Source organism: Bos indicus x Bos taurus, chromosome 7 (assembly GCF_003369695.1).
Source record: "Bos indicus x Bos taurus breed Angus x Brahman F1 hybrid chromosome 7, Bos_hybrid_MaternalHap_v2.0, whole genome shotgun sequence".
NCBI classification, from domain to species: domain Eukaryota; kingdom Metazoa; phylum Chordata; class Mammalia; order Artiodactyla; family Bovidae; genus Bos; species Bos indicus x Bos taurus.
In genome coordinates this window covers 95,680,683-95,744,886 of record NC_040082.1, presented here as the reverse complement: position 1 = coordinate 95,744,886, position 64,204 = coordinate 95,680,683, and the positions used below count along the sequence as shown (strand labels likewise).

The following is a 64,204-nucleotide window of genomic DNA, read 5'->3' as shown; positions in this document are numbered from 1 at the left end:
TGAAGAGATTTCTTCAGGGGAGCTGTTGCTGCATGCAAATCCCTATCACACTGGCACTTCCCTGGTGGTCCTGTGGTTGGGAGTCCATACTTTCACTGCTCCTTGGGGTTCAATCCCTCCTCAAGGAACAAAGACCCCACTTGCCCTGCAGTGAAGCAAAACAAAACAAACCAAAAAAAAAAACACCCTATCATACACTTTTAGGACATAGGTTAACCCAGAGCCCAGAGAGAAAGAAGACTTCATAGCATTTGAAATATATCCTAAAGACAGAACACCCAAGACTGAGACTGACTTTGGCTTAAGAAAGCTCAAGTGAGGTGATGGGGCTGGGATCTGATATCCTGGAGATCCAGAGGGCAAGAGGAAGGGGGCTGTGATGTAGAGTGAAGGTGTCTGCTTTTTGGTGGTTGGTGTGGAAGGGCTTCCCTGATGGCTCAGATGGTCAAGAATCTGCCTGCAACGCAGAAGACCTGGGTTTGATCCCTGGGTCAGGAAGATCCCCTAGTGAAGGGAATGGATATCCATTCCAGTATTCTTGCCTGAGGAATCCCACGGCCAGAAGAGAGTTGCTTCAGTCCATGGGCTTACAAAGAGTCGGACATGACTGAGTGACTAACACACACACACACACACACCTGGATGCCCACTAGGAGAGATGAGAGGGTAGATTGACCCCAAGGGCTGAGAAAAGAGCCACAGCCCATACCAGAGGTGCCTCCATCTCATACTTCCTTGGTGATCAGATGGCTAAGACTGCTCTCTCAAGGCAGGTGTGTGGGTTCAAAACCTGGTCAAGGAACTAGATCCCACATGCTGCAACTAACACCCGGTGATGTGTGCATGCTGTTATGTCCGACTCTTTGTGACCCTATAGACTGTACCCCCACCAGGCTCCTCTGTCCATGGGATTCTTCAGGCAAACTACACTGGAGTGGGTTGCTGTACCCTCCTCCAGGGAACCTTCCCAACCCAGGGATCAAACCCCAGGCTCTTCTATCTCCTGCATTGATAGGCAACTTCTTTACCACTAGCGCCACCTGGGAAGACCCGGAGCAGACAAATAATAATAATAATATATTTAAGAAAAAAGATGCCTCCATCTAGCAACGACGTACCCAGGAAAGACGAAACCTCAAAAAGTTGCTCAGAACACGAGCACACTGCTGGGGAACCTAAGGAAGGGGAAGCTGCCAGCCCAGGAGGAACTGCTCTGCGATGCCTCCTTACACCTCGGTAGGAGAGACCCAAAGGCTGGTGAGAGGAGGCAAGGGGGACAGACAGAGGGTCAAGAGCTGGGGGACCAGGCCCTTCTGCTCTAGGAGGGCCTCCAGCCGGGAGAAGCCTGACCTGGGCTCCCATCCAACACCAAGTTCAGAGATTTGAACGTGAGGCTGATGTGGACCTGAGTTCCAGGCAGGATTCGCAGCCAGTGGCATGGCAGAGTCCGCCACAGAATAAACTTTCAATGAGCTATGGTTTTTCCAGTAGTCATGTATGGATGTGAGAGCTGGACTATAAAGAAAGCTGAGGGCCGAAGAATTGCTGCTTTTGAACTGTGGTGTTGGAGAAGACTCTTGAGAGTCCCTTGGACTACAAGGAGATCCAACCAGTCCAACCTAAAGGAGATCAGTGCTGAATATTCATTGGAAGGACTGATGCTGAAGCTGAAACTCCAATACTTTGGCCATCTGTTGGGAAGAACTGACTCATTTGAAAAGACCCTGATGCTGGGAAAGACTGAAGGCAGAAGGAGAAGGGGATGACAGAGGATGAGATGGTTGGATGGCATCACCGACTCGATGGACATGAGTTTGAGTAAGCTCCGGAAGTTAATGGGCAGGGAAGCCTGGTGTGCTGCAGTCCATGGGGTCACAAAGAGTCAGAAACGACTGAGTGGCTGAACTGAATTGAACTGACCTGAGTGGATGGAGGAGCCAAGTTCTGTTTCGATCAACATCCACACACCACGCAGTTTTGCTTTCCACTCTTGGGCTGTTATGAGGAACCATGATGTGAGAGTGAATTCATCTGTGGGGAAAAAGGAGGAAGTCTGTGGTCCTGACCAGGAAGTTTGAGGTGGGATTGTCCGAGCTCAGTCGTAAGGAAACAGACAACTTGCAACTACTGCTATCTGTTCTCCTGTGCAAAAATGGTCTTTTGAATTTTATTTATCCATCTATTTATTTACTTATTCATTCTTTTGGCCGTGCCAGGTCTTTGTTGGGGCTAGTGGGCTTCTCTTATTGTGGAACATGGGCTCTAAAGCTCACAAGCTCAGTAGTTTTGAGGGTTTAATTGCCCTGAGGCGTGTGGGATGTTAGTTCCCTGAGCGAAGATTGAACCTGTGTCCCCTGCATTGGAAGGCAGATTCTTAACCACTGTACCACTAGGGAAGTCCCATGAATGATGTTGGGTTTGTTTTTTGTAGTTTTTATTTATTTATTTTTTATTGCGTCAGTCTTTAGTACTTGCAGGCTTTCTCTAGTTGCAGCGAGTGGGAAGGGGACACTATTCTGTAGTTGTGGCATGAGGGCTTCTCGCTGCAGTGGCTTCTCTTGTTGCAGAGCAGGGGTTCTAGAGCGTGGGCTCAGAATTTGTGCTGCACCAGCTAGTTGCCCCGAGGCATGTGGAGTCTTCCTGGACCAGGGATTGAACCTGTGTCCCCTGCGTTGGAAGGTGGATTCTTAACCACTGAACCACCACAGCAGTCCCTAATGGTCCTACTGAAATCTCACTCCCACCCTTTGCAGGATGCATTACCATCCCTTTCTGCAGCTGAGGCCATCAAGGTATCACCAGTGACATGGCTTGCTCAAGGTCACAGCTGGTGGCTGTGCCCTTTGGCCCCATCCTCTCAGCAATTGCTGGTCCCTGAACATCCAAGCTGTACATCACAGCTCTGTTTTGGTCTCATCCACTGGACATGTCAGAAGTACTGGGGAGCCACAGTGAGATACCACTTCCCACTCTGGTGGCTCTGACAGTAAAGAATCTCCCTGCAGTGGAGGAGACCTGGGTTCAGTCCCTGCATTAGGAAGATCCCCTAGAGAAGGGAATGGCTACCCACTCCAGTGTTCTTGCCTGGAGAATTCCAGGGACTGAGGAGCCTGGTGGGCTACAGTACATTGGGTCACATAGTTGGACATGACTGAGCCACTAATCACATCCATTAGGATGACAATGACCATAATAATTAAACAAAATATATGTTGGCAAAGATGCAGAGAAATTGGAACCCTGGAATCTTTGTATGTTGCTGGTGGGAATGTAAAATGGTTCAGCTGCCAGGAAACACAGTCTCACAGTTTCTCAAAACGTTCACCATGAAATTACCATGTGACTCAACATTTCCACTCCCAGGTAGACACCCAAGAGAAATGAAAAGATGCTCATACAAACACTTGTACAGGAATGCTGATAGCACCATGATTCAGAATAGCCAAAAGGTGGAGGCTACCAAAGTCGTTCCATGAATGAAAAACAAAACCTGATTTGGCCTTACAATGGAATGTTACTCAGACCAGGGCCTGAACAGTACGGAGGTTCCTCGATTCCTTGGAAAATTAAAAATAGAACTACCCAAAACATTGTAAGTCAACTCTATTTCAATACATATATAGAACTAATGTATGCTCCAGCCAGTCCTCTCCTGGGTATTTATCTGAAGGAAACAAAGCTGTTCTTTTGAAAAGACAGATGAGAATTCCCTGGTAATCCAGTGTTTGGGACTTGGCACCTTCATTGTGGGGGCAGGGTTCAATCCCAGGTCAGGAAACTAAGAGCTCACAAAAGTGCAGCTTAAAAAAAAAAAAAAAGGAAAGAAAAAAAGAGGACTTCCCTGGTGGTCCAGTGGTTAAGAATCCACTGTCCAATGAAGGGGTTGCGGGTTTGATCTCTGATCAGGGAACTTGCCACAGGGCAATTAAGCCTGAGTGTGGCAACCAGTAAGCCTGCTGGCTACAATGAAGAGCCTGGGAGCCAGAAAAGTAAAAAGATGTCTGGACCTTGTGTTCCTAGCCCTGTTACAAGCTGGGGGATGAAATCCTCTAGTACCTTCCATAAAAGCAGTGGGAAAGGAATCCTGGGTTGGAAGAACAGCATGTACGGAATGCTGAGAATAAGTGAAGTTCATTCATTCAACCAATACTATTGACCGTCTGCCTCTAATGACTGGACGTTGATTCACGTGCTGAGGCTGAGAGATTCCCTGGCCTTCTGGCACTCACGAAAATGGAAGTGATATAATCAAGTCAGTCAAAAGAATTTCAACCAGTGGATGAGTTTCAGTAATGAAACCATTAGAGCAAGTGACAGGGAATGATTAGGCTGTAGCCCAGGATGGAAGGGGCCAGAGGAGCATTGGGAAAAGGTTTTTTTTTAAAAAAAAAAAAAAGAAAACAAAACTTCCCTGATTCTGGGAAAGATTGAAGGCAGGAGCAGAAGGGGAGGACAGAGGATGAGATGGTTGGATGGCATCACCAACTCAGTGGACATGAGTTTGAGCAAACTCTGGCAGTTGGTGATGGACAGGGAAGCCTGGCATGCTGCAGTCCATGAGGTCGCAAAGAGTTGGACACGACTGAGCGACTGAACTGAACTGAATGTATTTATTTATTTATCTATAGTTGCACTGGGTCTTCGTTACTGCTTGGACATTTTTCTAGTTGGGGAGAGCCGGCTTCTCATTGCAGGGGCTCCTCTTGTTGTGGAGCACAGGCTCTAGGTGTGAAAGCTTCAGTAGCTGCAGCACTTGGGCTCAGTAGTTGTGGTGCATGGGCTTAAATGCTCCGAGGCGTGTGGGATCTTCCTTGACTAGGGAAGGAACCATTGTCCCCTACATTGACAGGCAGATTCTGATCCACTGTACCACCAGGGATGTCCTCTGGAAAGGCTGTAAGTGGAGGCTGAGACCCCAAGAAAGGGCTGGCTCCGTCAGGGATGAGAGGAAGTGAATTCCAGTTCAAGGGAACAGCAAGGTGGTCCCACCTGAGCTCAGGATGAGTTCCGAGCAGGCACAGTGCCTGGAGTGGGGTTTGGGTACTTCTGCTCTGGTGCACAGCCTCTGGTCTGCACTGGAGCCATTCCTCCCTTCCTGAGACTGCCTGGCACCCTGGAGGAAGCCCTGCCCTTCCTGATGGCTGTGGAAAGGGGATGGGGGAGCATCTGCTTCCCTTTCTTTCAAGAAAGCACAAAGGGAATGTAGACAGAGAGTGCAAGTTTATTCTGCCAAACTGTCGCTCATTATCATCCCATCCTCATCTCAGGAAATGGCCCTCCACCCTCACAGGATATCAGAGCAGGACAAGGAGCTGACCTTGACTCTGCCCTGCTTCCAAGTCCCAAAAGTGCAGTGTGCCTGCTGCCAAACTGAATGCCAAATTGGATCACGTCTCCAGTCTCCATGGCCCACTCCAGGCTCCATCATTGCTCCCAGTTTCCTGAATCCACCCTGTCCTCCACCAAACCTCTCCTACACACACTGTAGCTACTGCTGTCTCAGGAGGGTACCTGTAAATGCCTGAGTCAGGGGTGTCTCCCCTCTGCTCAGAACCCTCCACAGCTCCCACTTCACTCAGAGGAAAAGCCAAAGTTTTCCCCAGCCCATGTTCTACCCATTCCCTCCCTACCCGCCTCTCCCCCAATTCCCTCCCTCCCTGCACTCCAGCAACAGCAGCCTCCTGGCTTTTCCTTAAGTCAATTCCTACCTCAGGGCCTTTGCACATCCAGTGTACTTTGCCTGGTACATTCCTTCCCTGATATAATCAGGATTCACTCCTCACCTCCCTCTATTCCTGGTTCAATATCACCTTCTCAGTCTTTCCCAGGATGCTCTATTTAGAGTTTTCTGAACCCTCACATTTCCTATTCCCTTCCCTACTTTATTTTTTTCTTAGCACCAAGCACAAGCTACGTCTCCATATGTTTTATTTTTTAAACATTTATGCATTTATTTATCTGTATTGAGTCTTAGTTGTTGCTTGGGTGATCCTCCATCTTCTACTTCCACTTGGGGAATCTTTAGTTGAGGCATGTGAACTCTTAGTGATGCCACGTGGGATCTAGTTCCCTGACCAGGGATGGAACCTGGGCTGGGGCTTTTGGACAGTGGAATCTTAGCCAGTGGCCCACCAGGGAAGAGTCCCTTTATGTATTTTATTTTTGTTTCTGTTGCTCCTACTTTTAATAACGATCTCTGCATGATGGCAGGAATTTTGGTCTCTTCTGTTCATTACTGTGCCCCCAGCACCTGGAATGATGCCTGGCACACAGTAGGTTCTTTAAATTTTCTTTTTGTTTTTCATTGTGTTGGGTCTTCTTTGCTGTGTGGGCTTTTCTCTAGTTGTGGAGAATGAGGGCTACTCTCTAGTTGCAGTTCACTGGCTTCTCCTTAAAGTGGCTTTTCTCCGTGTGGAGCACAGGCTCTAGGGCGCTTGGGCTTCTGTAGTTGTAGGACGGGGACTCAGTTGTGGCTCCCAGGCTCTAGAGCACAGGCTCAGTAGTTGTGGTGCATGCGGTTAGTTGCACTGAGGCATGTGGGATCTTTTCAAATCAGAGATCTAATCTGTCTCCTCTCCATTGGCAGGTGGATTTCTTATCACTGAGCAACCAGGGAGTCCACACTCTAGGCTGTCAACACTGTTTAAGCCACTGTGGAGCTAGAGAAGGAAGAACCACGGTTTACGGTTTTTAAACATTGGAAGGACTGATGCTAAAGCTGAAACTCCAATACTTTGGCCACCTCATGCGAAGAGTTGACTCATTGGAAAAGACTCTGATGTTGGGAGGGATTGGGGGCAGGAGGAGAAGGGGACGACAGAAGATGAGATGGATAGATGGCATCACCGACTCTATGGACATGAGTCTGAGTGAACTCCGGGAGTTGGTGACGGACAGGGAGGCCTGGCGTGCTGCGATTCATGGGGTCGCAAAGAATCGGACACGACTGAGCGACTGAACTGAACTGGACTGAACTGAAACCTCCGTAAAACTTGGGCCGCGCGGGGGAGCTCTCCGCTCGCACACTTGGGGCTGGGGCCAAAATAAACAATGATCTTAACTTGCTAAAAACCCGCCGGAAAGTGACCCCAGCGGAGGATTTTCCCAGACCTTCCGAGGGACGTCCCCGGTCCCCACTCGGCACCTTTTCCCAGGCCGTTTGGGGCGGGAATTCAGCACCCTCCACCCTTAAGAAGAAAGATCCCCGTGGAAATTCCTCAGGAACAATCTGGGAGCAGCGAGGAAAGCTTTTCTGGCTGGGCAGTGACTCGCAGCCCCTTCCCCGGGGGAAGGGCTCGAGCGTCCCTGAATGATCCTCCCTTCCCAGTCTGCCGCGCGACCTTCTTGGCCTTTCTCTGGTCTCCATGGCGACAAAGCGCGCGCCCCACAACAGGAAGCCTTAGGCGGCGGGGCTCCGCGCTTGGAGACTCCAGGATCCCTAGCCTTGAAGGGGCGGTTGCCGAGTTTGTGGATGACCGGCGCAGGCGAGGCCTGAAGCCGGGGGCGATGGCATGCGGCTTAAATGCGCAGCGCCGGACCTCCCAGCATCCCGCGCCCTCTCCCTACAAATACAAATAGAACAAGCCCGGGCGAACACCCGCACAGATTGAGTGCTGGCACCTGGGGTTGGAGTTTCAGAAGCTGCGCGCAGACGGCGGGAGTTTGAGCGCCCCCTCTCCTCCCCCATTCCGGGCCTGGGAGCTACCTCAGTTTCCCTGCCGAGGGCAAGGGTTCGAGCGCCCCCGCTCCCCGCCCCGGTCGAGGTCTTTGGCCTCAGTTTCCCCGCGGAGCCTGGGAACAGCAACTCGCTGCGTCAGGACCACGAGGCTTCCTTTTTTTTTTTTCCTGGAAGCTGTAAAGACGCCCCCGTGGCCGAGGTCCAGGCCGAAAGGGGAAGCGATGAGTAGGGGAGTAGAAGCGCCCATCCGTGGGGGATGCAGCGCCCCGGATGTGATGCGCCTTGAGTCTTCCCCTCCAGGGTTCACAGGCGCCTGGAAGTGCCTGGGCCTGCTGCGGTCGCTTCTCGAGAAATCTCGGTGTCATCTGGGCGGGTACTTGCCCCTTAGGGCAGGGGCACCCGTGATCGAGAGCGCCCCAGGAGGATCCTGGGCCCCACCGAAGCGAGGGACGGTCCACTCGATTAGAGGCCTGCTTGTGCTGGGGAGTTAGACTTGAGTTCTAATGCCCTCGAAGCTGGAAGCCTCAGTCTACCCCTCCGTGGAAGGGACACGATAACAGTCCCTACCGTCTACGGTGGTTGGCAGGATCCAATAAAGCTCTTAGCTCAGTGTAAACGCAAAATCAAGGTTAGCCTGGCCCGGGGACAGGAACCCTAGCTCCGGGAGCCTTCCCTGGGTTATTTTTTTGGCTGCTGCCGCCAGGCAGCCCTCAGGACTTGAATTCGGAAATTCCGGTGTTGAGCGGCCACCGAGGGGGTACATAACCGACTTCGGCCAGGCACCCTCTCAATCCGGAAATGCCAGGGCCCTTGTTCCGGAGGGGAAAGCAGGAGGTTTCCGGGAAGCACCGCCCCCTTGGCCCCCCTCGGCCAGCCCAGCGGTATAAAAGGACCCGCGAAGCCCTGGGCGCCACAGTCTTAGCCGCGCGCCTCCGCCCCAGCTGGTCCGCCCCGCCTCCGCCTGCGATGGCTCTCGGCGCCGCCCCTGCAGCACAGCTTGCGCTCCTGGCCCTGCTCGGGACTCTGCTCCCAGGTGAGTCAGGGGTGAGGGCTGCCGTCGAGTCAGCTTTCGGGATCCGAGGTGCGCCCTGAAGCCATGGGACGACCGGCTCCCGACCGGCTGGGAATAAGGCTATTCGTACTTAGGTCAGTGTTTCTGGGAAGTTGGGGTTAGAGGCACCGATTGAAAGTCAGCAGCCGAGGGTTCCCACCCAGACCCTTCATGGCTCTATCCTGTGCTCTCCGACTGCGGATTGCCCCTCCCGAGGATCTACAGGTTTTCCGCTGTAAAATGGAGACGTTTAACAGTGGCCACCTCGCAGTGGTTGTGTCCTGGCCCCAGGAGGTGGTCTGATGGTGTAGACACACGCCCCAACCTTTAGGTAGACTGGAACCCCCCTCCCCCACCCCGCCATGCACATTCTGTTCCTCACCCCGTGTCCCTAGGGGGAAGTCCAGGACTCTGCTCAGGGGAATTCCAGGGCTGACTTGCCCAGGGAGCAGAGGTTGAGAAGTGGGATGCCCCTGCAGCCCTTCCTCACCTCCAGCTAGGAGGAAGGTGAGAAGGGGAACTGTGCTGTGTGCTGTGCTAAGTTCCTTCAGTTGTGTCCAACTCTTTGCCACCCCATGGACTGTAGCCTGCCAGGCTCTTCTATCCATGGAATTCTCCAGGCAAGAATACTGAATTCCCAACCCAGTCTCCTGGGTTGGGACACTGGAACCCGTGCCTCCTTCGGCTCCTGCATTGCAGGCAGATTCTTTACTGCTGAGCTACGGGGGAAGCCCAGGAGAAGCGGGACAGCTGGCCTCAAATGCTGGCCACTTTGAAAAGCAGGAGTGTGAAAAATCCACACCATGGTTACCAGCTCAACGAAGAGTTCTAATTCAGACTCTAATCTGGAGTCTACCCTTTTCTAGCTGAGTAACCTCGCTTCGTGTGTAGGGCTCACCAGGCTCCTCTGTGCATGGGATTTCCGGGCAAGAATACTGGAGCGGGTTGCCATTTTCTCCTCCAGGGGATCTTCCCAACCCAGGGATCGAACCTGGATCACTTGCACTGGCAGGCGGATTCTTTACCACCTGGGAAGGCCCAGCATCCCTTCCGATCTCAAAATTTCCTTCTGAATTGGGAAGGATTCCAGAATCACCCTTGGAGAATTCAAAGAGCTGCTGTTTCCCTCCATCCCAGATGGAGTAGACCCAAAGTTGAAGGCAGAAATCTTTTTTTTTTGGGGGGGGGGGGGCGGGGGTTGGCGAATAGGATGGATGGGCTCAGAGAGACATTTTTTCAGCTTTGAAAGTGCCGTGGTCTGAGGGAGCTCATCAGAACAGACCGCCTCTTTCTTATCTGCAGCCACTGCCTACCTGCCCTGTGCTAGGAGTTGCTTATGTCAGCGGAAGTTGTGGTGACTGTATTTGCCCACTTTATAGATAGAGGAAAGTGAGGCCCAGAGAGGGGAAACCGCTTGTCCAAGGGAGTGGGGACTAGCCTGATTGGAGCCCCTTTACCCCTGAAGGACTGGCTCCCTCCCCTTGACCTCTTGGGATTGAAACATACACTGACCTCATGCCCCTCTTTTGCTAAAATCCTCCCCGTCTGCTCAGAAGTTCCTCAGAATGAAGACCACATCCCTGGCATGGCTTAACACTGCCTGCATGATTCTCTTGACCCTGTTTCCCCCCAACTTATCCCTTACTCTGCTCCAGCCACCCTGCCTCAGGACCTCTGTACTTGCTATTCCTGAAGGTCATTTTCCTTTTCTCTGGAATGGCTTGCTTCCGCTCTTCATCCTAATCTCTGGCTCACATATTCCCCAGTCACCAAGGCACTGTCTGTTCTCTCATCCCATTTTGTTTTTGCCAAAACCCTTGTCAGCATCAGTTGTTAATTATGTTGTTTACTCATGAATTTTTCTGTCTCCCACACTGAAGGCAGAGTTTTGTCTTGTTCAATGCTGTGTCCCCAGCACGGGCTGAATGCAGTAATATTGATGAGCCCCAGCTGTCATGCCTGACAACCCCCCTTTTGATTCCAGGGCCTGGAGGTGCCGGAATATCAATACATCCTTCAAAAGCCATCATACCCCGTGGAGACTCCCTGACGGTGAACTGCAGTAACTCCTGTGACCAAAAGTCAACATTTGGCCTAGAGACTGTATTAATCAAGGAGGAAGTGGGCCGTGGGGACAACTGGAAGGTTTTTCAACTGCGTGATGTGCAGGAAGACATCGAGCTGTTTTGCTACTCAAACTGTCACAAGGAACAGACAATAGCTTCAATGAACCTCACCGTATACTGTGAGTGGCTGGGTCCAGGGCCTGGACTAGGCAGACTGTGCTGGGGAGGTGGACAGGGGAGTCCCCAGCAGGTTGGAACAACCTTTATAACTTGGTGGGTGAAGGCAGGGTCTCACTGAAGAGCAGGGGTTCTATCTTTGAAAAGTCTCATTGTTGGTCTGGAACTCTTCCTTGAACTTCCTTGGGCGTGCCTTTGGAGTATGGTCAGAGAATCAGAACATTCAAGAATGCTGGCTCTCTAGGCCTCTTTAAACAGATGACAAAGTTGTAGATCTGACTCTTTAGAAAAAGATGCTGGGGGTTTCCTGGCAGTGGTTAGGATTCCGGGATTTCACTACCTCGGACTAGGTTCAATCCCTGAGATCTATCATCCTGCAAGCCTCACAGCTTGGCCAAAGGGGGAAAAAAAAAAAAGATGAGAATTCAAATTAGCCCTGAGATGACACTTTTCACTTATTGGCAACAATCCAGAGAATTGATAACAGCTGTGTTGGCAAGGGTGTGCGGAAGCAGGTAATCCTAGGACATTGCTGACAGTGTAGGGGCGCAAAAAGCACAACTTCCAGTGGGGCAGGGGGCAGCAGTCTTCAAAAATGTCACACAAAGGGGTCCTTTGATAGAGAAGCCCACTCCTGGGAATTGGGCCTATAGATGGTCCTACCCATGAGGGAACTGAGAGGGGGCAGGGTTATTCACTGTGGCTTGATCAGGACGCGCAAAAATTTGCAAGCCACTCGTATGTAGGGAACTGGGGAAAGAAAGCAGTTCGATCTGGAATAGTATGCAACTGTATAAAAGAAGGAGACCGCTCTCCCCAACCCCTGGCAATCACTAGCCTGCTTTCTGTCTCTGTGTTTTCCTATTGTGGACATTTCCTTTACATGGATCATGGAGTGTGTGGCCCAGTGTATCTGGCTTCTTTCACTTATCAAACTGTTCAAGGTTTATCCATGTTACAGCATGTATTAGTACTTAATGCCTTTTATGGCTAAATAATATTTTATCGTATGGATGTAGAACATTTTATCTACCCATTAGTTGATGGCCATTTGGCTTGTTTCCATCTTTTTAGGTGGGATAGTGGTCACTCTAGCAGAGAGAGAGTGCTAGTGGTTGATGGGGGCATTTAGGGGACTTCTGGGGTGACTAAAAAAATTCTATCTTGAGTAGTATTTACAAGAGTCCTAACCTTAAAGCAGTTATATTAACCTGCACATTTACTTTTTTATGGTTTTCTGCTTCTTAGTATAACAATTAAAAATGTTTTTTAAAAAAGAATGAGATGGAAACTGCCAGGGGTACTGTCAAGTTCAAAAGAAGTAAGGTCCTGTCCAGACTCAGTAGTACACCTATCACAGTGTTAGAGAGCCACAGGGGCTAGGTGAGGAAGACTGTGTTTCTGCATTAAAGAGCCCTGAGAGGAAACACAGTAAATGAGAATAATAGCTGGCTGTGAGCAGAGAAGCTGGGGGCCTCTGGGAGAGGGCAGGGGGTCTAGTTTTCTCTGTGTACCTTTTGTTTCCTTTGGGCATTTTGACGTGTGACAGTGAATTAACATGAATATAAGCAATAAATCAGTTCAGTTCAGTTCAGTCTCTAGGTCATGTCCAACTCTTTGCAACCCCGTAGACTACAGCACTCCAGGCTTCCCTGTCCATCATCAACTCCCGGAGCTTGCTCAGACTCATGGCCATTGAGTCGGTGATGCCATCCAACCATCTCATCCTCTGTCTTCCCCTTCTCCTTCTGCCTTCAATCTTTCCCAGCATCAGGGTCTTTTCCAGTGAGTCAGTTCTTTGAATCAGGTGGCCAAAGTGTTGGAGTTTCAGCTTCAGCATCAGTCCTTTCAGTGAATATTCAGGACTGATTTCCTTTAGGATTGACTGGTTTGATCTCCTTGCAGTCCAAGGGACTGTCAAGAGTCTTCTCCAACACCACAGTTCAAAAGCATCAATTCTTCAGTGCTCAGCTTTCTTTATGGTACAGTTCTCACGTCCATACATGACTACTGGAAAAACGGATCCGCCTGCAATGCAGGAGACCTGGGTTCTATCCCTGGGTTGGGAAGATCCCCTGGAGAAGGGAAAGGCTACCCACTCCAGTATTCTGGCTTGGAGAATTCCATGGATACTATATTATTCATTTGGGCTTCCCTGATAGCTGAGTTGGTAAAGAAATAGAGACATGAATTTCAAATTAAAACAGAAGAAAATAAAAAAGGAGGAAAGAAAGAAGATTGGCCTACTGGCTTTGGGATTAGACAGCCTTGGGTTCTAGTCCCAGCATATGTGTGTGTGTGTGTGTTCAGTCGTGTCCAACTCTTTGCGGCCCCATGGACTATAGCCTGCGAGGCTCCTCTATTCATGGGATTCTGTAGTCAAGAATACTGGAATGATTGCTGCTTCCTACTCTAGGGGATCTTCCTGACCAGGGTTTGAACAAGCATCCACTGCCTCCTACATTGGCAGGTGGATTCTTTACCACTGAGCCACCTGGGAAACCCCTAGTCCCAGTAGGGTCCTCACTAACTGGGTGACCCCAGTGTGGGGGAGAGAGGGGGAAACCCATGGCTCCTGATTGATTTTCACTTGAAACCTCCTTGGAAGGATTTAATGATGCAGTGAGGCCTGAAGGACATTCTGCCTTCACAGTACCTGTGTCAAAGAAGCTTTGGGGTAAATATCAGGTTTGTTTCTGGTTTGAAGGATGTTTGAGCATCGGCTAGCCAAGTGAGGGAAGTCCCCAAACATTCCCAGTGGCCTCTGAAACCACACCCCCACCCAGAAACGTCTTCACATAACTGTCTGCCTCTCAGCCTGAGAGCTGAAAGCCCCTCACGCCAGGTTTGAGTCCTTGCACTACTACGTTTCTCCTTCTTTGGCTTCCAGACTTTACCTTAGTTTTCACCTCTGGGAAATGGAACAGATGGGCGTACCCAGTAGCAAGGCGTCACCTAGGAGACACTGTAGCTTGGTCTTGCCCCACCACCAGTGGAAAGATAAGAGAGCATCTCTGGATGGCTGAGCTTTCTCTAGAAGGAGCTGTAATTCCTGCAGGAGGGAAGCCCTAGCTGGGCTTTGTAGGACATGTAGGAGTTGGTAAAGACAGGCATTCTAGTCAGAAGGAGCAGACTGGGCAAAGGTTTGGAGTGGAGAAACAAACAGCCTGGGATTGGGGAAACCAGAGGGATTGACTATCAAAAGATCAGTGTCACTGGAGCTGAGTCTGGCAGGACCTCGACTGCCAGGCTGTGAAGCTGAGATTTCTCCTTTGGGAAATAGGGAGCCATGGAGGATGTGTAAGCAGGCCAGGGATCTAGAGCAGAGGGCTGAACTTAGAGGAAGCCAGAGAGCAGCTGGCCGTGGACCCAATCCAGGTCACACATCTCATGGGCAGTGACACGTACAAGAAGGGAGTGGCCGACAAACATTTGAAGGGTGGAGTAATCAGGACTCAGTTTGGCACTAAAGATGGGGAGTCAAGGAGAGATACCGGTGGAACAGACCTCTTGCCCCAGTCTGGCTTTCAGGGCAAGGAGCTAGGCTTGCAGATGTGAGTCCCATTTTGGGACTGTGGTCTGAGGAGGCCTTCAGCTCTGCAAACAAGGGTTTGCAACAGATGGTCAGAAGTAAGAGTTGAATGCCTGGGGGTTTTCTCACCCCCTCTTTTTTAACAGCTTTTAATGTACAATGCAATGAACTTTGGTGTATTTATAGAAGTGTACAACCACAATCTACTTTAAGAATGTATCTGTCATATCCCTCACCTTAAAATTAACCTCATGCCCATTTACAGTCACTCTCTCAATTTCTGAAGTGGATTAATAATAGTCCTAAAAAAAATAATATTACTCCTACCTTCATTAGTCCCAGCTTACAGCTTAGAAAACTGAGGCTTGGTTTCTATAGCCACAAGGGCTGGGACTGTTCAGTGGCAAAGTCACTCCCCCATAACCCATAGCAAAGAAGCAGAAAAGCTAGGAATCAACTCTAGGCTCCTAACATGTTAAGATCTCTGCTTTTTCTTTTTTTGGTTAGAAAAGGAAAGTTTGCTTTGTTCAGGGGGTTGGCAATCTGGGGAGAAGGTGAACTCATGTCCCAAAACCAACTCCCAACATCACTGCTGTTTAAGTGACATTTCAGGGCCACTTGAGAAGGGACTAGGAGTGGGAAGCCTCAAGACCTCTCCTTGGGGAGTCTAGGGTGGAGCAGGGGGCTCTCAATGCTAAGCCACAGCTAATGCTGGCAATTTCCACTGGCAGGAAGATCCAGGCTTGGAATTCTTACCTCATGCAGAATGGAGACCCTGGCCTGTGAATACCCTGCCCACAGATACTGGTTTCAGGGGATACTTGGGGGTATTTTTTTTTTTTGAGCATCTGTGGGTTGTTCTTACATTTTTGACATTTCAGGGGATCAGACAGTTTATTTGGGAACCTTCAAAAGCAGGCTTCCGAAAGGCCTCAAATAGGTGTGGGTACTCCAACCTCATTCTTTCTACAAACACAGAGCACCTCCCGTGTGCCAACAGTACAACAGGGAACAAAAAAAAGATTCCTGCCCTCCTGAACTGACATTCCATGGCAGGAATAATAGAAAACAAATGAACTCAGTCGATGATTTTGTACCTCAGAGGTGAGAGATGCTATGCAGAAAAATATGGCCAAAGAGAGAAGGAAGAACAGAAGTTTTGTTTTGTTTTGTTTTTTTATAGCAAAGTCTAGAGACTGGGCAGCTTAAATGTACTGTATTTATTTACTGGGACTCCTGGCAATAGCCTTTAAGTTCCTTTCCCACTTGTGACTCTCAGATGCTGCAATGAATAAAGAGTTGTTTTGCCTCCTTCACAACCACTTGGGGACATCTCACCAGGTTATCCTGAAGCTCTTAACATTCCCATCTGGCTTAGGTGGTTTGGGGAGTGTTGTGGGGAAAAAGTGGTGAGGTTCCTGGAGCAGGTGTGTCCAGGGCCCCAACACACCCGCTGTGGGCAGGCAGCCAGCCTGTCCTGTTCACATAACACCCCTTTCCCCTGCAGGGTTCCCGGAGCATGTGGAGCTGGCTCCCCTGCCCCTCTGGCAGCCTGTGGGTGAAGAACTCAACCTGAGCTGCCTGGTGTCTGGCGGGGCCCCCCGGGCCCACCTCTCCGTGGTGCTGCTCCGAGGGGAGGAGGAGCTGGCCCGGCAGCCCGTGGGAAAGGGGGAGCCCGCCAAGGTCATGTTCACAGTGCAGTCGAGAAGAGAGGACCATGGCACCAATTTCTCTTGCCGCTGGGAACTGGACCTGCGGTCACAAGGGCTGGAACTCTTCCAGAACACCTCGGCCCCCAGGAAGCTCCAGACCTATGGTGAGGCACTGGGGAGCCAGCAGAGAAGATGCACTGAGGGGGATTTCTTGCTTGGGATGCGGGGTCCCTGGGAAGCAGAGGCCCCTGGCCATGGGGCTGCTGAGAAAGTGGCAACCTTGATTGCAAAGGCTTCTGGGAAGAGCATCTTCTTGGCCACTGGGGTGGAATGTTCTGGGCTGGGTGCCTGCACTGAAGGATGATCTGGAAAGGCTGTGACCCAGGGCAAGCGGTAGGTGTGTCCTGAGACAAGAGTGACCTAGCCAGTTTCCCTGGAAGAGGGCGTTCCAGGCCGGGGGATGGAAATGGCCGGGGAGAGGGCTTCAGGATGTCTGTCTGCCCCCTGTTTACACCGGCTCTGTCTCGCCAGTCCTGCCATCGATCGACCCTCACCTTGAGGTCCCCCCGATTGTGGAAGTAGGCTCACGGTGGCCGGTGAATTGCACGCTGGATGGACTGTTCCCAGCCTCAGACGCTAAGGTCTACCTGGTGCTGGGGGACCAGAAACTGGAATCCAATATCACGTACGATGGTGACTCTGTCTTGGCCAAGGCCTGGATGGAGGAAAATGAGGAGGGCACCCATTCCTTGAAGTGTTCAGTGAGTCTGGGAGAGGTCAGCCGGAGGACGCAAGAGAACGTGACTGTCTATAGTAAGTAGAAACCCAAGTGAGCCTTCCAAGGGGCTGGGGCTAATGCCAGGGGTGGGGCTCACTGTGTGTCTCACTTCCAGGCTTCCCACTTCCCACCCTGACCCTGAGTCCTCCTGAGGTCTCAGAATGGACTACTGTGACTGTGGAATGTGTGGCCCGTGATGGAGCTGTGGTGAAGCTGAATGGAACCTCAGCTGTGCCGCCGGGTCCGAGGGCCCAATTGAAGCTGAACGCCAGTGCCAGCGACCACAGGAGCAACTTCTCCTGCTCTGCTGCCCTGGAGATAGCTGGGCAGGTGGTCCACAAACACCAGACCCTGGAGCTCCATGTCCTGTGTGAGTGAGGCCGCTGGACAATGACCCCTAAGTTCCAAGCCCCAACCACCAAGACCCTAAGAGCTCCTGCCCTCCAAGGCCTACCATCACCCCTACCGACCCCCTCCCTAATCTTGTTGTGTTTCTTCAGACGGCCCCCGACTAGACCAGCGGGATTGCCCGGGAAACTGGACGTGGCAGGAAGGCTCGGAACAGACCCTGAAGTGCGAGGCTCAGGGGAACCCAATCCCCAAGCTGAACTGTAGCCGGAAAGGGGACGGGGCTTCGCTGCCCATCGGGGACCTGAGGCCCGTTAGGCGGGAGGTGGCGGGCACCTACCTGTGTCGGGCCACCAGCGCTCGTGGCAGAGTCACCCGTGAAGTGGTCCTGAACGTGCTCCGTGAGTTCGAGTTCTGGAATGGGCAGGGCAGGGGCAATGTGGCCAGCTCAACACTCACTGCTGCCTTGTGTCCTCCCCACAGACGGCCAGAATATCCTGGACATTGTCATTCCGGTAGTAGCTGTGACCCTCATCTTGGGTGCTCTGGGCACCGCCGGTTATGTCTATAACTACCAGCGGAAGATCCAGAAATACGAGCTGCAGAAGGCCCGGAAGGCCCAAGAAGAGGCTGCCTTGAAACTGAATGCACAATCCACGCCGCCCTGAGCCCACCCCAGGATAGGACTTCTTCAGCTCCCCAAGCCATGACAAATGGGGCTGCATCAACCAATGGTGGACACATGCCGTTAAGCTACACCCACCTTCCCTGGATGCCAGAGGACCAAATAGAGGACTCAGTCAGGACAAATAGCATGTGGGGTCATGGCTTCTGCACAGTTATGACCCCCAGGCCTCACACCTGACCTGGAGCCACAGGACTAAGACAAAAGAAGGGGCCAAGACTCAGGGCATGACTCTGAGGGATGTCAAAGTCTGACCTGGCCGGAGACTGTGTGATGGAGACCCTTACCTCCAGCATGGGGACACTCAAATGGGAAACATTGAAACTCACCTCCTGCTGTGTGTGCTGAGGCCCTATAGTCCGAAGAGAGATGTAGCCCTGCTCAGACACATGCAGCATTGAAACACAAATCCCCACACTTCCTGAACAGAAACCAGCTCCGGCATTACTGTCCACAGACTGTTCCCAGATCTTGATGATGACATATTTATTCACTGGTTTTTCTACTAGCTATTTATTGAGTGCCTTCTATGGGGGCTAGAATTTGTAAACAAGAACACTGATTCCAGCCCTCAGGGAGCTCTCAGTCGAATCTCATTCAGGGTCGTCAGGTACAACTATTAGGGCTATGCACTGCACAAGAGTGCCTGGCAAAAAGATTAAGTGGGGCTAGGATTTCCCACTCCATTGGCCAAGCTGCTTTCTCCCAGAAAGGGATTAGTAATGATGATAGGGTATTGCTGGTGACATGCCCAGAGATGACCCACTGAGCCCTTATACCCCAGAATTAGCGCTGACCTCTGTTAAGACACCTCTCCACCCATATGCATCTCTGCTAATGCTCACAATGACACTTGGTTGTTTAGTCACTGAGATGTGTCCGACTCTTGTGACCCATGGACTGTAGCCTCCCAGGCTGCTCTGTCCATGGGATTCTGACACTTGGTGGCAGGCCTAAATGTGGTGCTCACTCCTTCATAGCTACACCACAGGGTCACATGAAACTCTGCCCAACCCCTGTGTGCCCCTGCCTTGCCCTTCCTGTTTCCATCTCAGTGGGACCACACAGTTCCAAATTCCTGCAGGGACGAGGGTCCTGCAGGCAGTGGGGAGGAGAGGCCTGGGAGTAGCCCCCCCCCCACAGCGTGGGAAGCCTCTCCCCTGTGCTAATAAAGCTGTTTCATCCTCCCAGCCTTGTGTGAGTTGAGGGGAGGTGTCATGTCCAGCTGGAACTCTTTCTACCAGTTTTCCCATTTCCTGCTCCAAGAAAAGGCTGGGAGTTCAAGGCCCAGCCCTCAGGCTCTAATCCAAATGTGAGGCTTATTAGGGCCTTTGAAGACTTTAGTGAAAATAAAAAATCCCTCTCCAGAAAAAAACATGACGTTTGGTTTGGAATGGCGTCGAGAGTCCATTTGTTAAGCTGTAGGGGTGGGGTGTATCCTGCAAGGCTCCTGGGCCCCTCAGTCTCTGTCTCTCACCCCCCTTTCCCCACCAGGTGGGGCCGAGGAGGCGGTGCTACGAGCCTCCTTATCTCCAGAGCCAGCTGTGACTCCCTGGCGCCCAGCCCTTCAGTCCGGGCTTTTTGCCATGGGGTCTGTGCTCCTCGTCTTGCTTCTGCTTTTGCTGTCGCCCTCCTACCCACGAGGCGGGAGCGCGCGGAGGCGTCGGGGTGCGCGGACGCAAAGCCCGGGGGGCAGCTCTCACCCACAGTTCTGGGTGCGCCTAAGCCCCGACTTCAAGGCAGTGCCGCTGGGGGGCTCAGTGTGGCTCAACTGCAGCAGCAGCTGCCCACTCCCGGAGGGTTCCAGCCTCCGCACCGAGCTGCGGCGGGGTGAGACGCTCAGTGGGCCCCGCTGGGTATCCTACCAGCTGCTGGATGTGAGGGCCTGGAATTCCGATGTGCACTGCTTCGTCACCTGCGCGGGAGAAACCCGGGGGACCACGGCCAGGATTACAGCCTACAGTGAGGGACAGGGCTCAAGCCGGTCTGGGGTGAGGGGAGCAGGACGGAGTGGGGGTAGTTGACAGTCGCGCTAGGAGGAGCCCTCGGACCTTGCCCAGCGGCCCCCTCTTGCTTTAGAACAGCCAAGCAGCGTGATCCTGGAGCCTCCGGTCTTAATGGGCAGTGACTACACTCTGCGCTGCCACGTGACACACGTCTTCCCCGTGGGCTTCTTCGTGGTGACTCTGAGGCGCGGTGGCCGAGTCATCTACTCCGAGAGCCTGGAGCGCTTCACCGGCCTGGATCTGGCCAACGTGACGCTGACTTACCTGTTGCCCTCCCGGCCCGGTGACTTTGGGCAGCCCTTTACCTGCCACGCCCGCCTCAATCTGGACGGCCTGGTGGTCCTCAGTAGCTCGGCACCCGTGACGCTGCCAGTCCCCGGTGAGGCACCCTTATAATCCTGGGAGGAGTGGGGAGGTGTTATGACCCCAAAAGGGGGCAAGGGCCAAGCTAGAGCATGTCCATGGGGGTCCTCACACCTCCAAGCGCTCTGTTTCGAATTCTCCCCTCCTATTCCCAGCTTGGAGTCCTGCGTCCATAGCCTTGGCCTCTACCTCCATCGCAGCCTTTGTGGGGATCTTTCTTGTCGTGGGGGCCCTCTGTCTGCGAAAGTACCTATCGATGCAGCCTCCGGCATAGAGGCATTGGTCCATGCAGGCTGAACTGGAGGAAAAAGCAATCTGGGACAACTGGTGGAACCTTGCCTGGATCAATAAAGACTTTCTCAGCCAGCTCTGCCCCTGGGCATAAAGTTCCCCCATTAGGGCATCTCCTATGACTGAAGTGGTCTTCTTTTTTGGCCTAGCCTCTTTCATTTTTCTCCAAGTTGCCTTGTCTCCCTGAGGGCCCTTGAGGTTTCCTCACTCTAGTCTCCCATACGGGAGCCCCAATCCCCCTGCACTGCCAGCTTGTGTAGTAAGAACCTCTCTCCTGGTCATTATCAGTGAGGAGCAGAAGGGCAAAACATGGGCCCTAGGGGGCTTCAAGATCTGAGAAGGCTGCTTCCTGGTGTGGCTTCTTCTGATTGGCTCCAGCGCTGCCACACAGCAGCTCTGATTGGATGTTAAGTTTCCTACCCCGCCCCCTTTAGACCTTGCACTTTACTGGAGGGCAGGGGCGGGGCGAGAAGTAATCCCCAGAGTTCACCATTAGCTCTAAGAGGGAGGGTACAGGTGGGCGGGGTCATATGTATATTTTGACGGACTTGGATCTGCAGAAAAGATACCCGGGTGGTGACTGAGAAGGTGCAACCATATGGTGTGTGTGTGGGAGGGGGCGGGTGTGTGTCACAGACTCACAGCCTGGAAACATCCTGATAGTCACCCGGCCAGATGGGCACATGGAGAGCGTCCAAATCTGGGGCCCAGAGACAGGGTCAAAAGTATCACAGTTGGCCTCTTGGCCTCGGGTGGACACAGAATCCAGACCTGCAGCGGATGCCTGGCAAGGCCCGTGTGGTCCAGGGCCCCGCCCGCCGCGCAGAAAGCGGATGGGGACGCTCTTCGGCGGCTTCAGCTCACACACGCCGCGCAGACACGTGCCTGCTGCACGCTGGGTAAATACAAGACCCAGAGCCGAGCCGACCCTAATTTAGACGCCCGAGAACGCAGCGAGCACGCACACGTGTTCCCAACTCGCTGTCACTTTCGTCCCCGCCCCTTCTGTCGCGTGCGGGGGCGGAGCCAGAGAAAGACTAGAGGCGTGGCTGTAACTCTTAGCTCCCTGGGGTTAAAAGGGAAAGGATCAGTGAGCGAGCCATCTCGAAATCTCCTAGAACCTTTCCACCCCCAGCTTCCGCTTCTCAGATCTCTCCTAGCCCCCAACTCAATCCCCGCTTTCAGGGGCTCTGGTGGGAGGGATTAAATATGGAGATGGAGTTCGGAGTCCAGCTCATTATGGCATCTAAGCAAGTGGTGGGTGGGGGTTTGCGAAGGACAACCCTGCATCCCCCACAACCTTCGCGTCGCCGCCGGGGATGACGCGGGAGCGTGCAGCCGCCCCCAGAAGGCTCCGGGCGATGGGGCCGGCCTCCATGTAGATCCCGGGGGTCGCTAGCACCTGCCAGCACGCCTTCACCAAGGCCGGTAGCCGGGTGCAAGCTCGCCTTCCCGCCCCCTACCGCCGCCTCTGCTGCCGCCCCCTCCTTGGAAACCAAGTTACCAACGTTAAACCAATCCCCGAACGCAACTCAGCCTCCTCCACACCCCACCCGCCGCGCACCGCCGTCCTCTAGCCCAGCTCAGCGCTCGCGGTCCCCTCACCTCCTGCGCTTCCCCCGCGGCGGCGATGCCAGGGCCCTCGCCAGGGCTGCACCGGGCGCTGCTCGGCCTCTGGGCTGCCCTGGGCCTGGGGCTCCTCAGCCTCTCAGGTAAGCCGGACAGGGTGGGGGCGGAGTTCCTGGACCCGAGAAGCGGCCACAAGCTCCTCCCCTCTCCGCCCTCGCCTCGCTCCCACGCTTCTGCTCCCACCTTGAGCCCAGGGGCCTTCTTTAACCCTCTTCCCCACAACACACACTGAAGACCCAGCTTCCTGACTTCTCGATCGCCCAGGTCTCTACCCTACCTTCTTCGAGATCCTGGTTGCTCTTTTGCATCCATCCTCGAGCTCTGGAGACCCCACGTCTCCCTTGACCCCTCCCGGGGTACCTCCTTATGTTCTACTATGCACCATAGTCCCTACGGCGTCTTCCTTACTCGAAATCAACGAAGACCCGATCTCACCTACTGCCGTGACTCAAAGGCGCTGTTTCCGCTCCGCTCGGAGCCCTGGCAACCGAGTCCATCGGCTGTCGGCTGTTCCCGCGGTTCTTTTCTTGAGCCCAGCCCCAGACCTCTTTCCGTACTCTTCACCTCTTCACCGGGGTTTGGAATCCTCCTTTACCCTTGCTTGACTCGGTCTCATCTCTCTTTCGACACCTCCTCCACTTCAACCAGTCTCCCCCTCTCTTGGCGAGAACAGTGAGAACCAGGTGGTTTCCCTTCCTACCCCCGGGGTCCCCTCCTCCCAGCATTGCTGTGTGCATTGGAGACCCCATCTTTCCTCTCATCTCTCCCCTCCCCGTATGCTTCCCCATCACTCTGCTGGCAGCTTGGAGAGCAGGACTCTTCGCTACCATGTACCAGAGACACCCTCGAGGTTTGGGTCGCGGGAGCGCGCTTGTAAGCCCGAGACCTCGGCAGGATTTGGCTCCCGGCTGTGGCCTCTGCTCCTTCCCTGGGAATCCCTGACTCGGGCAGAGGGGCACGTAGATCCCAGGGAGGTGGCTCCCAGGCTAACCTTGCATTTCTCCGAGCAGCCGTCACGCAGGAACCTTTCTGGGCGGACCTGCAGCCCCGAGTGGCGCTCGTGGAACGCGGGGGATCACTGTGGTTGAACTGCAGCACCAACTGCCCACGGCCCGAGCGCGGTGGCCTGGAGACCTCGCTGCGCCGGAATGGGACCCAGAAGGGTCTGCGCTGGCTGGCGCGGCAGCTGGTGGACATTCGCGAGCCGGAGACTCAGCCCGTCTGCTTCTTCCGCTGCGCGCGGCGCACACTGCAGGCGCGTGGGCTCATTCGCACTTTTCGTGAGTTCTCAGCTGCCACGCTCTTAACTCCACTACTTTCCCTCCCTTCCAGGTCCCGCTCCCTGGGTCAAGGGGTCCTCTTCTTCAGACCCCACTCTCTGAATCCGCACCCCCTCCCCTTCTTGGTCCCCGGAGTTCGAAGCCAAGTCCTTCTGAGCCAGGCATTTCCAACAGCCGTAGTTCCTCCTCCTTGCAGAACGGCCAGATCGTGTGGAGCTGGTGCCGCTGCCAGCTTGGCAGCCAGTGGGCGAGAACTTCACCCTGAGCTGTAGGGTCCCCGGTGCTGGACCTCGTGGGAGTCTCACATTGACCCTGTTGCGGGGAACCCAGGAGCTGATCCGCCGCAGCTTCGCCGGGGAGTCACCCCGAGCGCGGGGCGCCGTGCTCACAGCCACGGTCCTGGCGCGCAGGGAGGACCATGGGGCTAATTTCTCTTGCCGTGCTGAGCTGGACCTTCGGCCTCATGGCCTGGGGCTGTTTGAAAACAGCTCAGCCCCCAGAGAGCTCCGAACCTTCAGTGAGTAGCTAGGAGGAGAAGGGGCCCAAGAGGGGTCGGGCTGGTGTTTAAGAATTTTGAAGGCAGAGGAATCAGAATTCTGATTCTTGCTCCAACACTCACCAGCTGGAAGTTATTTTCCTCTCTGCCTTGAGGATAATTCCATATTATAGTACATGTGAAACGCTTAGAGCATATTGAGCGTTCGGTACAAAAGTTCAAACTCTGTTTTTCTACCACCAGCCCTGCCTCCGGAACCCCCTCGCCTCACTGCCCCCCGGCTCTTGGAAGTGGGTTCAGAAGGACCCGTGAGCTGCGTCATTGATGGGCTGTTTCCAGTCTCGGAGGCTGGTGTCTACCTGGCGCTGGGGGACCAGAGGCTGAGTCCCGATGTCACTCTCGAAGGGGACGCTCTCATGGCCACTACCACAGCCACAGCTAGCGCAGAGCAGGAGGGAGCCAGGCAACTGGTCTGCAACGTGACCCTGGGGGGCGAGAGCCGAGAGACCCGGGAGAACGTGACTGTCTACAGTAAGAGTGGGACCTTGGGGGTGGAGCCAGAGGAAGGCGAAGGCGGGGCCAATAGTGGGTGGGGCCGTGGTACCCCAATAGGCGTGGCCCGAGAGTCCCGAAGAGGCGGGGCAGCTACTACCTACTAGTTAGTAGCTAGAGAGGTGGAGTCTATGCTGCCCCAAAGGCAAGATCGCAGACCCGACGAGGATACCTAGATCTGTGGCCTGATCTCCTCAAGAGGGCGGGGCAAGAAGGAAGAGAAGCCTTAACAGCCCACCTGTGGGGTGGGCGTCCCCACAGGGGTCTGGGGTGTGGAATTTGAGCTGAGTCTTGGAAAGATGGGCGTTTCTGAACCTGCATTGTACGCACTGTTCGGCTGCAGGGGTAAGTTTCGGCTTACTGAGCTGCAGCCTTGAGAGGTGGGAGGGGCGCGGTCAGTGGTCTCCCGGCCAATGCCCCCCGCCCCAGGTTTCCCGGAGCCCCACCTTACTCTGAGCGAGCCCAACGCCCCCGAGGGGACGATCGTGACAGTAACCTGCGCAGCGGAGACCCAAGCCCTAGTCACACTAGAGGGAATTCCAGCCGCGGCCCCGGGACAGCCCGCCCAGCTCCAGCTAAACGCCACGGAGTACGACGACAGGCGTGGCTTCTTCTGCGACGCCACCCTCGAAGTTGACGGGGAGACCCTGAGTAAGAACGAGAGCGTAGAGCTGCGCGTCTTATGTGAGTTGGCCTTTAACCTCTCGCCTCCCTCCTCGTCATCTCAAGGGCCTACCCGATCTCTGGTCGTATCGTGGAAGTGGAGGCTTTTCTCACGTCTAGGCTCCTGTATATATATGCCCCTGCCCTCAGACGCTCCCCGGCTGGACGATTCGGACTGTCCCAGGAGCTGGACGTGGCCAGAGGGACCAGAGCAGACACTGCGCTGCGACGCCCGCGGAAACCCACAGCCCTCGGTGCACTGCGCGCGGCCCGACGGCGCGGCGGTGCTGGCCCTGGGCTTGCTGGGTCCGGTCACTCGTGCGCTCGCTGGCACTTACCGCTGCACTGCGACCAACGACCAAGGCCAGGCGGTCAAGGATGTGACCTTGACGGTGGAGTGTGAGTTGGGGTACATGGGGCACACCTCTGTCTGGTTCTCAGGTCCTAGGGGTGGCCTGACTACACAGGAGTGTGGAAACAGGGTCTAAGGTGTGCTTTTGAGCAGGATTTTGAGAAGGTGGTGAGCGGGATTATGGGAAGATCTTAAGAGAAGGACGGAGAGGAGGAGGTGGGAGTGTGCACGGGGGCCTGGGGCGTGGCGTTTGAGCTGAGTCTTGGAAAGGTGGGTGCTCCAAACCAGCTAACAATTTTTAGGTCAAAGACTGGGGAGGGTCAAACAGTGATCAGTGCCAAACTCCTTTGCTTCGGTGGCCAGTCCCTGTGCAGAGTGTAGCCTGTCTGCCTAGGATGGGAGAAAAGGGTCCAGGGACTCTAGACTGTCCACTAAACCCCAGACTCAACAATACTCCCCTCTCTAGATGCACCAGCGCTGGACAGTGTGGGCTGCCCTGAACGCATTACCTGGCTGGAAGGAACAGAGGTCTCCCTGAGCTGTGTGGCTCTTGGGGTCCCACCACCCAACGTGAGCTGTGTGCGCTTTGGGGGAGCCGAGGTCATCGAGGGCCTAATGCGTGTGGCCCGGGAGCACGCAGGCACCTACCGCTGCGAAGCCACTAATGCTCGAGGGTCGGCAGCTAAAAATGTGGCTGTGACAGTGGAATGTGAGTGGGGACAACACGGTTCAAGATGGGGCATGTCAGAATAACCTTGAATAACTGACTTCCAGTTGCACTGCTTCCCAGATGGCCCCAGGTTTGAGGAGGTGAGCTGCCCCAGCAACTGGACATGGGTAGAAGGATCTGGGCGACTTTTTTCCTGTGAGGTGGCTGGAAAGCCACAGCCAAGTGTGGAGTGTGTTGGCTCCGGAGGCACCAGTGAGGGGGTGCTGCTGCCACTGGCACCCCCAGACCCAGGTTCCAGAGCCCCCCGCATCCCTAGTGATCTGGCACCGGGTACCTACATCTGCAATGCCACCAACCGGCACGGTTCCATGGTCAAGATGGTCACCGTGAGCGCGGAGTGTGAGCGAGGCCCAGGCGGGCGGAGGGTAGGGGGCGCTCCGGGTCTCGGCCTCTCCCTGACCCACTCCCCCCATCCCCCCACAACCCCGTGGCTGTTTTGCAGCGCCACCGCAAATGGATGAATCTACCTGCCCAAGTCACCAGTCTTGGCTGGAAGGCGCGGAGGCTGCTGCGCTGGCCTGCTCCGCCCGGGGTCGCCCCTCCCCGCAAGTGAGCTGCTCCCGGGAAGGCGCGCCCCGGCCGCAGCGGCTGCGGGTGTCCCGAGAGGATGCGGGCACTTACCGCTGCTTGGCCACCAACGCACACGGCACGGACGCCCGGATCATCACCGTGGGCGTGGAATGTGAGTAGGGCAGCACCAGATACATGGCACTCGGTCTCCAGGACAGTGAATAGAAGAGGTGGCATTGCCCAGGGTTGTTCAAGGGCACCTCTCCTAGTCCCGTTCCCAGGAACAAGGAATCCGGGCCTTAACATGAGGGTAAAGGAAAACTCTAGGGAACAAAAGCCGGCTCCCCTCAGTTTCTGGGTCTGAAAGGCACTGGCCTGGGTCCCCACCTCCTTCCACTCAGTGAAGCAGGGCTCAGTTTAATCCCAACAGGCCAGTGGTAGGGGGAGGGGACGCTAATGGAAGGCAGAATCCTTGCCTGTTTATTTCAGGAGGGGCGGTCTCAAAAAGGGGCGCTTGGTCAGCAGCTGGCCCCCTTCCACATCCTGTCCCCTGTAGACCGCCCAGTGGTGGCCGAGCTGGCTGCTTCACCTCCAGGAGGCGTGCGGCCAGGTGGGAACTTCACGTTGACCTGTCGAGCCGAGGCTTGGCCCCCAGCCCAGATCAGCTGGCGCGCGCCCCCGGGGGCGCTCAACATTGGCCTGTCGAGCAATAATAGCACGCTGAGCGTGGCTGGCGCCATGGGCAGCCACGGCGGCGAGTACGAGTGCGCAGCCACCAACGCGCATGGGCGCCACACGCGGCGCATCACAGTGCGAGTGGCTGGTAAGTGGCAATGGGGAGGAGGCGGGGTGAGGGATCTGAAGGCGGCTGTGACCTGCGCCTTGGTATTATTGATCCCACCCCTGCCTCCCTCTCAATCTCCACAGATGAGACTGATGTGAACCAGGGTAGAAATTAGGGGCGCCCTGATGGGTGGGGCTTTGATGGCGGGTTCGAGATGGCAAGTGGAGGGACAGGGAGCTGACTGGAGTCAAAGTAAGGGAACCTTGGAGGATGTGACTGTTATGAGGAGGGAATTTATATTAACTTTTGAGCAGTGAAGACTTGATACAATTCAGCCTCCACTGTGTCTCTGTGGAGAAGGGGGTTAAAGAGGGACCAAAAGAAGAGGATTGGGGCGAGGCCCCAAGATTCCCACTCTCATTTCGTGTATCTCTAGGTGGGGTTGGGTTCTTTTTTTTTTTTTCAACTTTTTTTGCCATGTGACACTTAGTTCTCTGACCAGGGATGGAAACTGCGCCCCCTGCAGTTGAAACGCGGAGTCTCAACCGCTGGGGAAATCCCTAGGGGCTGGGGTCTTTCTGGGGAGTAGGAATGACCAAATCACCCTCCCCATCGTTTTGAGGGTGAGAGTCGGACACGACTGAGGTGACTTAGCAGCAGCAGAGTTGGTTGACTTGGTATCCCTGGGGTTAGGGGCTTTTATCCTCCCTGTGATGGGGTGGTGTGTAAAATGGGTCAAGGGCTTCACCCGAGTTGGGGGTGCCCTTTACTGGGGTCACTCTTCTCCTCCAAGGCTGAGTTCCCTGATGCTCCCTGCCAGGCGCATGAGGACTGACTTCATTTCTGTGGGGAGGGGACAGAAGTGGCCCGGGCTGGGCGTGTGGACCGAGCCGGAGCTCGTCATCCTCTTTGAGCGTCTCCACCCCGCAGGTCCGTGGCTCTGGGTCGCTGTAGGCGGCGCGGCGGGGGGCGCAGCACTCCTGGCCGCGGGGGCCGGCCTGGCCTTCTACGTGCAGTCCACCGCCTGCAAGAAGGGCGAGTATAACGTGCAGGAGGCCGAGAGCTCAGGCGAGGCCGTGTGTCTGAACGGCGCGGGTGCAGGCGCCGGCAGGGACGCAGGAGCTGAAGGTGGATCAGAGGCCGCGGGCACCTCGGAGGTGCCGGCAGGGGGCGAGGTCTTCGCCATCCAGCTGCCGTCAGCTTGAGCCCGCACCCCTCTCCCCGCGGGCCGGGGACGCCCCGCCCAGACTCACAAGGGGGCTGATTTATTGTTCTATTTATTTATGTATTCAATTCTAGGGGCGTCACCCCGCATTTTCTACCCCCTCCCCCAATAAAATTTTTTTAAAGGACTCCGGCTCCATCTGCTTCATTCTGCGATGGGGATTCAGCAATCCAGGGTTCGAATCCCAGCCCTGCCGGTTACTGATTCAAAAAAACCTTTTGGCTTTTGAGGACCTACTACATGTCAGGCACGGTCCAAGCCACCTTTTCATGACTAGACCTGAAGTTTGCTCTCCAGGCGCCGTTTCCTGCCCTCCCTAGACCCTTGGGCCAGGGTGGGGACCTTGCTCCTTCCTCCCTTTCAGCCACTTATCTCTTCCACCCAGCGCTGCCTTCTAATCCGGCTGGTGTTTGGGGGTGGGAGCTACATGAGCTTTCCCCCAGGCCCGGTTCCGAGCAGAGCTGAGCCTGCCTTCCTTGGATGGGTGGAGGCCCTTCCCAGGGGTCTAGGCACTGCCAGGCCCCCAGGCCCTGCAGGGATGGGTAAACAAAGCTGGGTCTGTGAGTGTCAGCCTCTGGGATGTCCCTCCTATTACAGAGTCCACCCCTGCCCCACCCTCAAGGCCTCCTTCATCCTGTGCCATCCACAGTGGAGTTTACCCCTAACCTGTCTTTCAGTATTTTTTACTTATTGGCTGCACCCGCAGCAGGTGGGATCTTAGTTCCCCGACCAGGGATCAAACCCACGTCCTCTGCATTGGAAGGCGGAGTCTTAGGCACTGGACCACTGGGATGTCCCCCAGCATGCCTTTCATCGACTTGGCCATCGTGATTCAGAAGAGACACAGAGGGTACCAGCTGCGTGCCCCATCCCCCACAGCACACCACCAGCCATCCCCCTCACCCTCTGCAGCAGAAGGAGAGAGCAGCTGTGCCTCCACTGCCCCGTTTCCTCCTCCCTCAAAAGCAGGAACACAGAGCTGCCAGAAGGAAGCAGGCCTGGACAGCTCCAGCTCCACAGGCTGGCCCCTGCACCTCAACATTTCAGGAGAAAAGGTGAGAGCAGGAAACAGGGGCACCAGAGGCCAAGCCAGTGCTGGGTGCCAGGTACAGAAGGCGACAAGGCCCAAGTGAAGTGCAATCCCTGCTGTACCCCCGCCCCTTTATTTATCTCTCTGCCCTCACCCGAGTCCTCAAGGTTTCCGGAGTCCCACAGAGTCCTCCCTACCACAGGGCTTTTGCTCGTGCCATCGCCTCGGCCTCAGGTGTCCTCACCCCCCGTAGCTGGTTCCTTACCATCAGGTCTCTACACAGAGGTCACCTCCTCAGAGAGGCCTTCCCTGCGAACATGGTGTCATCCCCAACTCCTCACCTCCTTATGTACTTTACTTTCTTATTCTTTCTTTCTTCCTTTCTGGCTGGGCTGGGTCTTTGTTGCTCTGCACTGGCTTTCTCTAGTTGCGGTGAGCATGGCTACTCTTCGTTGTCGTGTGTGACCTTATTGCAGGGGGGTCTTCCCTTGTGACTCAGTGGTAAAAAATCTGCCTGCGATGCAGGAGCCACAGGAGACACGGGTTCGATCCCTGGGTCCAGTAGATCCCCTCAAGGAGGGCGTGGCAACCCACTTCAATATTCTTTACCTGGAGAATCCCATGGACAGAGGAGCCTGTCGGGCTATACAGTCCATGGGGTCACAAAGAGTCGGACACGATTCAAGCGACTTAGCACGCACACACCTTCTTGTTGCCGAGCACAGGGCCGGCTTCTGTCGCTGCGGGCTCCTGGACTCTAGAGCACAGGCTCAGTAGTTGTGGCCCGTGGGCTAAATTACTCTGCAACATGTGGGATCTTCCCAGATCAGGGATTGAACCTGTTTCTCCTTCACTGGCAGGTGAATCCTTTACTCCTGAGCCACCAGGGAAGCCCTCTTTTTCTAATTCTGTTTTTTAATTTGGCTGTGCCAGATCTTAGTTGCAGCATGTGGGATCTAGTTTCCTGATTAAGGATCAAACTCAGGCCCCCTGCACTGGAAGCGCAGAGTCTTAATCACTGGACCACCAGGAAGTTCCACTTTATTTTTCTCTGTAGCATGATCACTACTTGACATTCTATTAGTCCTCACTGAATATTTGCTTACTATTATTCTAGAACATTGGCTTTGCTAGAGCAGGGATCCTTGTTCTATTCCCAACTGAGTGCCCCATGGGGGCCTGGCACACAATACTTGCTCCATAAACACTGACTTAGTGGATATGACTTGGTGGATACAAACAGCCAGGGGTTTGGAGACACATAATCTGAGACCCTTGTGTACTGTATCTATCCCTCAAGAGCTTCTCCATGCTGGGCACTGGTGGTGGGGTGGGGAACTCATGGTGAAGAACACAGAGGTGGTGAGCTTGGATCTCTGAAGTCATGGTCCAGTAGGGGAGATGAATGTGAACGAAACAACCCTGGACCAGTACAGAAGTGAAACATTTAATTAAAACTTTTAATTATTTTTGGCCACACCACGTGGCTTGTGGGATCTTTGTTCCCCAACCAGGGATTGAACCTGCACCCCCTGTAGTGGAAGCACAGAGTCCTAACCACTGGACTGCCAGGGAAGTCCTGAGGTGAAGCTTCTGAACCTCTTAGAATCTCCACAGGTTCTAAGAGGGAGATGCGTTCTAAGAAGCTGAACTAGAGCCTAATGTGGGGTGGGAGGGGTGTCCATTTTAGGCTGGATGCTCAAGGAAGGCTTCTCTGAAGATGTGGTGTCCGAGCAGAGCACCCTCCCCCCTCACCCCACAAAGGATAAGGTAGCAGCTGCAGGAGAGGTGTGAGAGGTTATGCTGAGCCCAGGGAAGGCAGGATGGGGTGAGTCAGGGATCTGAGGGCTGAGCCATCTGGCCCTAGGCCTTCTCCACAGGCTCAGTCAGGAGAGACAAAGGGGGTCTCAGGGGCTTATCTTCCCTCTGAGGCCAAGCGGGCCTCACTCACACCCCCACAGCAGGGACCATCCTGCCCATCCTTGACACTCTCTGCCCTCCACCCCTCCCTCTGCCCCTCCTTCCGAGCAGTGGTGTCCTGTATATCCTAGTGACAGGGGCAGAGCTCCATGTCTCTCCCATGTGGCTTTTGGCTTCAGGCTGGGGACACCCTTTGGTGAGGTCAGAGAACATGAAAGGGGGAAGGGGAACACAGGTGTGCGGAAGGAGGGGGGAAGGGGACACTCTGCAGGCCGCGGTGGGGCTGCAAGATGAAGGGCCCATTGTGTCTATGTGCCGTCGATGTGTCTTTCGTGTGTGTCTGTACTGCGCGTGTGTGTCCTGTGTCTATCAACATATGTGCCTCATGTGTGTCGTTCTGTCCTGTGTGTGGTCTGTGTCTGATGAGCGACAGCACTCGTGTGTCTGCTGATGTATCTCCTCTGTGTTTTCATGTACCTGCCAGCCTGTGTGTCTGTCTTGGGTCTTTAAAAAAAAATTTTTTTTTTAAGTTTTGGTTGCACTGCATAGCATGCAGGATCTTAGTTCCCTGGCCAGGGACTGAACCCTTGTCTCCTGCATGGGGAGCATGGCGTTTTAACCACTGGACTGCCAGGGAAGTCCTTGTGTCTGTCTTTCTGAATGTGCTGCCTCTGCATGTGCTGGCAGTTGCCCTCTATGGGATGTTGTAACAAAGGTGACTAATTGTCTTGTGGGGCAGAAGGCTGGTAGCTGTTTAGATGACTGTGTGTGTGCCTCGGAAAACCCGGTGAAAAAACCCCTCCCCACATTCCTGGGCCAGGGGAGAGGCAGGTGAGGGCGCGCAAGGTGGGATCCCAAAGTTACAGTGCCCCTTCTGAACAGATCTATTCTTTATTGTCACTTCTATTAACAATATGAGTGTCATTGCTGACAGCACTTCCTGAGCGGGGTGCTCAGCCAAGCCTGATTGAAGCAGGAGCCAAAGAGGGGGCTAGTGACCCCCCCAACCAGGAGCTCTGGGGCCTTGAGGCCTGGGTCTTCCATCTGAGGTCTCTGGATGGGGAGGGGGTGGAGAGGAGGTAGGCTGGACCCCTCAAGACTCAGGCTCTTCCCCCTAGGAGGAATTCAGCCCCTTTTCCCCCTGGAGAAACTGAGGCAGGACAGGCTTGGCTGGGTGAGGAAGGGCTTACCCTTCCTGAGCTGAGGCTGGGTGGGGGCCCAGGGACACCCCACATCTGCCACATAGCTTCTTGGGCTGCACATTTTTCCTGGGCACCAGCCAGCAGCTAGAGCACCGGGTGCCATATTTCTTGTACCTGGGATGGGGGTGCAAGAAACCGACATTCAGCAGGCAGGGGGAGCCCAGAAACCGCCACGAGGGAGGCACGTTCCCAGAGGTGGGTGTTTTCCCAATACCCCATGCTCGCTAAGCATGGACTCAAGTGAGGACCCCACCCCCAACCCCTCTCCATTTTGAGGACCTGATGCCACAAGCGTTGCAGAGAGGGGTACCATCCTCAGCATCTCTCCATAAAGGGGTCCTCTCGGTCCTACAGGAAGCACAGCGGCGGGGTGCTGAAAGGGCAGAGGTCAAAGGGCGGGGTCAGAGGCCAGGAGCCTGAGCTCAGGAGACCTGTGTGGGATGGGCCTTTTGTGTATATGTGGGTGGGAGGGGGCTCTCTATGAAGGCTCCCCCCCACCCCAACTCCCAGCCAGCCCCAGATCTAAGACAGAGGGAAAGCCAGGAAGGGAGACAGATGGCAAAGCTCAGCAGAGGAGGAAGCCGGGGGTGAGGGTGACTCAGCTTGAGTGGATGGGGGATGCTGCGACTCCTCCTGGATGGGTCTAAATAGGGAAGCAGGATGGGGAGAAAGATAAGGAAGAAAAGAAAATGCTGCCCCCTGCACCCTTCCCCAGTATTTATAGCTCTTAAGTCTCCAGGACTCACCCAGGGCCTCGCTGCCTCCCGGGTTGGCCTCTGGGCCTCTGGCAGGGCCTGGAGTGGGAGGCCCTGGAGAGCGGCTGCTGCAGGCCAGGCTGGGGAGTAGACAGGGCATTAGCACAGAGGGTCTGGATCCTGCCCCAGACAGCCCCCAAATTAAGATTTTTAAATGATATTTATTTATTTAGTTTTACAACACGGCTTGTGGGATCTTAGTTCCCCAACCAGGATAGAACCCACGCCTTCAGCAATGAAAGCGTGGAGTCTTAGCCACAGGACTGCCAGGGAATTCCCCCAAATGAAGATTTACTATCAAGGCATCTAGCACTGCTCCCCCCTCCCCTGACCAAGGGGGCATCTGATGCCTGAAAGGCCTGGCCTTGCCCTTCATGAGTAATCATAATCATTTGAGGAGACAGTAAGCCTATGGCCAGCTTTGCCAGGTTGAAAACTCAATTCTCCCATGTCCTTGCTGTGTGACAAGGGATTTCATCCTCTGTGCCTCAGTTTCTGCATCTGTAAAGTGGGCTTCACAAGGCCTCAGTGAGTCCATACACACCAAGTGCTGTTACCTCTATGGCTGGTGTCATGTCTGACAAATGGTAGCTATTATCATTGCAGGAAAAACTAACAGAAGCAGCAGCCCCCAGGTATGGTGAAGCCATTTCACTAGGAGAAGACTCTGGCTCAGGCCTGGATTTGACTGGCTCATAGCAGAAAGGACAGGAATAGGCATCAGCCTGAGGTCTCACTCAGAGATGAGGCTGTTTGGACTTCCCTGGCAGGCCAGTGGTTAAAACTCTGCACACCCAGTGCAGGGGGGTGAGTGTTCCACCCCTGCTCAGGGAACAAAGATCCCACAGGCAAAAAAAAGTTTTTTAAAAATATAAAGAAATAAAAAAAGGAGAAAGGCAGTTACAGAGATGAGGCCATTTGTAATGCAGGGCTGGGGTGGTAGTCCATAAGCAAATGCCTGGGAGCACCTCCCTACCCCCCAGCTCTATTATTATTGTTTAGTTGCTGAGTCGTCTCTCCGACTCTTCTTGACCCCATGGACTGTAGCCTGCCAGGGTCCTCTATCCATGGAATTTCCCAGGCAAAAGAATACTGGAGCAGGTTGCTATTTCCTTCTCCAGAGGATCTTCCCCACCCAGGGATCAAACCCGCATCTCCTACATTGGCAGGTGGATTCTTTACCACTGAGCCACTAGGGAAGGCCCACTGATATTGTTATTACTTGCAGAAAGGGTGCCCTTGCCCAGGCCAGCTCCTACCTGTAACTGGGTATAATCTGTAGGCTGGAATCCGGCTTTATCTGAAACTTCAGGGTCACCCCCTCAAAAAGAGGGTCCACTTTTTCGGCACCCCGCTGGGGGTTTGACTGCTTCCGGGGCCTTCTCTGTGGTTGGGCTGGAGAAGTAGGGGGAGCCCGTGGGGACCCCAGGTTGGGGCTCTGCTGGCTGACTAGGGTCAGCATGTTCTTGTCATCCTTGGCCTGAGGTAGAGGTCCCAGGGTCTCCAGGGCCTTCGGCTCCCAGTAGGGCCCCAGAGCCTGGGTGTCCCAGGGGGTCTGGGCCAGCTCCTCTGCTGTCTCTTGGAGGAAGCGCAGGGCGGTGACCGAGTCTTGGTGTGCAGGCCAGAAGGACCTGGGGACAATGGCCGGTGTGGTCAACCCCCTTCCGTGGGCGGCAACTACGAGGGTCCCAAAGACACGGAGCAAGAACTGCACAGTCTCTGACCCCCATATGACCCCCCCAATATCCCTGGGGATCAGGATCTCGTCCTTGCGAGTACCAGTAACTAACATTTTGACCCCTGAGTAACCCTAGGAACCAGAGATCATGACCCATTGACCACTGGGCCAGGTGGGGGGAAGGGCTGCTCGTGTACGCACCTGCCACTGGGTCTGAGGCATCCTGGGGTCCTTGGTGCCTGCCGGATCGGGGGTTCCGGGGGCGGCTCAGGGTTCAGGCAGGGCGGCGCTAGCAGCTCTCGCAGCATGGCGAAGTCCGGGGCTGGCTCGGCCTCCATTGCTTCCTAGCCCAGCCCCCCTTCCCAAATCTCGCCTGGCCCCGCCCACGCCGGGCCCACTTGATGAGCCCCACCTGGGTGGGGGGGGCCCGCTTCTGGCCGAGGGTGCAAGGGGCTCCACCTGGGGGCGGGCGGGGGGCGGAGCCAGTAGGATTGGGCGCCTCTAGCGGGTGATGTTGGGCACGGGCTTCCAAGGCTCCACCCTCAGGCCCGCCTGGGTCCCTCTCTCCCTTCCGACTCTGCTCAGACTATGTGATTACCCCTTGTGGCCGAGGGCGGTCTGGGGCCCTCCAAATCCCTCCGCGACGGCTGGGCGGGGCCTTGCCATGCTGATCCTCTGGCTCGCGGAACCTCGCCTTCAGACCTCTCTGCCTCAGTTTCCCGCTGGCCCATCACCGCCGTGGTAGGGGAAAGCTGGGGAGGTCTGGCAGATGCAGCTGTAGACCCCAGAGCCTGCACCCCACCCCCACCAACCCCAAGGACGCTCAAGATGCCAGATATCTGTTAAACACTTTTATTATCGCTCCAATTAGATTCCACCCCTATCCACACCCCCATTCTCATGAGCTTGGTTGAGGCAGCCCCATTAGGGGCCGGGCCCCACCAGAGCTGGGACATGGGATCTCTCTGAAGCCAGGGTTTTGACTTTCTGGGTGCTTCCGCCATCTTTCTCCGATCTGTCCGCGCTCTGGGCTGGGCTGGCATCTTGGCTATGTTCTTCCAGTCCTGGCCCTGGGGCCGTCAGTGTCTGGGGCCGTCCGGTTGCCCATGTCAGTGGGGCTTGGGGACGTGGCCATCCACATAGAAGTTCCTGGTGATCTTGGGCAGGGTGAATTCGGCCCCTTCCAGCTCAGGCGTCAGCACGATCTGGCAGCCCAGCCGGGAGTTCTCTTGGAGGAGAGGGGCCATATCCAGCATGTCGTCCTCCCTGGAGTAAAGGGCGGCAGCAGTTGTTAATGGATCCAGGGGTAGGGGCCAGAAGGGAAGCTCTCCCGCCAGCAGCTGGAGGGGAGAGAAAAGCCAGGGCTGCCCTCTGCTATGGCCTGCGCGGATCCCGGAATGCCGAGGCTCAGCAACCAAGCCTTGCAGCTCAGGGCTGGGAGGGGCCACCCTACTCACCTCTCATCAGGAGGCGGCAGAAGGTCCAGGTGGTCCTCACTCACATACACGTGGCAGGTGGAGCACGCCAAGGACGCTTCGCAGGCCCCTGGGGGCGGCAAGTGAGGGACCGTTGGTGAGGGACCGTGCTTGGGCAAGCACCATTCAGAGAAGGGCTTAAAAAAAAAAATCCCTTTGTTTCTTATTTTTTGGGGGGGGGGTGGGGAGCCACACCCTCAGGCTTGTGGCATCTTAGTTCCTGATCAGCGATCAAACCCAGGTCTATGGCAATGAAAACAACTGGACCACGAAGGAATCCGGTGAATCTGTTTCACCATGTGACTCTCATTTCTCCCTCCCAGGCCTGCAGGCCCACTCTGTGCATCCTCCACCCTGTCACTGACTTGGCTGACTGTTGCTGATCTGCACACAGGTTTTGCAAATGGACTTCAGGGTTTCCCCCAAACTCTCCAGAAGGCTGATGACCAGGCTGGGCACCTGGCACCATTAATGAGCATGGACTGGACTTCAGTGTAGCTGAGAGGAGACAGGCCAGACAGGTTCCCTGTAGCCTGTGAACGCTTGCTGTGACCCTGCCACTTTGCTGGGCTGCCCTGATGCTCCGAGGGACCGACTCACTCGGCATCTAGTGCTGCAGCAGGAGAAGGGGTCAGGAAATAAAGGGGTGAATGGTACAGAGTCGAGGGTTTCCTGCTTGCCCCGGACACGTTCCCAGGCTTCTGACTGAGCGCTGGGCTTCCGGATAATGTCCTCTTCCAAACGGTTTTCATAGCTAGAATAAAACCCAAACTCGTCACCTCAGCCCTTGAGATTCTCCCACCTCACTGCACTCAGCCCCTTCAGCCACCCCAGCCCCCTCGCTCAATTCCTCCATGCCAAGCTCAGCCCCTAGCACAGGACCTCTGCCCTTGGCATACTTGTGATCTGGAATGCTCTTCTCTCCAGTCTTTCCATAGCTAGGCCTTTTTGTCTTGGGGCACTACTCAGTTGTCCTCCAAGTTCCCATCTCCTATTTCTTGTCCTTCCCCCAACTCTTGTTATCCCTTTAAAAATTTCTGGACAGCATTTATCACAATCTGAAGTTACCACCATCATTTCTCGGTTTCCCTGTGCTGTGTCAACCTGCCTCTTCTCTCTGCATTCAGCACTGAGCCTGGGAGGTTGTAGATGCCTCGAGAGATACTTGTTCTAAGTAAACAGGACAGAATTCTTTCTCTTCCAGACAGGTCGGACCATGAGGGTGGAGCTACAAGACAGCTTTCTGATCCAGCAGACCCTCCCCTGTGGGCTGCAGTGACTAAGTCGCCCACCTTCCCTGTCTGGAGAAGAAACAGTCTGGGCCTTGAAACTCAAGTCATCCCCAGGTGTCTTTCTCAGCCCTCTCTCCCAGCTCATTAACATCCTCACCACATGAGACAGAGATAACCTAGTACAATCATTCCAACTACTCGCTGCACACCAACCACGTGCCAGGTATTACACACCGTACACATGAAACCTGCTTAATCCTCACAGCAACCCGGTGAGATAGGAACTAAATTATCCTACTTTATAGACGAGGAGGCTGAAAGATGGTAAGTAACTTGCTCAGGGTCACACAGTTGGCAACAGAAAAAATCTGAACACAGGCCACGTGCCTTGAAAACCCATGTTCTAATCTTTGTCATGAACTGCCAGCCAATGGATTCCAGAACAGAACTTAAGGTAGGTCTGCCAGGACTGCCCCCAATTCTCCCCCCTCCCCCAACCGCTAATGATTAAATCAGCTCCTTATTATATACACTGGGGCTTCTCAGGTGGTGCAGTGGTAAAGAATCCGATTCCAGAACAGAACTTAAGGTAGGTCTGCCAGACTGCCCCCAATTCTCCCCCCTCCCCCAGCCACTGTCTAATGATGAAATCAGCTCCTTATTATATACACCGGGGCTTCTCAGGTGGTGCAGTGGTAAAGAATCCGCCTGCCAATGCAGGAGACGCAAGAGACGTGGGTTTGATCCCTGGGTCAGGAAAATCCTCTGGAGTAGGAAATGGCAACCCACTCCAGTATTCTTGCCTGCAAAGTTCCATGGATAGAGGAGTCCATGGGGTTGCAAAGAGTCCCAACACAACTGAGCATGTACTCATGCCATGTATACATACATACACCCAACACTATACACTTTTTAAAAGACCACTCTCCCAGTTGCTCATGATATAATTACATGTTTATGCATGGGATTATTGTCCCTATTAGGTTGAAACTGGTGTGAAATGACAAGGGCCTTATCTGCTTTTTTACATTGCTACCTGGCACACAGTATGTGTTCAATATTCACAGAAGAGTAGCACAGATTAGTGGCTAAGATAGGCTGGGTTTGAATCTAGTTTTGCCACTTACTTGACCTTGGACCAGGTCTGCTCAACCTGGGGCTCAGTTTCCTCACCTATAAAACAGGATAACATTCTCTCCTATTGCATAATGTTGTCATGAAATAGATTCAATCAGTCAAAATGTGGTAAGGGGCTTAAAGTAACGTCTGCTATTATTATCTTTCCTTTAACAAATACTGATTTAATACCTGTTACATCTAAATACCATGACAGGCAACAGATAAGCGTGAACAAGGCAAACACGGTTTCTGATCTCATTTTGGGGAGAAACGACAAAGAAGGAAACAAAACAATGAGGAGTGCTATGCAGACAGTACAGCACACCGATATGAATCGAGTTACTGGGGCATGGGGGCTGCGGTTGGGCTGAGAGGGATAAGACTGTCAGGAAGATGACATTTACAGCAAGGCCTGAAGGATGAGGAGCCAGAAGGTCTGGTGGGAAAGCACTTTCGATGGAACACCAAATGCGAAGGCCCTGAGGCAGGCATGAACTTGGCTATTTGAGGAACAGCAAGCAAGTCAGTGTGGCTAGAAGAGAGGGAGGAAAAAGGAAGAAAATACAAGCTCCTGGCGGGCAGGAGTTTTAGGAACCTCTACTAAATGCTCAATAAATAACTGCTGAATGAATAAAGATTAAGAGAGCAGGGGATGAGATCCTGTTGAGGAGTCTGAAGTTAACCATGTTGGGTGGGAAGCCATGCAAGATTAGGTAGTGGAGAATCCTATCTGACTTGTGTTTTTTTAAAACGAATGAATAAAGATATCTCCAATTCCCTATGCCCGGCTCCCACCTTCCAGATCCAACCCATGGCGCTGGGCCAGGTGGAGAACATTGTCCCCGACTCTGCCGCTCACCGGAATCCGTTGGCCTGACCGGTCTACGAACACCACGTTCACCCTGGGGGCAGATGAGAGTGCAGATGCCTCAACTGGATGATGGGAGCAGGGGCCAGGTGGAATATAGGGTTAGGAACTCATGTTTGGGGTTTGACGGGACATGGAAATAGGGTGATGCAGAAGGGGGGACACAGGGATGAGGCTGTACGGCAACGTGGGGACCGGAGGAACCCCGTGCTATTATTAACGGGGGACCTGGCTCCCACACTCACACGTCCCCGGGCCGCTCGGGGCCGCCGGCTTCTTCCTCCCCCGCCGGGCGCGAGCCTGGAAAACACGGTTGGGTGAGCTGCCGTGCCGGGCACAGCTGGAGTACGATGGGTTAACAACGCCCGCCCGAGGCTCCCCAGGTACCTGTCGCCCGGAATTTCCTGGCTATCGCTGGCGCCGCCGCCTCCCCGGACCCCCAAAAGCCTCCAGGACGGCTCCACCAGGCACCCCTGGCAGCCCGCAGCAGGAACCCAGCATTCACACCTCCCCAGGCCACGGAGGCGGCCATGACAGGCATCACGTGACCAGGGACTAAGCATGCGCCTTGGTGCGTTTAGAAGCCACTGCCCTGTAATTACCCGAATAGAAGCGCCTTTTTTTTTTTTTGGCGTCGCTGCACGGCATGGAGGCGCGTCCAGGGGAGGCTGCCAAACTGGGAGCGCAGTGCGCAGGCTCGGATGAGCCAAGACCTGCAGGGCTATCCCCGACATCCCACCCAGGCACATTGTCCCAAGAACCAGCCGGGTCTGCTTTCTTTAAAACCATTTACTTACAAACTTTAATTCAGCAAAGGTTTGTGTGAGAATGGGGAGGAGACAGCCCCCCGGAGTGGATGTGGACGCCGAGTCAGGGGAGGGGAGCTGGTGGCCCAGCTGGCCAGGGTCACAGCCCAGGGTCACCTCAGGCTAACAGGTCCTGCTGGTGGGAAGGGGCAGAGTTTATCTGCACCTTGTCTTATTTTCCAGCACTGGGCCACAGGGAGGCCAGCTCTGGGTGATCTGGCTTGGGGATGACAAGGCAGGGCTCATCTTCAACATGGGGGAGAGGACAGAGGCTCAGTGAGATGCACAATGCCCAACAGACAGTAGGACAGCAGGGGAACTGGGTTAAGCTGGCAGAGAAAGCCCACCCCGCACCTAGGCCTGGGCAGAAAGGGCTGGTGGGACTGGTTTGCCAAGACCAAAACTTTGGCCTTCTACTGTCCCCACGATCGGGGACCTTGGGTAGAGGGGCCCGATCCCCAGGCCAGAGCCATTTGGTCCTGAGTCAAGCTTCCGGAGCTCAGCATCTGAGAGGCTCTGGCCGGCGGGGTCTGGGGCCTGGCTTTTAAGGCATCAGAAGGCAAGGGGACTATGGTAGGGAGCAGGGGACCCGGAGCTGGGGTACAGGCCAGAGAGGGCAGGCCAGGGCAGGAGACAGCCATGCCTGCAACAAGTGTGGGAGAGAGAAAAAAGGGCTGAGCCATTTCAAACTGGAAAATGTGGAATGGAGGCCCAGACATGCTGGGCCTTGAAGGAATCAGAGCTGGGGGGGCAGGGAGGGAACGTCCTGGATTGTTTAAAAATAATAAAAATTAGAAAAGGAAACCAAAGTCAATTGTCAAAGTTAGAAAAGGGGGGACAGTCTCTGATCCTCACGGGAGGTCAGGGAAACCTCCAAGGCACTCGAAAGGCCAAGATACAGGAGCGACGAGGCAGGAGGGGACTCCCAGAGAGATGGACACAGGCGGACACGGTGGCGGGGGGAGGGGAGAGACAGCAGGCTGGTGCCCCTCCCTCTTAAGGCTGCAGGGTTTCCACGCTGGGAGCAGGCCAGAGGTGCAGAGTGCTCCCAGATGCCCCCCGCACTCCTTGGGCTCCTGCTGGTTGGTCAGCAAAGTCTTTCAGAGATTTTTCTATTACCCAAAGGAAAAGAAAACTAACAACAAAACACCAGAAAACCCCAAAGCGATTTGGTGCAGGCCTTTGAGCATCTCCAGCACTGGCCCTTTAGAAAATCCTCTTGCGCTTCAGGTAGGAATCTGCGTAGTGGCCACCAAGGCCCTGGGAGTGCTGGCCCACATAGCTGCCTTCTGGGCTGGGCTCGGGTGAGGGCAGCAGGTGGGCGAAGCTGCGTTTCTGTCCACCCAGTGGGGTCTGGAGACAGAGGGGAAGGGCTGGTGGGTCAGGGGCCACCCAGGGGCCACCACTCCCCAGCCCTGATGGTCCCCACCCCCTGCCCATACCTTCAGCAAGTGGCTGTGGCCATTGGGCCCAGGGCCGAGGCCCAGGAGCCCTTCTCCGGAGCCCAGTGGGGAGGAGCCAACCACCTGGGAGAAATGGGAGATGTGGGATGGGAGAGGAAGCAGCCCCTGGAGCAGAGGCGAGAGTTTCATGTTCAAATCCTGCCGCTGCCAGTTACGAGCTCTGAGACTGGGGGCTGATTATGTCATCCTTCTGGGCCTCAGTTTCTTCATCCGTGGGTTGGGGCTACATCACCCACACCCTGGGCTGCTGGGGGAGGAAGTAAGAGGCCCAGAAGCCTGGGCAGTACTACATGCAAGACATAAGGCTTGAGGAGGACGGCCTGTTTTAGCTCAACCCTGAGCAAAACTGACCCCTGCCACCCACCCGGCCGTGACACTGAAGGCCCCCGGGGCTGCGTGTGTCCTGGTTGCCCTCAGGGCCGCGTCCTTGGCGGGGGCGGCGCCTCACCTTGTTAAGGTGGCTCTGCCTGAGGCCAGCCTGCAGGCCGCTGGTGAAGCAGGACGTGGGTGAGCCCGCATAGAGGTGGGAGAGGGGCCCACCGCCACCTCCGACACCCCGTTCGCCAAAGCCACCGGGTGGGGGGGACATCTGCAGAAAGGGGGCCGCCTGAGTCAGACAGGTCACTGCTGTGCCACCCCCTTTGGGAGGTCCCCCAAAGAAGTCTGCGCTCTGGCCCCTAGGAGAGTGTGTGACAATGCCAGCAGAGGGGCCAGCCCGCCCTTCCTCCACCGGGGAACCCCGGGACCACTAGCACATGCATGAGCACAGGCTGGCCAGCTGCAGGATGAGGTCCAAGTGCAGCAGGGAAGTCACTGCAGCCGGGGCTGCATCCCCAGCCCACTGACTGCCAGATACATGAAGGAAGCCACTATGAACTCCCAAGACCCAGCTGAACTGCTTGGTGACTACAAAGAACTGCCCCCCCAACCCCCACACCCCACAGGACTGTGAGAATAATAAAATATTTCCTGTTCTAAGTCACAAAGTACTGGGACTGCTTCTTATGCAGCATGAGCTAACTGATACACCCAGGAGGTGGGATGGACAGGGAGGCTCTTACTCTGTGTCGGCTGGGTCCGTGAGGCCCAAGGGTTGGCTCCCGTGGGTGGGAGAAGAGCCGCCGAGGTCCCACATCCTGAATGAGAGTGGGAGAAGCACGTTGAATGTGGGGAGCGGAGGGGTGTCTATAACCAACCTCACCCAAATTCAGCTCCACAGCACAGCTGTCACTAGGAGGAGGCAGACTCTAGTGCCTGGGGCAAACTCAGCAAGCAGGGTGGGGCAGTGACACAGAAGCGGTGCCTGGTCCCAGGGGGTGGCTGCACCTGGACCCCAGAGGGCTGTGAAGGTATGAGGCAGGAGCTTGGGGTCTTTAAGGCAAGCAGGGCACCCAGGTGCGAACTCTTGTGGTTTCAGTAATTTGTCACTGGCATTTATCTCGATTATTTTTTAAAAAATCCAGTGTGGGCCAAACACAACACATGTGGCCAGTCTGCAACATCTGGCCTAGAAGTCAGAACCACAGAAGGAGCAGTTCTCCAGGGACCGAGATGGGGCCTGCAGAGGGGAGCAGTGAGAAGGACAGGCAGAGAGGAGGCTGAGAAGAAGCAGACATGTGGCCACAGGCCTCTTGGGAGAGAAAGACTGACAGGAAGCAGGGTTTGATGATGCGCAGAGACAGACAGACAAGAGACTTGAGCGCAGGGACCACGTCTGGCATGCTCCCTCCTGTCTCCCGTGCACTCAGCCCAGCCCAGCACAGTCAGTATTAGAAAGATGTCGGACTGGAGAATGACGTGCTCTCGGGACACAGGGCCTTTGGAAGGGCTGCCCCCAGGGTGGCCACGTATACTTACTGAGGGGTATTCGAAGCCATAGCTGTCAGGCAGCCCTGGTTCAGGGGGTAGGCGGGCGCTGGAGAGGGGGCTGAGCAGGCGGGACTTGAGCTGGAAGGCTTTGCTGCTGCCGCCACCTCCACCACCGCCTCCGGGGGCTGGGGGGTGAGGCAGGGGGCCCTCAGCTGGGCGGCGGCTTCTCCCAGCGCCTCCCCAGCCCCGGGCCTCCTTACCCGCCAGGTTGCTGGCTGGGAGCAGGCTGTGTAGGTTCAGGTAGGGATTCAGGGGGATCCGGAAGTCCTTGGGGGGCTCCCCGAGCAGAGAGACCTGTGGTGGGAGGGCTAGATTCATGAGGGCCTCTGGCACGGGGGAGCTTGCAGGGCGGGAGGCTGGGGTGATGGCTGGGCACCAAGTGGGGCCTTACCCCAGGGGGCGTTGGCAGAGGCCCACTGTCTTTCTGGAGGCCTCTGAGGCCCGCACCTCGGAGCCCCACGGGGGCGGGGGGTGGAGTAAGCTGGGGTGCTGGAGGACCCAGGCCCATGGGTTCCCGGTCACCTCCAGAGGGGCCGAGCAGTGGCGGCAGCAGGGGTGGTGGCTTCCCTCGCCGGGGTGGCAGCTCAGGGGGCAGGCCCCCTCCTACAGAAAGAAGAAGGGTGTCAGCAGCCCAACCACACAGGACCCCTTCTTCTGGGGCCTGGGAGCCTCTGCTTGAACCAGGGCCACTAAGTTTCGGACACTGAGCAGCATTCTCGAAGTCCATCAACTCCCAGGACGTCCGTGACTCCCCAAGGAGGCGGGTACCATGTGCTCAACTGACAGGTCGGGACTCAGACAGGTTAGGTCACTTGCCCAGAGCTGCACAGCTGGGAATGTACCACACCCAGGGAGGAGAGGGAAGGGGAAGTGGGATGAAGCCCAGAGAGATGGGGAGGAGGGAGTTGGCATTACCTGCAGACAGCTCCCCGAGGAGGGGGTTGGCTGGCTGGGCCCCAGGCTGGAGAGTGCCCAGAGGAGAGTCTCCCAAGATCCCAGGTTTCTAGGGACAGAGGATAATGAGCTGGAGATGAGACGGGGGGCCACAGGCCCAGCCCACAGCCAATCACAGGCAGACACAGGGCATCTCCCAATGTCTGTGACACCCTGGCCATTACCCACCCGCCAACAGTGACCAGGGGCCTCCTGCATGCCAGGGCCTGCCCAGGTGCTGGGGAGACCCCGGGAACATGGGATGGGCCATGCTCAGCGGGTCAAAGCCTGTCACCCAGTCAGTTACTGTCAGCAATTCACACAGTGATGTCCACCGGTTCACACCTAGTCCCCTTGCTGATTATCACAGACGCACAGTGTCTAACACACACAACCACCCTGATTGGAGATGCAGTGTGTGACAGCCACACGTAGATTCAGTCACTCTTATTCACACAACAGCCCACGCCCACAGCCTCACCTGTCAGTTACCCTCAGACACACCCGAGCCGCTGACTCGGCCCCAGTGAATCAAACTGGACAGGGTGGCGCGTGTTCTGTGTATGTGTGCGCTGTCGCTTCAGTCCTGTCCGACTCTGTGACATTAAGGACTGTAGCCCGCCAGGCTCCTCTGTCCATGTGATTCTCCAGGCAAGAATACTGGAGTAGGTTGCTGTGCCCTCCTCCAGGGGCTCTTCCCTACCTTAAGTCTCGTGCATCGGCAGGCGGGTTCTTTACCACTAGCGCCGCCTGTGTGTGGTATGTCAGTTTTTCCGTGTGCGTGTTGAGGGGGTGGGGACGAGAGGCCCCTCTATTCCCCTGTGGGGCCTTGGCTTTCACTAAGTCACTTCCTGAGCACCTGCGAACCAGGCCCCCAGGGACACAGTCCGAGGGCCCACAGCTGGTAGATGGTAAGCTACCCGTTGGCAGAAGCAGCAGTGCTGGAAATGGAATCACGAGGGGCTGCGGGATGTGTGTGAGGGAGCCTGTGGCCCACAGGCCTGAGGTTACCTTCTGACTCTGGGTCTGGAGGGCAAGCTGCAGCAGCGCCGTGGACAGGGCAGGCCCGTTGAGCAGCGGCACGGCCGGGGGCGCGCCCAGGAGGCCTAGCGGGAGACCCAGAAAATGAAGCGGTCCGAGGGTGGAACCCCCACCCCCACCCCCCGAGGAAGCACAGCACCAGGCCCATTGAGAACATGAGGACAACTGACATACCCCAAGAAACAGCCTGGGTGATGAGTTCCCTCCTCACCCCCCAGGGATGGACAGTCCCTCCTCCATGACCCTGCCCCCTTGCAAAGGACTCAGGGCACCAGCTCCCTTGGGGAGCGTCATCCCAGACCCTCTTTGTGGGCTCATGTCACTTGGAGCTCAGACAGCAAGAGTCCAGGGAAGTGCCCAGTTCTGAGTGCTGGGCCTCCCTCGCCTTACCCTGCTTGCCACCCGCGCCACCGTGGAGCAGGGGGTTGAGCAGCAGCTGGAGGGAAGCAGAGGGCCCCAGGTTGTTGAGCAGCTGCAGGATGTTGGGCTCTGGTAGGAGCCCTTTGCCCCGATTGAGGGCCTGCAGAGAGGATCAGAGGGGCAGTTCAGAGCCTTGCCTGACTCCTTGGCTTCCCCATGCCCCTCCTCTGGGGCACCCGCCCCCCACAGCACGCACTCACCGTGGCCTGGGCAGCAATGAGAGCAGCCAGCATGCTGCGGCCAGGGGGCCCGGGGGCGCAGAAGGAGACGCGCAGATGGCTGCCTCCCAGGGCCAGGCCGTCTGCCCGCTGCTGGGCCTCCTCTGCCATCTCTGCCGTCTCGTACTCCAACACAGCGAAGCCCTTCAGCTGCCCGTCCTGGCCATATGCCAGCTGTGGAGGGGAGAGACAGTCGTGAGCACCAGGGTGGCAGTGACCACCATCAACTGAAGTGACAGCCATGACCAGATGAGGATTCTGATGACAGTAACCCCCAGAGACAGAATGGACTCTGGGCCCTGTGCCCAGTTCCTGTGTTAACTCATCGAACCTTCTCAACAGCCCTGGGAGGCTGTATCCTGCCCATTATTCAGAGGGGACAACTGAGGCTCAGAGAGGTCAGCATGCTCAAGGTCACACTGCTGGTGGGAGGGCAGAGCCAGGCTTCCCACTGGTCAGAGCCACCAGGCCTTGTGCCAGTGCCTCTTGGGGACGTTGCCTGGGTTTCCAGAGTACACACTGCAGGGCCTGGAGAGGACGGGCTGGTGGGAGAAGCAGGTAGCTCTGGAGTTCAGCCCGACCGCACACCTCAGGCCGAGGATGCTACAGGTGCAGCTGGGAAGGGCACACAGTCTGATGATGAGGCAGATGGTCACTGAGCTCCGGTTTAAGGCTGGTAGTGCTGGGCAGGAGGGTGGGGTCACACAGCCAGTGTGTGGCAGAAATAGAGATGTGATCACGAGTGAGCCAGAGGCCCCTTCACCTGCCTTAACAGCAGTCATTTGGTACTTCAGGCCCTCAGCCCTCAATCCTGGGGGAGGATGCGTTCCAGGCCTTTTTTTTTTTTTAATTTTATTAGCTACCTTGCACAGCATATGGGATCTTAGTCCTAACCAGGCATCAAACCCACACCCCTTGCACTGGAGGCACAGCATCTTAACCATTGGACCACCAAAGAAGTCCCTGTGTTCCAGGATTGAGGATGTTTTGGAGATGAGAAGAGGGAGCCAAACATACCCTATGTTATGTATCAGTCACCCCCAGGGGGTTCTGGGGCACCCTGGAAATCAAGCTTGAGAATAGCTCGGCAGCAAGATGCAAAGAGGAAGGCCACAGATGACCCCATGTCAGTTTGACTCAGACAACAAGACTCTTTGGTTTTCAGGGTGTTGTGGCTGCTAGACACTTGTCCAGGGCTGTCCCAGGGTGGGCAGATCCTGGCAGAGCGTCTGGCTGGGCCCCACATACCCATGGGCCAGGGGCCACAGGTGCTGTTTCACTGCACCCCGGATACAGGTGGTCTCGGCACACCCACTTTGCAGGTGAAGTGACTCCCTGCAATTCAGGAGGCTCCAGTTCAATCCCTGAGTTGGGAAGATCCCCTGGAGATGATTATCCCCCAGTATCCTTGCCTGGAGAATTCCATGGACAGAGGAACCTAGCGGGCTACAGTCCATGGGGTCGCAGAGTCAGACGTGACTGAGCAACTAACGCTACTACATAGCACTCATAGTTTTTAAGCAACTTTGCGACAAAATGAACCAATTAAGATATGTAGGCACATGGGGAGGGAGGTGGGAGGGGGTTCAGGATGGGGAACACGTGTATACCCGTGGGAGATTCATGTTGATGTATGGCAAAATGAATACAATATTGTAATTAGCCTCCAATTAAGATAAATAAATTTATATTAAAAAAAATATGTAGGGACTTCCCTGGCAGTCAGGGCTCTGAACTTCCACTATAGGGGGCAAGGGTTTGATCCCTGGTCAGCAGTGAACTAGGATCTCAATAGTTCTGTGCAGCCAAAAATTTTTTTTAAAGAATAAATACAAATGACATGTATATTTGTTGTTGTTTAGTTGCTAACTTGTGTCTGACTCTTTTGCGACCCTATGGATTATAGCCCGTCAGGCTCCTCTGTCCATGGGATTTCCCGGACGAGAATACTGGAGTGAGTTGCCATTTCCTTCTCCAGGGGATCTTCTCCACCCAGGGATGGAACTTGCATCTCTTGCTTGGCATGCAGATTCTTTACCACTGAGCCACCTGGGAAGCCATATATATATACCCATATATACATATATATACACATACATAAATTGACCTGTTGATAAATGGCAGAGTGAACCAGACTAGGCTGCTATGGGCTTTCCTTCATGCTCTCCTCTTGATCATGTAGGAAATAAAATGCCCCCTGACATGGGCAGCAAATTCCCTTATGGGAGGTGGGGGTGCCCAGTTAAGAGCGTGGGCCCCTGGTCAGCTGCCTGATCTTGACTCCCAGTCCATCTCTTTCTGGCCAGTTTGGGGAGGTCACTGCAAGTGCCCATCCATGCCCCCTGGTTTCCTCATCTGTAAGATGAGACCATCAGCTGGATCCACTGGGTAGGGTGGCTGTGGGTGGGGGCCTAGTGCCCACTGGCCCAGGCAGGGAAAGTCTGGCCTTCAGCCTACTTGTAGTGAACACTTCACCTTTGCTGCTGGCCAGGCCCTGCACCAAGGCCTGGATGGGCTGCTTTTCACAATCACATCCATCTCATCCAATGAATATAGAAAGGGGTCAAAGGGCAATCGAAACTGTGTGGCTCCTAAATAGGGGGATGGAGGCTCAGGCTTTGACCTGGTTAACTCCCAAGCCCAGGCTCTGTTCAACAAGGATGCCCTGTGTGACTGGGCTCCTTGGAGGCGGTCACCTCCCGGCCAGGGATTCAGCAGATATATAAGCGGGGGAATGAGTGAGCAACCATTCACAATAACCCAGTCATAAAGCAGGACCAGATCCGTTCTGAGATGGGGACAGCCACACCCAGAGAGAGAACCTGTAATTGGTCATGGTCTTGCTGCCTTCAATCTCCAGTCAGTGGCTGCTGACTGTAAGTATATGTCACCTGTGTCCTGAGTCCCATCCAGGGCCTGGCACACAGTAGGCGTGCTGCAAAAGGAGCAGCAAGAAGTGGGGTTCCTACTAACACCAGTTCCCTGGCACCAACATCCACGGCAGCAGACCTGGGCTCTGAGCCCATATCCCAGCCTCCTCCAGGGTGGCCTGGGCTTCCTGGGCTGCCTCTGTCCACCCTGGCTGTCTGTCCTGGGATGTGTCCAGTGTGTGCTGAAGGAATGTCCACTTTGGGGACCTGGGAGCTCTCTGAGAGCTGGGCCTGGCCTATTCTCGCCCCACTGCACCTGTCACAGGGCTAGGCACCCTTACAGAAGGGCCTGACAAGTGAGACCAGAATGAACTAGGGATTGTTGTCCTAAACCACCACATGAGGGCTGAATCTCTACTTACAAGGGTAGGAAGGAAACCAAGACTCAGAGAGTGAGTGACCTGTCTGGGGCCACAGGGCAGGGCTGGGATCTGGCCATGTGTGACTTGCGGTGGGCTCTTCCAGTGGCCTCCTTGATGCTGGCCCTGGGGTCTGGAGGCATGAGCACAGGGGTGGATGTGAACGCAGGGTGAGCGGGTCTCAAAGCATTTTTTTTTTTTTTTTACAAAAGTAGCCTTGTTTGCATTTTTCAGGGGGAGGTTAAGCAAGTCGCCAGAGGGTGCGCAGGGATCTGAACCCCAGCCATCTGGCTCCTAGCTGGGCTGTCACCCACTGTACCACATGGCCTTTCTAACAAGAACACCATTCAAAGTGGCCTCACTGAAAGGGAACCCAGAAGACTGGAGAGAGCAGGTGACTCACACGGCCCCTCCGAGGTGCTCTGGGCTTCACATCTGCTCCCCCAGGTCCCTGCACCGGGCACCAGGCTTACCTGGCAGAAGGTGGGGGTGTGGACGGCTGACAGCGCCCGGCGCAGGGCATCCACATCACTGAAGCCAGGCGGCAGGCGGTCAACACAGAGGCAGCGGGAGTGGAGCAGGGCAGGTGTCAGCTGCCCGGCATCTGTCCAGTGCACGTAGAGGGTGCGTGGGCCCAGAGGCTTGCCCAGCAGGTCTGACTTGGCACGGGCGGCCGAGTCTTTCTTCATGTACTCGGCGAAGCCGTAGCCCTTGGAGTGACCAGTGCGCTCACTGTAGACCAGGAAGCAGCGCTCCAGGCTACCGAAGGGCCGCACCAGCTCCTCGAACTGCTGCTGTGTGAGGCTGGGGGGCAGGTTGGCCACGCAGAGCAGGGCGTCCGTGGGCTGCAGCTGCACCGAGAGCTCCCGCTCCCGCAGGCGGCTCTGGTGGAAGGCGCTGATGGCGGCCTCCGCCTGCTCCCCATTCAGCAGCGTCACAAAGGCTGCGGCAGGTGGGAGCATGGGGTCAGTGGGGCCCCCCGAGGGCCTGCGCCTCTACCCCATGTCCGCCCACACCCACCTCCCTCTAAACCACACGTGACCTCAGGAATACTGAACCACCAGGACATCATGGGCACCAGCGGATTGGAAGAGTCACCAGCAGTAGGCAACAATAGCCAGTGTCGCCTGGCTCCTCCAGGCTTGCTCCTTACAACCCATAGTGATGCTCACCCACTGGGGGCCTGGCCCCATCCTAAGAACTACTGTGTTGGCCAAAACGTTTGTTTGGGTTTTTCCATAAGATACGCCATGTGGGGTAGTAGTGGTTACCCATGTGGTCCCTGGAGCCTGGGTTTCAACGCCAGCCCCTGAGTGGCTCTGAAGTCTGTTTCCTCCTTTGTCAAATGGGAATAACTTCCTCCTCACAACCACTATCTTTCCAGCAAGGAAATGGGCACAGGGCAGTGCCCTGCTCAAGTGGAGAAGCCTGGACTTGAACCCCGGCAGGCTGCCTCCCAGGCACCCACAGTTTTTCAGATGTTTTAATGCTTTTGGCTTCATAGCCAACTCTAACAGGCCATGTCCAATTTGCAGGTGAGAAAACCAAAGCTCGGGAGGGTAAGTCACTTGCCTGTGGCCAAACAGTGAGGACAGACCAGGACAAGAGCCCAGGACTCTTAGCCTCCGAGGTCCAAGATCTTACCCACAACCCTAGTCCACCAGGTAGGCCTCGAGGGGTCACCTATGCTCAGCTCCTCCTCGCCCATGTTACAGACTGCAGGCAACGGCCCTGGCAGGTTTAACACCTGGCACGATGCCTGGTGGATACAGACATCCTCCATGCAGGGGGCCAAGACCAGTCCCTGTTCCCATAGAAATGACGACCGCGTGGAGGCAGGCGAGTGGGTCAGCAGCGACAGCCTAGGGTGGTCAGTGCTATGATGAGGTACGGGGTGTGCTTGGGCACTCGGAAGAGCCGCCCTGAATGGAAGAGACGTTAAAAACAGAGGGAACAGCCTGGAACCTTACACACCTGAAGAGATGGTAAGGCTGAGGTACCTCTTTGCAAGGTAATATCAGGAGGAGCTCAGACAGGTTGTGAGGAGACAGAAGCATGATCAGTGTTAGGACCAGGTTTGATCAGATTTGTAATCAGATCAGAGCTGGCTGCCTAGGGGAAGGCAGGCAGGTGAGTGAAATCGTGGAAGCAGAGAGGCCAGAGGGAGGCCGTCATTTCGGGAGGCATGTCTCCTAGACCCAGGGCAGGACAGACTATTGCTCCAATCTGTCCCTCATCTTGGGTGTCCATCGTGGGGCATCCTTGCTGTTTCTCTTCCAGGCCACCCAGAAGATACCTGGGTACTGGGGACCCCATCCCAAACATTCCCTCTGCTGGCCAGTCCACCAGGCCTGTCTGACCTTCTTCAAGTCCTCCAGAATAACTGGTGCCCTTCCAATCCCTTGGCTCCCATCTGGTTCACGGCCCCCCTCTCTCTGCTGAATGTTGGGCCTGAAGTTCAGGAGACACTGGGCCAGGACTCTCAAGCTTCAGGGACTGTCATCACCTGCCACTAGGCCACCCCACCCCACCCCAGGGTCCCACAAACCTGTCCCTTTGTACTTGTCCACAAAGCAGTACTTGAGCTCATAGTCGCTGAGCAGGTCATGCACCTCCTGTGGAGACAAGCCAAAGCACAGAGAATCATGGAGAAATGAAGAGAGCAACCCAGTGGCACGTTCACGAGGACCAGCTATGAAGGCAGGTCAATCACCAGCCCCATTTTACATGTGAGAAAATGGAGTTTCAGAGCAGTTGCTTGCCCAAGGCCATTGCAGCCATACCTGGCAGGGCTGGGAGGCAGAGCTCAGCTATAGAACCCATGCTTTTAACCAACACAACACGCTCTTATTAGACAGTCAGGTCGGTCTGAGTTCAAGACCCAGTTCTGCCCACAGGGAAGTTGTTTAACCCACCTGAACCTCAGTTTGCAAAACTGACTCAACAACCCTGCAAATCGGGTATTAACAAGTCCATTTTGTAGATGAGGAAACAGGCTCAGAGAGGTGAAGGAAATTGTCAAAGGTCAAGCAGCTGGTCATGGCACAGCAGTGGGAATGCCACCCCTGGGTACCTGACTGGGGACCCTGTGTACTTAATAAGCCCACATTGTGTGGCTTCACGTGCCTCCCCATTCCCTCCTACTGACAGCTTCCTGCAAGCCAGCTGCGGAGGCGAGGCTCTGGGGCCTTTTATTGCCAGACACACTGTGCACCCTGCAGGAGATAAGAAACGCTTCCGGCTGGGAGATGGTGGGCAGTAGGAGGTTGACTGACTGTAGAAACACCTGTCTCAGATCTGTCCCCAAATCACACCCCTCCCAACACTCCTAGGGTCTCACCACCCATGGGCAGAGAGAGCCAGTGGCAGGTGTGCTGGAGGGGCCAGGGGAGCAGGGATTCTCCACAGCAAGGACAAAGAACCCATTCCATTGCTGAAGGGTAGGGCAGACTAGGTTCAATCTTCCCGGGTCCAAAGAGCACTGGGAAGTCCTGCCCCATTTGGCGCCAAGAGAAGGGCACCCATGGATTACAAGGATCAGCCAAGGAGGGCTACATGGAACAATGCCCCCTCCTTCTCTGCAGGCCTGTGGCATGGGGACAGGAGATGACTCCATTTTTCCAAATTAATCCTGAGGCTTTTGAGGAAAAAAGACCCCTGGGGCTGCCTTAACTTCCGATCTACCCCTAAAAGAAATTCAAAAACGCTTGCTATAGAAAGGCACATTCTAGTCAACCATGAAGCTTATGGATATGAGATACCACCACTCCATGCTAGAGCAGGAAGCAACTGGCGTCCCTGATTCCACTGTCCCAATCTGGCTGTCCATTCACTATCCCCCCAACATGGCCAAAGCTGCCCGCCCCTTTCCATTCCCCGCCCCCTTCAACTACTTGGCTCCTTCCAAGCCTCTGGTCGCCCCTAGCAACGTCCTCCCTCAGTCCAAAGTTGGTTTCTCCCTCCATCTCCGACCCCCTACGTCCCGCTCTTGGTCTCTCCCGATCCCGCGTGGACTCACCGCCGACGACCCCCCCCCCCGGGCACGCCACCGTTGGTGTCGCCCGGTTCCCCCCGCGCACGCGCACGGTGGTATTTCCCGCCACGCTCCCACACGGCCCCCCCCCCCCATACCTGGTTGGTCACGTCCCCCGGGAGGCCCCGGATCAGTATCTTGCGGCGGTTACGGAACTGGCGCTCGGTGTGTTCCAGGCGTTTCCGGATCTCCTCTGGATCTAGTGGCGGCAGTTCTTCTTCAGGCACCCGGCGCTCCGCGGCATCACCAGCCTCAACCTCGGCCCCAGCCTCTGGGCTCAGCGGCGGCCGGTGAGTAACGGACACGTCGGCCGCCATCTTGGGAAACCCGGCGCCTTCTGGGACCAGCGAGCCGGGGCGGAGCGGCATAGAGCGGCAACGAGGACGCGACCGCCGATTGGCCAAGAGGAGCCCCGCCTCCCCTCGACTCCTTCAGTCCATTGGGTAAGCCTCGGCCCACCCCTCGGTGTTCAAGCCCTGTCTGGGCACTACAGGTTCCGCCCTTTTCCGCTATCGCGATGTCACTCAATAGACTCGCGAAGCTGCGAGATGGAATCAAGCCACTGTGTAAGGATTTTAAAGCCTTTATTCGGAATTTGAAGATAGGTACAGCCAAGCCCCCGTCGTCTTTGCTCAGTATCACTGAGCTCAGGATAACTCCTCTGCCACAGTCACGGGCTGTGTAGACGTGAGGCGCCACCGGGTGCTCCTTGGCGTCAGGTGGTAAATGTCATGTTGCCTCTGCACCCAAAAGACGTACACTGAGGCTGCAGCGAGAGTCACCAAGCCCAAGATCGCTAACACTCCCAGGACGATGTTGATAGTGACCGGGTTCCGACCTGTGCGGAAAAGCGAAGAATAAATACGCTCGTTTCAGCCCCTCCTAAACTTGCCCATCTAGGATAAATAACGCCTTGCCGAGGCTCACCTTGAACGTCCATCATCACTAACATTTTGTCCGTGCCCCGTGAACTGGCCGCCTGGCAGCTGTAGGTACCACTGTAGTTTAACAAGACGAGGAATGGAATCCCGACGGGCACCTTAAACTTGGAGCCTTCCCGCAGACACTGTAGCTGGGGGTTCGGGTTGCCCCGGGCCTGGCACTGCAGGATATGCATAGTCTTTTCTTTCCACATCAAGCGTTGGGGACATTTAGCTCTGTCAATCGTGGGGCCGTCTGTGGGACCGCCAAATGATCAGACACACCCAACACACCCGAGGCACAATGGGGCAAGGGAGAGACAAGTCTCAAATCAAGGAAGCAAGGGATTAAAGGTCAGCGTGACCTACTCACACAGGACACGCAACTGGATGCTCCTATTACGGTGCAATGTCACCCCATGCACCTTGAGGGTGGCATTGCAGAAGAAGGTGCGCCTGTCGTCCATCTCGGTGGCCTTTAGCTGAAGCTGGGCAGGCTGTCCTGGTACCGCGGCTGGAACTCCGTCCAGCATGACCTGGACTTGGGGTCCGGCCGCGCAAGTGACAGTCACTGGGGTCCCCTCGGTGGCGTTAGACTCACTCAGGTTCAGGTTGGGCCCCTGGAATCCTAAAGGCGGGGCATTTCCCAGGAGTTTGCTGACCACACACCTCCCTTGGGTGAAGCCCTGCCCCCACCTGCGTCCTTCCCCTCGGGGTATCCAGGCTACCCCTTCGTCTACTCTGCAGCCCTCACCCGACCCAGTTTCAGGCACTCAGGCTCCTCTCGGGTTACTTAGGCCCCTACTGTCTCAGGTTTAGTCTTTGCCTGTGTGCCACGCCCCCTTGGGCTGGAGGCCGTCACGTTCTCTTGGGTCAGCCCCGCCCCTCGTTTCCTGAGCTATTTTGTCTCCGCCCCCTATTACTACTACTTTTACTATGGGACTTCCCTGATAGCTCAGTTGGTAAAGAATCCGCCTGCAATGCAGGAGACCCCGGTTCGATTCCTGGGTCGGGAAGATCCGCTGGAGAAGGGATAGGCTACCCACTCCAGTATTCTGGCCTGGAGAATTCCATGGACTATACAGTCCATGTCACAAAGAGTCGGACACTTTCACTTTTCCTCTTATTACACGTAGTCACGTTCCCGGGTCAGCCCCACCCCTCGCCTCCTGAGCAGTTTTGGCTCCGCCCCCTCTTACTATAGGCAACCAAGCTCTCCCGGGTCTCTCGGTTCTCCACCCCCAAGGTTACGTTGCAGACAATCTCTTGGGTGCCCTCCTGTTCGGTTTTCGCTGTGGCTGTGGCCGTGAGCGTGTCCGCGTGGCTCACTACTGTGGCATTCAGCATCTGGTTCCCCAGCGCCAGTTGAATATGGGCCTCCGACGCTGGGAACAGCCCATCCAGGCTGCAGTTAACAGGCCAGGAGGTTTCCATCTCCCAGAACCGAGGGAAAACGAGGCGCGGGGCGGTCTTGGGCATGGCTTGAAAGAAGGATAGAAGTGAGCAGGTGGAGGTCTCACAGCTGTGGAGATCCTTTTCCCCATGACATTCATCCCCCTAAACCAGGGTCCTTCTTTCCCAGGATACCTTGCAGCCTGCATCACTCCCTTTCCAGAACACACACAGCCTTCTTCAGAAGTTCCAAGGCTGTGAGCCTCCCATCTGAGGCTACCCTGCCCAATGGCCAAGGGCATGTGTTCCTTAAAGCCCTGAGGGCCAGGCCACCCCATTCTCAGGAATTCCCGTGGCCAGGGAACACTTAACTCTGGCTCCACTCATCACCCACCGTCTGCAGTTCTTTCCCTCACCATAGGTCTGGAGCTTCCTGGGGGCCGAGGTGTTCTGGAAGAGTTCCAGTCCTTGGGACCGCAGGTCCAGTTCAGAGCGGCAGGAGAAATTGGTGCCATGGTCCTCTCTTCTCGGCTGCACCATGAACGTGACCTTGGCGGGCTCCTCCTTTCCCAAGGGCTGCTGGCCCAGCTCCTCCTCCCCTCGGAGCAGCACCACGGAGAGGTGGGCCCGGGGGGCCCCGCCAGACACCAGGCAGCTCAGGTTGAGTTCTTCACCCACAGGCTGCCAGAGGGGCAGGGGTGCCAGCTCCACACGCTTTGGAAACCCTGAATGGAGGCGTGTGAAGGGGAGAGTAGAACTTACCAGCCAGCCCGGCAAAGACCACCGTGGAGAGGAGCCCAGGGTGGCCCAGTGCAGGACTGTGAACTTCAAGTTAATAAACCTGCTGGACTTACAAGTGTGCTAGTATATGTGTTTGCCATTATCATTAACAGCATGATTATTATTTCCTGTTTTGTTGGACTCCTTGGCAGGCATTGAAATGAATCAGTTTTTCTGTTCACAGTTAAGGGGGCGGGGGGGAAGCAAGGAAGAGGACTAAAGTTTATGGCCATTTATGATGTTAATAGTAATCATAACACTTCCTGTTTATCTTGAGTTTTCCTTCCTCTTTCCAAATGTCATCTACCTTCATTCACACACCAACCAAGTGAAATCTCCTCTATTGTTCTTCCCTTTTATGGACAGAGAAACAGGCCCAGCGAGGTGAGGTAGTCTGCCCAAGGATGTGCAGCCAGGAAGGGGCAGAGCCAGGCTTAGTGGGTTTCCCAAACTCCAGATCTGTGTGCCCACCTACCTCCATGACATTAGATCTAGGAAGTCCCCTGACCCCTCCTTCAGCCTCTGGCCTGGACTCTGATCTTGGCCTTTCCCAGAGCTTAGTCCAGTCCTCCCCAGTCTGTCCCAAGTGCTCAAGGCCTAGGGCAGCCTCTTGAGGGTGCTCTGTACAGTCCTGGGGGTACTCAACAGATCCAGGCTGGGTCCAATCCCAGCTGCAGCTGCAGTGGCTCTCAAAGGCACACATTCCAAACCCTGGTCCTCCCCTGGGGGAGCAGCTCTCAAGCCTGGCTCTGAAGCTGTCACAGGCCTGTAGACTGGCTTCCATGGAAAATTTTTAACATCTAAACATTTACAGGGCTTCTCTGGTGGCTCAGTGGTAAAGAACCTGCCTGCCAATGCAAGAGATTCAGGTTTGACTCCTCGTCCAGAAAGGTCCCCTGGAGAAGGAAATGGCAACCCACTCCAGTATTCTTGCCTGGAGAATCCCCGTGGAGAGAGGAGCCTGGTGGGCTACAGTCCACAGGGTCGCAAGGAGTCAGCCACGACTTAGCAACTGAACAACAACAAATGTACACTTTTAGAGTATTTAACAAGGAGGCCTCCATCTTAACCTCCACTCAAGGGCTAGTTGTATGGTAGCCAATGCTGATTATGCCTGAGCTCTCTATGGTGGATGAGGGAGCCCGCATGTGGAGTATTCGCCAATTTCTGTGGTGTAAATACTCCCACTCTGGGCTGATTTAAAGCCACTCAATGTGACACAGAGTTGGGAAGAGATGAGCCCAGTGGGCTCTTGTGAGCCAGGACAAATAGGCTCCTGCACAGCACTGGACAGAGGCATCTCACAGTCACACAGACGGGGATACCCAGATACGTAGGCAAACGTGCGGAAATACACACAAAGACACATATAGACACATACTGGCCCAGACATCCACACATGCTCAGAAACAGACATACTCACATAGATATACACGCGGGCACAGGTACTGACACATACACATGTGCAGGCACACACACATACAAATCCAGGGGCTTCCTTGGTGGCTCCGTGGTAAAGAATCCACCTGCCAATACAGGAGACATGGGTTCGATCCCTGATCCGGGAAGATCGCACATGCCAAGGAGCAGCTAAGCCTGTGCACCACAACTACTGAGTCTGTGTTCCAGAGCCCGAGAGCTGCAACTACTGAAGCCCGTGCATCCTAGAGCCCGGGTTCTGCAACAAGAGAAGCCATGAGAAGCCCGAGCACTGCAACAAGAGAGTAGGCCCGCTCGCCACAATGAGAGAAAAGCTTTTGAAGCAATGCAGACCCAGCCCAGCCAAAAACAAATAAAAATTTTAAAGTTATTTTTAAAAGATACAAGTCCAGAGACACATGCAGGCACACACAGCATACAAACACATTATACAAGTACACTCACACAAAGATAAGGACACTCAGATCCACATGCTCACAGACATATAGGTACACAACCATGAATACAGACACTAGTGCACGCACAGGAAGAGCATACACACAGCTCCAGATGTACACTACACTTTTCTGAGGCCTCACAAAACCGTCGGCACCCTGAGTGGTGTACTCAGCTATTTCCTAGTCTATTGGGTTGTTTTGTTTGTTTGTTTTTGGCTGCACCACGTGGCTTGTGGGATCTTAGTTCCCCGTCCAGGGACTGAACCTTGGACCTTTAGCAGTGAAAGCGCTGAGTCCTAACCACTGGACAGCTGGGGAATTCCCTGTCTTCTTTTAAATTCAGAGAACCTGGAAGGATTCATAAGAAACTGGTAACAGAGATATCAGGTCTGGAGAGGAAGACTTCAGCTGTGAAGAGCAGGGATTTGAGACCTGGACTCCAGGCATCTCTGCTCATGGACCCTGGCAAGTGACTTTACTCCCGCTGAGCCTCAGTTTCCTCATCTGTGAAATGAGGCTCATGAGTGTACCTCCCCAGCCCGGGCTTGCATAAGTGCTTTTGGGTGAGCGCCTATGCGTCTGCACTAAAAACAACAGCCACTCACAGCCGACACTAGGTGAATGGAGACTTGACACTGACTCCCCCTTTTTTTTTAATACTTTTCAATTTGGGAACCACATGAATTTATTACCTGTCATAAAAATAAAAGCAACAGGAGACTTCCCTGGTGGTCCAGTGGCTAAGACTCCACTCTCCCAATGCACAGGGGTTCAATCCCTGGTCAGGGAACTAGATCCTACCTCCCGCCTGCCACAACTAAGACTCAGGGCAGCCAAATAAATAAGTAAATACAAAAAAAAAAAAAAAAGAAAAAGTAGGGACTTCCTTGGTAGTCCAGTGATTAAGAATCTGCCTTGCAATTCAGGGGACACGAGGTCAATCCCTGGTTGGGGAACTAAAATTCCCTATGCCACAGAGCAACAAAGCCCCAGAGCCACATGCTCTGTGAGCCCGCATGTCACAACTACTGAAGCCCATGTGCCACAACTAGAGTCTATGCACCACGAAGAAAGATCCCGTGGGCTGCAACTAAGACCTAACGCAGCCAAACTAACTAAATAAATAACTATATTAAAAGAAATTTTAAAAATTGAGTAAAAGACATGTCCTTTTTTTTTTGGCCATACTGAGAGCGTTCCACAGTTTTAGTTCCTTGACTAGAGATTGAACCCAGCCCCTTGGCAGTGAAATCCTGGAGTCCTAACCACTGGACCACCAAGGAATTCCTGAAATATCATTTTTAAAATGCTTATTGGGCTTCCCAGGTGGCACTAGCGGTAAAGAACCCACCTGCCAATGCAAGAGACTCAAGAAATGCAGGTTGGATCCCTGGGTCAGGAAGATTCCCCTGGAGGAGAGCACGGCAACCCACTCCAGTACTCTTGTCTGGAGAATCCCATGGACAGAGGAGCCTGGTGGGCTACAGTCCATGGGATCACAAAGAGTCCGACACGACTGAGGCAACTTAGCATGCATGCACACACACAAAATGCTTATTGAGAACCAGATAAGTTGATTTCACAGCTGCTGCTTTGGCATGCGGTTGAGATGTACCCCGCTATCTCTGACTCTCTCTCTCTCTCTCTCTCTCTCTCACACACACACACCCAGGTCTGAGCTCTGACTGAGTGTCCAGGTCCATTTGTGCAAATTCAGGGCCCCAGCCCCACCTTGCTCCCTGCACCACTGGTCATCTACCCCCACCACTGCCCAAGGCCATCCCACCTCCAGCCACGGCTACTCACCAAACACTGTGATGTTAGAGAAACCCACCACCTGGGACTTATTGCAGATGCCAGAGCAGAGAATTTCCATGTCGCCAGTCACGTTGGTGAGACGGAAGGCTGCCCAGCCCAGGCCCCTGCTGTGGGGCTCCTTGGAGAGGGCTGTCTCCAGGGAGATTAATCCAGGCCCGGGGCAATCTAAGGTGCAGTTTACCACGAGGGGCTCTCCAAAAGGCACCACTGGGTCCTTCGGCTCCACTCGTACCTGGTAGGTCTGTCCCTGGGCACCTGCATGAACAGAGTCTCTGCTGGGGGCTCCAGTGCCCCCCAGCCCACCCAGCTGCAGGTTCCATCCTTCAACAACCCCCTTAGCCAAGATATGAAGGTCTCTGCCTTCGGTGGTGTTTCAGTTTAGTGGGAAAGACAGATGATGGATCACGAACCAAGGAGAGTTGAGAAGGAGGCCAGGAGGAAGTGAGTCAGGAAAGGCTTCCTGGAAGGAACCGCTACAGTCAGTTTTAAAGGGTCAAGGAGGATTTAGCCAAGTGAAAGGCAAGAGTGATCCTGGCAGACTGAAGAACATAGGCAGAGATCACGAGTCCGGATGGAGCAGGGAGCAAATATGTGCAGGCATAAGTGTTTGGGTGGGTAAGTGTCTGTGCTGTGAAGGGGGCAGGGAACAAGTGAAAGGCAGGGACCTGGCCTCAGGGAGCCCTGAAGGCTGAGTTAAGGAGCCACCACTTTCCCCCAAGGATACTGGGAAGCCCCCTGACAGATCTGAGTCAAAGAAGTGTTGCCGCAGCCCTGGGCAGCAGGGTGTGAGGTGCACTGTTCTCCTTCCCCTCCCCAGCAACCCCCCATCTCCAGCCCTCCCCAGCTCACTGGGCCTCACCTGTGGGCAACAGACAGCAGGCAAGAAGCAGAAAGATGAGCGAAGTCCAGTAGACCCTGGGTGGTGGCCCTGAGGGCATCATGGTGACCAGCCTGGAGGAAGAAGTTCCCTTAATGAAGCGCTGGGCACCGTCGAACAGGCAGGACCTCCAGGGGAAGGAAGAACTGTGACTGCAGCTAAGAATGCAGAAGCCCAGGGGCCACACCTTGCCCCGGATGAGGGAGGGGCAGGGGAATATTTTGTGCCACCCACTGGGAGTCCACAATGAGGGTCTCAGGGAAATGGAGAGTGCTGGCGAGTCTCCGAGGAGTCTCAGAGAGAGCTCAGTTACACTCCTTGTCCCCAGATCAACCCACAGGAAGTGCTAGTGCAATTGGCTTCCTTTTTTCGCAGTACTGGAAAGCCTGGAGGGGTGCAGCGGTGAAGGTGGTAAGACATCTCCTTCCTGTTGAACTTAGGTGAAGAAGGCTGTTTTGTTCCCAGAGAGGAAGTTAATGGGGATATCTGAACACCGGCCTTGAAGGAAAAGGGGTGGGATTTCGAGGTGACGTTTCAAGGAGGGAACAATGGGCAGACTTCTGGGCAGGGCTTCAAAGAGTTAGCATGAGATCTCAACGTTCCTGGAAGGCAAATAAAAGATTTGGGGGGTGACAATGAAGGATCCCCTATGATGAGTAAAACTGTGACAATGAACAGAGCCCACATTTACCGGGGACTTGTGCCAAGCTCTATGCTGGCTGCCAGGGTGACTTCTATAGGGCTCCTTATCTTTCCAATCGTCATTAACAGATGTGAGGATTGGACCATAAAGGAGGCTGAGTGCAGAAGAATTGATGCTTTCAAATTGTGGTGTTGGAGAAGACTCTTGAGAGTCTCATGGACTGCAAGGAGATCAAACCAGTCAATCTAAAAGAAATCAACCCTGAATATTCATTGGAAGGAATGATGCTGAAGCACCAATACTTTGGCCACCTAAGGTCTTTTCCAAGGTCATTGGAAAAGACCTTGATGCTGGGCAAGATTGAAGGCAGGAGAAGGGGGCGGCAGAGGGTGAGGTGGTTAGATAGCATCACCAACTTAATGAACATGAATTTGAGCAAACTCTGGGAGACAGGGAAGGACAGAGGAACCTGGCATGCTGCAGTCCAAGCAGTCACAGAGTCAGACACGACTGAGCGACTGAACAACAACAACAAATCTTTGAAGATCTCCAGGTGCTCTCCCATTGCCTGTGTGCAGTGCTGAGGTGGAGCGTTTGAGGAACAGCTAAATCTTGAGCCATCGTCTGCCAAGGGTGATACTTTTAACTGAGTTCTTACCCTGTCTTCATCCCTCTTGCCCTTTTCCTCCAGGTAGCTGGTCTCCTCATCCCAAGAGAAGGGACACGTGTGTGTGTGTGTGTGTGTGTGAGTGAGAAAGAGAGAGAGGTGGGCACTCCTACTCCATCAGTTCCATCTCTCAGGCCTCTGACCTGCCTGATCTGAGCTCCAGAGAGGGACCTTCTTGAGGACCTTGATAGCACTCAGGGTTCATCCACTTGCCCCATCCTTGAGGCCACGCCCCCTTCTCACCTGGCGTTCCTGCCCCAGTTAAATCTCTCCTCGTTTGCCCTGCCTCTGCAAAAGTCCACTTCCCACATGGTGCCAAGAGAGAAACTAAAACCCAAATCAAAAGTATTTGCAAATCATATATCTGATAAGGGATTAACATCTAGATTGTAAGGAATTCCTACAACTCAACCATGACAAACTCAATTCAAAAATGGGCAAAGGGGACTTCCCTGGTGGTCTAGTAGTTGAGACTCCATGCTCCCAATGCAGGGGTCCAGGTTCTATCGCTGGTCAGGGAACTAGATCCCACGTGCTCCAATGAAAAGACCATGCATGTCACAGCTAAAATCCGGTGCAGCCAAATAAATAAATATTTTTTAAAAAATAAAAAATGGGCAAAGGACTCAAGTAAATCTCCAAAGAAGCTAATACAAATGACCGATCAGATCAGACCAGATCAGTCACTCAGTCGTGTCCGACTCTTTGCGACCCCATGAATTGCAGCATGCCAGGCCTCCCTGTCCATCACCAACTCTCGGAGTTCACTCAGACTCATGTCCATCGAGTCAGTGATGCCATCCAGCCATCTCATCCTCTGTCGTCCCCTTCTCCTCCTGCCCCCAATCCCTCCCAGCATCAGTCTTTTCCAATGAGTCAACTCTTCGCATGAGGTGGCCAAAGTACTGGAGTTTCAGCTTTAGCATCATTCCTTCCAAAGAAATCCCAGGGCTGATCTCCTTCAGAATGGACTGGTTGGATCTCCTTGCAGTCCAAGGGACTCTCGAGAGTTTTCTCCAACACCACAGTTC

At 54.9% G+C, this 64,204-nt stretch overlaps 7 protein-coding genes across 17 annotated transcripts; 3 read left to right on the top strand and 4 right to left on the bottom strand.

Moving 5' to 3' along the window:
* The first annotated feature begins 7,959 nt into the window (after positions 1-7,959).
* On the top strand, positions 7,960-19,342 carry ICAM1 (intercellular adhesion molecule 1). Its single transcript, XM_027547782.1, has 7 exons — positions 7,960-8,711; positions 10,714-10,974; positions 16,012-16,320; positions 16,688-16,969; positions 17,050-17,304; positions 17,435-17,683; positions 17,766-19,342. Exons 1-7 carry the CDS (start codon positions 8,477-8,479, stop codon positions 17,948-17,950), a joined length of 1,776 nt encoding a protein of 591 aa, XP_027403583.1. The 5' UTR covers positions 7,960-8,476; the 3' UTR covers positions 17,951-19,342.
* Positions 19,343-19,441: 99 nt separating this feature from the next.
* Positions 19,442-20,749, top strand: ICAM4 (intercellular adhesion molecule 4 (Landsteiner-Wiener blood group)). Of its 2 annotated transcripts, none has more exons than XM_027547784.1 (3): positions 19,442-19,797; positions 20,047-20,352; positions 20,492-20,749. In XM_027547784.1, exons 1-3 carry the CDS (start codon positions 19,554-19,556, stop codon positions 20,608-20,610), a joined length of 669 nt encoding a protein of 222 aa, XP_027403585.1. In that variant the 5' UTR covers positions 19,442-19,553; the 3' UTR covers positions 20,611-20,749. The 2 variants fall into 2 exon arrangements, with proteins under 2 accessions (XP_027403585.1, XP_027403584.1); XM_027547783.1 differs by having other exon boundaries at positions 19,442-19,929; positions 20,492-20,739.
* A 105-nt stretch (positions 20,750-20,854) lies between these two features.
* ICAM5 (intercellular adhesion molecule 5) lies at positions 20,855-28,975 on the top strand. Of its 3 annotated transcripts, none has more exons than XM_027547779.1 (11): positions 20,855-22,339; positions 23,267-23,536; positions 23,733-24,053; positions 24,276-24,563; positions 25,014-25,268; positions 25,398-25,646; positions 26,066-26,308; positions 26,390-26,668; positions 26,772-27,011; positions 27,396-27,662; positions 28,554-28,975. In XM_027547779.1, the coding sequence occupies exons 1-11, from the start codon at positions 22,258-22,260 to the stop codon at positions 28,826-28,828; spliced, it is 2,769 nt and encodes a 922-aa protein (XP_027403580.1). In that variant the 5' UTR covers positions 20,855-22,257; the 3' UTR covers positions 28,829-28,975. The 3 variants fall into 3 exon arrangements, with proteins under 3 accessions (XP_027403580.1, XP_027403579.1, XP_027403582.1); XM_027547778.1 differs by having other exon boundaries at positions 25,368-25,646; XM_027547781.1 differs by lacking the exon at positions 28,554-28,975 and having other exon boundaries at positions 25,368-25,646; positions 27,329-27,416.
* Positions 28,976-32,728: 3,753 nt separating this feature from the next.
* Positions 32,729-35,771, bottom strand: ZGLP1 (zinc finger, GATA-like protein 1). Its single transcript, XM_027548568.1, has 5 exons — positions 35,673-35,771; positions 35,015-35,565; positions 33,747-33,835; positions 33,280-33,373; positions 32,729-33,114 (listed from the first exon to the last, which is right to left on the bottom strand). Exons 1-5 carry the CDS (start codon positions 35,769-35,771, stop codon positions 32,985-32,987), a joined length of 963 nt encoding a protein of 320 aa, XP_027404369.1. The 3' UTR covers positions 32,729-32,984.
* Positions 35,772-36,269: 498 nt separating this feature from the next.
* On the bottom strand, positions 36,270-40,876 carry FDX2 (ferredoxin 2). 4 transcript variants are annotated; one of them, XM_027547777.1, is made up of 6 exons: positions 40,515-40,876; positions 40,373-40,427; positions 40,055-40,161; positions 37,509-37,662; positions 36,891-36,978; positions 36,270-36,699 (listed from the first exon to the last, which is right to left on the bottom strand). In XM_027547777.1, the coding sequence occupies exons 1-5, from the start codon at positions 40,666-40,668 to the stop codon at positions 36,927-36,929; spliced, it is 522 nt and encodes a 173-aa protein (XP_027403578.1). In that variant the 5' UTR covers positions 40,669-40,876; the 3' UTR covers positions 36,270-36,699; positions 36,891-36,926. The 4 variants fall into 4 exon arrangements, with proteins under 4 accessions (XP_027403578.1, XP_027403577.1, XP_027403575.1 ...); XM_027547776.1 differs by lacking the exon at positions 37,509-37,662 and adding an exon at positions 39,268-39,313 and having other exon boundaries at positions 40,119-40,161; positions 40,515-40,720; XM_027547774.1 differs by lacking the exon at positions 37,509-37,662 and having other exon boundaries at positions 36,891-37,045; positions 40,119-40,161; positions 40,515-40,723.
* A 25-nt stretch (positions 40,877-40,901) lies between these two features.
* On the bottom strand, positions 40,902-54,841 carry RAVER1 (ribonucleoprotein, PTB binding 1). 5 transcript variants are annotated; one of them, XM_027547769.1, is made up of 14 exons: positions 54,298-54,841; positions 52,715-52,781; positions 50,640-51,109; positions 46,860-47,051; positions 46,630-46,759; positions 46,210-46,304; positions 45,181-45,268; positions 44,657-44,868; positions 44,466-44,559; positions 44,254-44,390; positions 43,458-43,532; positions 42,845-42,985; positions 42,376-42,501; positions 40,902-42,286 (listed from the first exon to the last, which is right to left on the bottom strand). In XM_027547769.1, the coding sequence occupies exons 1-14, from the start codon at positions 54,565-54,567 to the stop codon at positions 42,140-42,142; spliced, it is 2,244 nt and encodes a 747-aa protein (XP_027403570.1). In that variant the 5' UTR covers positions 54,568-54,841; the 3' UTR covers positions 40,902-42,139. The 5 variants fall into 5 exon arrangements, with proteins under 5 accessions (XP_027403570.1, XP_027403572.1, XP_027403568.1 ...); XM_027547771.1 differs by having other exon boundaries at positions 42,376-42,459; XM_027547767.1 differs by having other exon boundaries at positions 44,254-44,559.
* ICAM3 (intercellular adhesion molecule 3) lies at positions 54,770-62,350 on the bottom strand. Its single transcript, XM_027547773.1, has 8 exons — positions 62,202-62,350; positions 61,846-61,937; positions 60,975-61,241; positions 56,928-57,236; positions 56,319-56,600; positions 55,493-55,747; positions 55,127-55,375; positions 54,770-55,037 (listed from the first exon to the last, which is right to left on the bottom strand). Exons 2-8 carry the CDS (start codon positions 61,925-61,927, stop codon positions 54,847-54,849), a joined length of 1,635 nt encoding a protein of 544 aa, XP_027403574.1. The 5' UTR covers positions 61,928-61,937; positions 62,202-62,350; the 3' UTR covers positions 54,770-54,846.
* Positions 62,351-64,204: the final 1,854 nt, after the last annotated feature.

Coding starts and splice junctions, on each gene's coding strand:
- ICAM1 (XM_027547782.1), top strand. CDS start 8,477: ATGCCAGGGCCCTTGTTCCGGAGGGGAAAGCAGGAGGTTTCCGGGAAG. Junction 8,712..10,713: donor GCTCGGGACTCTGCTCCCAG/GTGAGTCAGGGG, acceptor TTTTGATTCCAG/GGCCTGGAGGTGCCGGAATA. Junction 17,684..17,765: donor AGTGGTCCTGAACGTGCTCC/GTGAGTTCGAGT, acceptor TCCTCCCCACAG/ACGGCCAGAATATCCTGGAC.
- ICAM4 (XM_027547783.1), top strand. CDS start 19,554: ATGGGGTCTGTGCTCCTCGTCTTGCTTCTGCTTTTGCTGTCGCCCTCC. Junction 19,930..20,046: donor GGCCAGGATTACAGCCTACA/GTGAGGGACAGG, acceptor CTCTTGCTTTAG/AACAGCCAAGCAGCGTGATC. Junction 20,353..20,491: donor CGTGACGCTGCCAGTCCCCG/GTGAGGCACCCT, acceptor TCCTATTCCCAG/CTTGGAGTCCTGCGTCCATA.
- ICAM5 (XM_027547778.1), top strand. CDS start 22,258: ATGCCAGGGCCCTCGCCAGGGCTGCACCGGGCGCTGCTCGGCCTCTGG. Junction 22,340..23,266: donor GGGGCTCCTCAGCCTCTCAG/GTAAGCCGGACA, acceptor TTCTCCGAGCAG/CCGTCACGCAGGAACCTTTC. Junction 24,054..24,275: donor CAGAGAGCTCCGAACCTTCA/GTGAGTAGCTAG, acceptor TTCTACCACCAG/CCCTGCCTCCGGAACCCCCT.
- ZGLP1 (XM_027548568.1), bottom strand. CDS start 35,771: ATGGAGGCCGAGCCAGCCCCGGACTTCGCCATGCTGCGAGAGCTGCTA. Junction 33,836..35,014: donor CAGATTATACCCAGTTACAG/GTAGGAGCTGGC, acceptor TCTACTCCCCAG/CCTGGCCTGCAGCAGCCGCT. Junction 33,374..33,746: donor GGGAGGCAGCGAGGCCCTGG/GTGAGTCCTGGA, acceptor CTGCCCTTTCAG/CACCCCGCCGCTGTGCTTCC.
- FDX2 (XM_027547774.1), bottom strand. CDS start 40,668: ATGCCTGTCATGGCCGCCTCCGTGGCCTGGGGAGGTGTGAATGCTGGG. Junction 40,162..40,372: donor CCCGAGCGGCCCGGGGACGT/GTGAGTGTGGGA, acceptor ATCTGCCCCCAG/GGTGAACGTGGTGTTCGTAG. Junction 36,700..36,890: donor CTGCCGCCTCCTGATGAGAG/GTGAGTAGGGTG, acceptor CCTTTACTCCAG/GGAGGACGACATGCTGGATA.
- RAVER1 (XM_027547767.1), bottom strand. CDS start 54,567: ATGCCGCTCCGCCCCGGCTCGCTGGTCCCAGAAGGCGCCGGGTTTCCC. Junction 45,269..46,209: donor TCCAGACCCAGAGTCAGAAG/GTAACCTCAGGC, acceptor CTCTGTCCCTAG/AAACCTGGGATCTTGGGAGA. Junction 43,533..44,253: donor ATGGCTTCGAATACCCCTCA/GTAAGTATACGT, acceptor ACTCTCATTCAG/GATGTGGGACCTCGGCGGCT.
- ICAM3 (XM_027547773.1), bottom strand. CDS start 61,927: ATGATGCCCTCAGGGCCACCACCCAGGGTCTACTGGACTTCGCTCATC. Junction 61,242..61,845: donor CTGCTGTCTGTTGCCCACAG/GTGAGGCCCAGT, acceptor CTGTTCATGCAG/GTGCCCAGGGACAGACCTAC. Junction 55,038..55,126: donor AGTGATGATGGACGTTCAAG/GTGAGCCTCGGC, acceptor TTTTCCGCACAG/GTCGGAACCCGGTCACTATC.